The sequence below is a fragment of the Tenrec ecaudatus genome, chromosome 8 (assembly GCF_050624435.1).
Source record: "Tenrec ecaudatus isolate mTenEca1 chromosome 8, mTenEca1.hap1, whole genome shotgun sequence".
Classification (NCBI taxonomy): domain Eukaryota; kingdom Metazoa; phylum Chordata; class Mammalia; order Afrosoricida; family Tenrecidae; genus Tenrec; species Tenrec ecaudatus.
The window spans coordinates 120,226,110-120,298,198 of NC_134537.1; the positions used below are offsets into that span (position 1 = coordinate 120,226,110).

General features: G+C 41.6%; 2 protein-coding genes across 2 annotated transcripts; one reads left to right on the forward strand and one right to left on the reverse strand.

Annotated features, from left to right (window-relative positions):
- Positions 1 to 20,461: 20,461 nt before the first annotated feature.
- Positions 20,462 to 25,481, reverse strand: TRIML1 (tripartite motif family like 1). Its single transcript, XM_075557233.1, has 6 exons — positions 25,056 to 25,481; positions 24,742 to 24,837; positions 23,623 to 23,853; positions 22,257 to 22,279; positions 21,978 to 22,075; positions 20,462 to 21,012 (listed from the first exon to the last, which is right to left on the reverse strand). Exons 1-6 carry the CDS (start codon positions 25,479 to 25,481, stop codon positions 20,462 to 20,464), a joined length of 1,425 nt encoding a protein of 474 aa, XP_075413348.1.
- Positions 25,482 to 60,771: 35,290 nt separating this feature from the next.
- Positions 60,772 to 69,092, forward strand: TRIML2 (tripartite motif family like 2). Its single transcript, XM_075557235.1, has 6 exons — positions 60,772 to 60,927; positions 61,598 to 61,693; positions 66,037 to 66,141; positions 67,350 to 67,372; positions 67,547 to 67,647; positions 68,506 to 69,092. Exons 1-6 carry the CDS (start codon positions 60,772 to 60,774, stop codon positions 69,090 to 69,092), a joined length of 1,068 nt encoding a protein of 355 aa, XP_075413350.1.
- The last annotated feature ends 2,997 nt before the right edge of the window (positions 69,093 to 72,089 follow it).

Sequence of the window (72,089 nt, forward strand, 5' to 3'; positions counted from 1 at the left end):
TAATGTACAAAGTTGGCATGTTTCTAAATTTGATACACAATTCCCACTCTAACCTATGCATTCATTTTCTTTTTTTTTTTAAACATTTTATTAGGGGCTCATACAACTCTTCTCACAATCCATACATATACATACATCAATTGTATAAAGCACATCCGCACATTCCCCGCCCTAATCATCTTCAAAGCATTTGCTCTCCACTCAAGCCCCTTGCATCAGGTCCCCTTTCTTTTTTCCCCTCCCTCCTGCTCCCCCTCCTTGCTCGTCTTTAAAGTTCACCTGTGCAACAGCATGTTCCAAATGCCGTAATAATGTTCACTCTGGCCACAGGTATAAAAATTAGATAGAACTATCCTGGTAATCTTTACTGATTCATTTTACAAAACGTGTTATACTTTTGATGAAATACTATATTTCCATTCCCTTCGCGTGTTACTTCGGTAAACAAATACATACCATAAAGAGAAAAAGTGCCAACCAGATTGTGACATGTCATCATTTGTTTCAACTTTGTGTGATGCCCCAAATTCCCAAGAGCTAATGATGCCGTTCCTGCAAGTATTCAAAGAGCTAAAAATGTTGTCAGAACAATTGCTGTCAGTCAGCAGAACAGAGAGGGGTTTTCCAATGATGAACATGATGTGTTCTGAGACGACAAATAGTCTGTTTCTGATGTATGAAACACAGTGTTGTTTAATCGGCCTCCCTACCTGTAAAGCAATGGCATCGTAGTACTACAGTGAAAAGATGGCTACAGATCAATCACACCACTGATAATGCCCGGATAAAAGTGAAAACTATTTCAAAAGAGGACACTAATCAAGAAGCAATATGAAAACATCTTAAATAACAGTCTTACTGGGTTTTGACAGCTATTATTTAATATTTTAATGAATACTTTAATATTCTTTCTTATAACCATCTAGTTTTGTGTGCCCCTTTTATTGTTCTTATCTAGATATTAACTTATGAAATAATAAACTACCTTTCAGTATTTTTTTATACTTAAACTGGTCATAGGGCAACAAACTACTTGTTAAATTATTTGAATTCCACTACTGAGGTATATCATAGGATAACAGCCAACCAAAGTTCAAACGTTAAGTTTTTCCCATTGTCAGATGCTTTAAACTGTTGCTGGCCAGATGGCGTGAACTGGATGTCTTTTGTCCATTTTAAAGGCAAAATAGAAAAGACAGTTTGATGACACTTCACAGAAACGCAAGAGAAATAGTATATAGAAGCAGTCTATCTTAGGATAAGTTGATCCATTGGATTTCTGGTCCAGAAATGTCCCCCCTTTGATGAAAACTTTGGTGTGAATATTACAGATAGTCACAGAGGTCAAGCACATCAGGTTACTAATTCTCACTAGGCAAACATCCAGATCCCCAAAAGTGATCTTATTCTTCGCGCACAGATTTTCCAATGCTTTCCCCTTTGTCATAGTAGCCAGCAGTGAAAGGGAGAACACCTGCAAGATGGACACCATATTCCAATCACTCATAGCGACCAGGCACAAATACCTATTATATAGCACTTCTGAGTCTAAATCAATGTTTCTTCAGAAAACAGACAAAAAACTAGCAGTTTCTACATCCTGGGTAGAACTTCAGGGAAGCAATCGAGGCCTAGAGAATGAGGAACTAAAAGACAGCGAGAGAGCCATTTTCCGTGCCGTACCGCCCCATTCTCTCTCCACTAGCTTCAGATGGCTCGAATGGTCCAGAGCGAAGTAGACTTCAAAGCCACATACTCGGAGTGGCAGAGATGCTCTGCCAGCCAGTGTCTGCCGCTATGGAAGAGAGACAAATTATTCATCAAGGATTATTACATTAGAGAAAATTACATTCTACCACTACTCGATCCATGATCTGTCAGGTTGTTCTATCATGGTGACTTATGTGTTGTTTTGATACCAGAAGCGTTATCACTGGTATTTCCAATACCAGCAGGGTCACCTGAGGCGACAGGTTCCAACAGTTTCCAGGTTTCAATGAACTACAAAGGAAGCCTTGGCAATCTACGTGTGAAAATTAGCCAATAGAAACTATTATCCTTCACAGTGATGGGAAGTGAGCCTATTGCGCTAGAGGGCACCCTGGTACACAGTGGTGGCACCAGTGAACTCGGGCAGGAGTTCACAGAATTAATCAGGACTTGGCAATGTTGTCTCCTGTTGTACGTTAGAATTCACTTGACAGCTCGCAATAGCAATGGGCATCTGGTGGACTTGATGGCAGTGAGTTGAATTGAGTTGAACTGCAGCCGTCATTGGGGGTATTTTTCTTACAGCATCTGACCTTTGCTTCAACTGCTATAGCACCATGTGCTACAAAACTGTCAACTTAAAATAAGCAGCCACCGAATGCCTGAGGTTTCTCTGTGTCCCTTAAAAATAGAGAGCTTGTTTCCATACTCTTTTTGACCCTATCAGCTATGAATTTCCTCCTTCTCATTGACTCTCAGAACTCAGCATGGAAAATAGCTAGCTACTCAGCACTGGGCTGAAAGGATAAAATTGTAGGTGTCATTTTCCCCCTTTGGCTTCCCATCAGTTACATTTCTTCTTAACCAGTAACTTTTCAAACACTAGCACTTTCTCTCAAGTGATATACAGGAGCAGCAACTCCTAAAATTACCCCCATTTAGGGATCAACACAAGAAAAAGCAAAAGTAAACTGAAGTTATTGTTATTTTTTCTTAAGGAGGCTGTGCTTAAATCATAGACTGGATGAATATATTTATGAAGCTCAAAGACCACAGCTTACAATATAGATTACACTGCAGCATAGAGAAAACCAAAACCGATCGATGTAAGGAAGAGATGATCCAGTCAGGGTGCAGTACAGCACCGATGAAACACACACCTTTCTTCTAGTTCCTTAATGCTTCCTGCCCTCCCCCTACTATCATGACCTCAATTCTACCTTACAAATCAGATTAGACCAGAACATTCTCACTGCTACAGATAAGAGCCCACAATGCAGGGAATCCAGGATAGATAAACCCCCCAGGGCCAACAAGAAGAATAGAGATACCAGGAGAAGAAGGGGAAGGCGGGGGAGAAAGAGGGAATCAAACACAAGGAGCAACATATAACCCCCTCCCAGGGGGACGAACAACAGAAAAGTGGGTGAAGGGCAACAGAGGACGATGTAAGATATGAAAATAATAACCTATAATGTATCAAGATATGAAAGTAATAATCTATAATTCATGAAGGAGGAAGGGTGAGTAAAGGAGGGGGAAATGAGGAGTTGATATCAAGGGCTCAAGTATGTATTGTGATGGGAGATATGAGTCCCAATAAAAGTATTTAAAAATAATAAAAATAATAATAAAATAAACATGTGCTCTGGCAAAAGAAAAACAAATTGGTTGATATATAACTCCCCCCTCCAGGATGATCAATAACAGAAACAAAGGATGTGAAGATAATAATAATTTAAAATTTATCAAGGGTTCATGAAGGTGGGAGGGTTGGGGAGAGAGGTAATAAATGAGGAGCTGATATCAAGGGCTCAAATAGAAATGTTTTGTAAAGGATGATGGCAACACATATACAAATGTGCTTGACACAATGGATGCATGGATTGTTATAAGAGCTGTAAGAGTCCCCAATGAAATGATTTATTGAAAAAGAGAGATCAAGAAAACAAAAATCCTAATAATTGGACCAACAAGCGTCATCGTGATATACATGCAAAAGATTGTGGATCCTTGTATCTATAATCAATGCCCATGGAGCAGCAGTCAAGAAATCAAAGGGTGCATTGCACTGGGAAAATCTATTGCAAAATATTTCTTGAAAGTGTGTTTTTTTAATCATTTTATTGGGGGCTCATGCAACTTTTATTACAATCCATATATCCATCCATTGTGTCAAGCACATGTGTACATTTGTTGTCATCATCATTCTCAAAACATTTACTTTCTGTCTTTAAAGCGTCTTAACGAGAGAGAGAGAGAGAGAGAGAGAGAGAGAGAGAGAGAGAGAAATATCACTTACAGGACTATTGTGCACCCTACTGAAGCCATGGTATCATCAATGACCTCATATGCATGTGAAAAGCTGGACAATGAAGAACGATGATCACTAAAGAATTAATGTCTTTGAATTATGATGCTGGCAAAGACTATCCAAAATACCACGGACTTCCAGCCGAACAAAGAGAAACCTGCTTTGGAAGCAGTACGGCAAGAATGATTCTGAGAAGCGCGGGTGGAAGGCTTTGCCCCGTCTACTGTGGGCATGCTATCAGTAATGACCAGAGAAATTAGAAACCAAACTCACTGCCATTGAGTCAGTTTTGACTCACAGCTGTCCTACAGGACAGGGTCGAACTGCTTGTGAGTTCTGGAAATTGTAACTCTTTTTTTCTTCTTTCTGCTCTCTCTCTCTGTGTCTCTCTTTTAAATCATTTCATTGGAGGCTCATACAACTCCTATCACAATCCATCCATTCATTCATGTGTCAAGCACATTTGTACATTTGTTGCAAATTGTAACTGTTATGGACACAGAAAGTCTCCTCTTTCTCCCGTGAAGCATCTGATGGTTTCAAACTGCTGACCTTGCTTACTTAACAACCACACTATGAGATTTATAATAATCATCTGCTTTGTTTCTAAATTTTACAATCATTTTAAGAGCCTACATTTTTTGCCAAAAGAAAAAAATAAATAAATGTATTTTTCTCATGGGTTTGTCATCCAACTGCAAAATAGAGGAAGATGAGAGGAAAATTCAAACATATGGAGGGAAAAATGGGTCTATTGTAAGATCTGATTCCTTCCTGCATGAGATTTTTTTATTAGAAATTATCTATGAATCAATTTTATGTCATTAAAATAACAATAGTCCCTTGTAGTCTAATCATCAGCATCTTCATTCAACTACTGTCTCAACAGACCCTTATGCAAGAGTGTTTCCCATCCTGGCCCACTGATTCTTCATCAGTTTTCTTGAAGCAGCAGATGTCTTCTAAGGCTCAATACTTGACCCTCTGCTCTTCCTGATCTTCAATCTTTCACGCAAATAAGGTGATGCTGTCTCACAACTATGTGACAGCTGGCTTTAAAACCTACCTCCAGTCCCAGTCTGTCAGCGGAAACAATTCTTTATTCCTAAATGCCAAGGGATTATCTCTTCTGTCCATGTTCATGTATCACAATATTTCTTAAGCTCCAATGTCCAATTAAAATGATTTTTCAACTAATTTCTATTGAGGAATAATGCAGCCCAGGAGTTTAAAACCAGGCTCTGGCACACAGACTTGGTAGATTTACAGCTATTTCGCATGATATATTTGTGGCATTGGCCAATTTATTGAATCATTCTGATGTTAGTGCAGAGACCCTGGTGGTGCATGGGTTAATCACAAACCTGATAAGCACCAGGCTGACCCTTAGAACCCACCAGTCCCTGATCTTGGAGACCTTATAGAGCAGTTCAATTCACTATGAGTCAGAATCAATTCCAGAGCAGTGACAAAATGAGCATGAAGGTTAGCCCTGGTGATGTGGTGGTGAAGTACTTGGCTACTAATAAAAGGTCAGTGGTTCAAACCTATGATGTGCCGTCTGTTCCCATAAAGAGTTCGCCCTTGGGAACCTTCGGCTACTTTGTCCTATAGGATCCCTATGAGTTGGACACAACTCAACAGAAATTAATTTAATATTAATATAAATATTTTATGTAGCATATGGAGTATAATACATGTTCAAAATGTGAGGATTTATTGTCCATCTGGGATCCATTGTCTAAGAGAGTATAACCTTATTAGAGAGAAAATATATATGCACATAAAAGATTGCTCAGAGGGGTGCTCTTTGCCTTGATTTCATAAATACACTAAAGACACTTCAGTGCATTCCTTTAGTGAATCTCTGGGGGCTCATCCAGGAGCCAGGATGTGATGGGCAGCCATCAGGGTAGGAAGCTGGGGCGACAGCCTCGAGAGGACCAACCCTCCACAGAAAGGGAACAGATCCTAGCCTGACCATGGAGCCGATATATCCAGTAACTAACAGCTAAAAGTGATAGAGATGAGAACAGGCAAATAAAATCAAATTTGATTCTAAGTTCATGATAGACCAGTGCACTTTTAGGTAATTATGTATCCTTAACAGTTTATCCTTTTAAAATATATTTTCTTATCCTTTTCCTTATATCAGTTAATAGGGGAAAGTAATTTCTTCAACTATTAAAGAATAAGGACAGTTTTGTACATTTATTATCTGGGGGACATATTCTATGAAACCATCAAATAGTTAAAAATGTAGGCTAAGGACCACACCTTCTAAGTCCAAATTCCACCTACTACTTGTAAACTTGATGAATTGGGGCAATTTACTCCCCCTCTCTGCACGTCGTTTCCTCCCCAGGAAACTGAGGATGATAGCCGAAGCGATCTGGGTTGTCGTGAGGATGAAATGAGCTACTGTACTTAAGCATTCCAAACAATCCCTCGCAAAGATTAAGTGCTTTCCAAGCAGTAGCCTTCGGCATTATTACTACTATTATTTTTGTATTTCTCCACATTTCTATGTTCAAAGAAATTGTCCTGCTAAGAGGTTTCTGAAAAGAACTGTGCTTCATAGGTTTTTCAATGGCTGGGTTTTCAGATATGTATCACCAGACTTCTCTTCCAAGTCACCTGTGGCTGGACTCAAATCTGCACCACTCAGGGCCTCCTAATACACACGTCTACACAGAGGAGCCTTGGTAGCATAGTGGGTTATGTGTTGCGTTGCAAACCACAAGGTGAGCAGTTTGAAACCACCAGCCATTCCTCGGGAGATAAGATGTTTCATCGATGTCAGATATGAGAATAATAATCGATAACTTATCAAGGGTTCTTAAGGGAGGGAGGTCAGGGGGAGGGATGGGGAAGAAATGGGGAGCTGATATCAGGAGCTCAAATGGGAAGAGAATGCTTTGAAAATGATGATGGCAGCATGTGTACAAATGTGCTTGACACACTGGATGAATGTATGGATTTTTTTCCAATAAAAGGAAAAAAAAGGTAAGACATTTTACTGCTGTGAAAAGGTCCAGTGTCAGAAACACACCTGTCCTATAGGGTCTTGGGAGTCAGAATCGACTGGAGGGCATGACGCTTGTTTCCCTTTGCTGTATATACAAAAGGAGGATCTTACAGGACAACCAAATGTTGCCACGAAAGGTGGAATTTACTATCAACTTTCACAGTCCTTATTTTCATTCTCAAACAGCGTATGGAGTAGGTGCTATAAAGCACCTTCACACCACCAGTTAATGGTGCTACCTATATGGGGTAAAATCCTCTCTCTACTGACAATAGGCAGAAAGCCCATTGCAATGAAGTGGATAGGATGGTCTAATAATGAAACATTGTTCAAATCTTTCACAGGTACATTTTTTCATTTGCTATATGAACAAAGAGCACCGGTGGAACGGTGGGATAAGCTTTGGACAGCTAATCCCAAGGCTCACTGCTCAAAGATCTTAACTAATAGTTAGCTCTACTCTATCTTTTATAGGATAGCTATGAGTAAGAATCAACTCTATGACAGTGAGGTGTTTGTGTGTGTGTCTGTGTGTAGGTCACTGGGGTAAGGCGTGTGTGGGTATATAATAAATACGCTTTTCTATTATGAGGCCAAAATAGAACTCAAAGTATTGCTTTGGGTTTGGACAGTGGCGTACAGCACAAACAACCCATTGCCACTGAATTGATTCTAACAGAATAGAACGGATGTTTCCAAGCCTGGAAATCGTTCTGAAAGCAGACTGCCCTGTCTTTCTTTCTTCTGCAGAGTGAGCAGTAGATTCTCATCAGAGATCTTTGGGTTAGCGGCCAAGGACTTAATCACTGTATCTGAATCTATATTCACTCTGAGGCTGGAAATCCATTTAAATGCATAATTAGGTATCATCAAACATAGTTAGGTTGCCTCCTTAAATGTTATATGAGGGATAATCCAGACTCCTTCCATCTATTTTTCCATTAGAAAATCTTTCAAGAACTGGAGGGTGTTTTATACTCAGTCTCCAATGAAGGGTGTAAGACACGTACCGGAAACATGCTTCTAATGAAAGATATGGGAAATAGGCACCTCAGAAACTGTTCCTGTTAGCTCAGAGGCTTGTCCAGCGTCCTACTGTCAAATACCCCCAGGTCCAACAAGCTAATGAAAAGTAAATAGAGTAAGCTTTGCGGAGGACGATAGGCAGTAGGAAGGAGCCAGGGGAACCTGGTGAGCCGCTCTAGAGTCAAAAACCACCAACTACTTTGCAGGAGAAAGGAGATTTTCTCTGCTGCTAAGGAATTGCAGTCTAGGAAACCCACGGGGGCAGGGCTCTGCAGCCCTGTCCAGTCGCTAGGAGCTGGAATGGACTGAATGGCAATGAGATAGTACATGGGGAGATCACGTAACTTGCCAAAGAACAATAATGGGTCTCATGCATAATGGAACTTTTATATCTATCCAGAAATATCCTTAAATTTCCTAATTTTAAAAGTATTTTTTCAATGGTCCCAAATGCACACATGCACATTTGCTTATCAATAGTATTCTGTGGACCTGAAGGTGTGGGACTACGGCTCAAGGAAGAGTGACAATTAGGAAATACACACAGAGCTATGCTGACAACGTCCTGGTATGAGAGCAAAGGCAAGGCCGCTCTGCAGTAAACTACATCTTCACCCATTGCTTCAACGCCCAACTTTGCAGTCGCATGTGTTACTGGCTGTGATTTAGGCTTTAGAAAATGATCGTTGTCCTGGACCAGGGACAAAAATCCAAGAAAATTTAGCAAGGTTTTCATGGTGTGCTTTTTGAATTTTTTTAAGCGATAAAACCTTTGAGAGGACGAGGAGGACACATTGCATGAACTACTTTATAATAGATTAGTTTTGAAAATTCTGGAGATTTTCTAGAGAAGCAAGGTGGCGATAAGGTCAGAAACAGGGTGAGCATTGACAGCCATTAGCCTATAGAAACACATGAAGAGAGGAAAATAAGAACTACCCTGGAAGGAAAAATGAATTCCAGTCGACGTGAAGAATACGTAGGTCAGTAGCTTGAAAGATAGGTCCAATTCAAAGAATTTAGGGTGTTCTTTAAAAGGAGAGAGAATTTGCATACAATAAGATTTTTGTCCAGATTCAAAAATTTGCAAACCAGGAAGCACCAAAATGGATGTTCACAATGGTGTCCCCAAGAAGCAACCTACGCAGATATCTGTTACCAGAATCTTGTACAGGGAAAAGAAAGAACCCAGGGGTGCATTTGATTTGTGGGCATTAACTTGCTCGGCAGGACTCAGTTATCAAAATTCCTATTGGCAAGGCTCTGCCTGTGGCACCATTTCTCAAATACCAGAGACCACTTGGGATGGGCTACCTCGGAATGTGGCAGAACAAGTTATTTTGGTCAATCGTGCAGCCAAGTGCTCTACAAGGCCCAGAGAACAAAATAAAACACGAGTCTGATTCAGGCCTGTGTGTCAGCCATTAGAATTATGTCAAGAGTCTCAAAATTGTACTGTGTTCTCTCCCAGTACATTACCTGTCTTCGGCATGAGTTCTAAAAGCGAACATCTTGAACTTCAGTTGCTGAGGGCAACAACTTAGCCTTGGCTGATGATAAAAATATATTTCCACGGGAGAAAGTCATTTTATTCTGATGGTTTGGGTCAGTCAGAAGGTTTGCATCCACTGTGTCCACACATCCAAAGCAGATTAATTTTTCTCCTTTACGTTCTGGGTTAATCTGGCAACTCTGAGAAGCAGAGCGCAGACAGGATTAAACTTGCAAGGGTTTTATGGCATGAAATCCTGCTGTGCGCAGGGCTGTGTTGATAAATGTTTAATAATCAGGTCTCTGAGAGGGGAAAATCTGGTTTGCAACATTTGCCAATTGTTTGCCGTATCAGCTCCACCAGAGCTCATTTCAAGCTATCAGTGTGATGTCACTGAACACAGAGATGAGGCGGGATGCAGGCAATCTGCTCTCTCCAGCTGGTCCCAACATGCGGTACGAGGAAAATGAGGAAGGAGCAGGGTAAGGCAGGAAAAGTCCTCAGACTGTGATGTAAATATGACCCCAAGTGAAGAGGAGCAGGACGCAGCATTGACTGGAAGCATTCTGGAAGGCTTTGTCAAAGCTGTCAGAGGCTGTCAGAAACCTCAAGCCAAAATGAGCCATTTGAGGGGGCCTGTTTCTCCCCGGGAAAAGGCCACACTAGCGCACTTGCATGCTTCATCACTGAGAGATGCTGGGAGATAGGGTTCATGCATGGAGACTGTGAGGGCTTCCAGAGCACAGCAGCTGGGGCTTTGGTCAACTGCACTCCTTGTGGTAAGGTCACAGGCCTGCCACACCTGCCCACTTCTTCCTCCTGTTTAATTTTCCATTCGGAATTCCCTGACCAATAGGAGAAAGGATGCAAGAAAGCCCATCACAATCATGCAAAGAAGAACAGGTCATACCCCAGGCAAATAAAATGCTCTGTGGAAAATGAGACTTAGAATGCACAATGAAAATACAAACAGGATAATAGTAGTACATACGCCAAATGCTGACAAAAATAAATTCAGGGAAAGGGAATTTTGCAACGCATCACATGAAAATAAAGTCACCTACATGCCATTCAACCTGTGTTTCAATTTGAGATGACAAGTCCCAGTATAAACAACTAGAGCAGGGGTGTCAAACTGGCGGCCTGCGGGCCACATGCAGCCCCCAAGGTAACTTTTTGAGGCCTGCGATGAAATAAATGAAATAGAAATGAATAAATTGAAAATATAAAATTTTGTTATGAAGAAAATAGCACTTAGGAGAGATGGAGGCAACACTGTACACACAATCCCCTTGTTAACCCTTTTATTTCTGAAGATGAGTATACATGTGGCCCAGTGCCTTTCCTGGGGGCCTGTGGATGTACGCTCTGACTCAGTTCTGGTGACGTTTGGAAGCGATACATCTGCTACTCTCAGTGTCACGCCATGTAAACCGATCCCAATAGGGAAAAGGTTGAAAAGAGCGCTCTGGGTTGTGCTGTTATGAATCAGACCTAGCGGCAGCGTGAGTTAACATTTTTAGAGGGAAGCCATTATGATTGTGCATCACGTTTGTCAGCTGTCCAACATTTTGTGTTTTTATTAGTTACTTTGTTGCATTTTCCGTTCACAATATAAGAGGTAAGTGAAAACTAGTAGGAAGAAAGTGTTGGCAAGTTTCTGGTAAAAAGAATTTGTTTCATAAATACATTAAATAAAATAAATGTTTAAATAAAAGCAAATATCAAGTGTTTTAATTATACTATCTATTTTCCTGTATTCTCACTTCAAAATATAAATTTTTTTGCCCCCCCAACACACACACACACACCCCACCCCCCCAAGAGTGTCCAAAATATAAATTTAACAAAATTTGTAAATGTGCTGTGGCCCGCGTGAATCTTGCCTGCTGCACCAAATGGCCCGCATTTTCATTGAGTTTGACCCCCCTGTGCTATAGGATAGGTTACACTAAAGAGTGGTGGCTCAAACCTGCCCAAAGCTCCAAGGAAGAAAGGCTGAACATCAACCTCCAGAAAAGCCCTGCAGAGAAGCTTTTTGTTTTAATCTTTAGTGCATTTTGAGTCTTTTTCTCTTTTCTTTGTTGTTGTTTTTTTGAGGCCAGATATATCAAATACATGAAACATGTTTAATCAAAGGAATACATACACCTAGACTTTTAAGAAAACAAAGGCGTTCCATGCATTCAGTAACCCTGAGGGAGATATTAGTTCCAGTCATATATCACTGATGAGAGAACCGAGCCACAGGGACTTACATAGCTTGTCCAGGGTTGGACAGTTAGTCAGAGGTGGAGATAGGACTTGAACCTGCGGACCTGTCTTTATTACCTTTATATGTAATCTCCTTTCCTTACTCCAGATCTGCATGTACCATGACACTAGAGAAACATGTTCATTTGCTTGGCACCCTAAGTGCCTGGACCTGATTTTGCAATCTTGAACACGTTTCATAAAGAGAACTCTCCTCATCGGCATTAGTCTCAGGCTTCACAAAACCCATTAACACGCCAATGACTGCCGATAAGAACGTTATGGCGGAACATCGCCAGCAATTATGAATGACTGACCCCCACCCCACCCCATATGAATAAATATAACTCCCCAAACTTGTCATGCCATGATTCATAACTTTTTTTTTAAGAAGGCAGGCGTCTAAAATGGAGAACAAGTTTCAGAGCTGGAGGTGACCACCCCGTTGTTCCCACTGCTGAAGGATCAATGTCTCAGCACACCTCTAACCTGCTTCAGTACCACTGACTGCGGTGCGCTGGAGGCAGCAGGCTGCCCGAGCCCAGTCCTCCGCGGACAGAACTCCAGATGCCAGCTGAGCTGATAATACTGAGCCGAAGCTCGTGCGCATCCGAGGAGTCCAGAGCAAGAACCCGAGTTTGACAAGACTGGAGGAATACCAATGAGAAGAGCGCTTTAAAATTGTTTCTACTCGTTTTTTACGGATTTCTTTTAAAGTTGTGTAATGGGATGCTCTTAAATGTAAAAGTCAAAGAACTTCGATGAAAGGGAAGAAATTTTCCAATAGAACTTTTATTTTCCTTCTACTGACTTTTACGGGAATACTTTTCATCTTGAAATATTAATACCTATCTGGGAAATATTTCTCAGAGTTTCCCATGTTTCAGAGAGTTCACAGCCTTCTTTATGAAGAGTTCTAAAACGTGGTCCCTAAGAGAGATAGAGCCCAAACCAAACCCATCCAGTCTCCTCCACATTACTGCAGCCCTGTAGGGCAGAGGAGAATTGTTCCCTAGGGATGGCAGAGCCATTCACTTTTATGGGAGCAGACAGCCTCATCTTTCACCCAGGGAGTGGTCGGTGGGTTCAAACTGCTGATCTTGTAGTTAGCAGCCCAACCAACAATGAACGAACCTAAAAACTTCATATGGCCCGTGCATGACATGCTTTTACAGGTTCTTATATAATTGGCACACTAAATATTTTGTATTTCTGAAGACCACAATTTTGAGAGGTCAAACAGGTCATTTGTGGTGAAGTAATCAAGACTACGTGTTTTCAAAACCCAAGCATTTCCTGTCATTTTCTCCCAGGATAAGACTTCCTTCTTTTGTTTTAGTAAATGAGGTGCTCATGTCAAGATCATCTCTCTCTCTCTCTCTCTCTCACACACACACACACACACACACACACACACACACTTGCTCTTGAGTCCATTCAGACTCATGGTGACCCCATGTGTATCCAAGTAGAACTGTATCCCATAGAGTTTCTACCAGATGATTTTTTGGAGGTAGATTGCCAGACCTTTCTTCTGATGTACTTCTGGGTGGACTCAATATTCAGGTTAATTAATTAATTGTACCACCCAGAGACTATAGAACAAGTGATGGGCACATGGGGTTTATCATGCTATAACTCTTTTTCTATGTTTAAAACTTTCTGAAACAAATGTTAAAAAAATAAAAACATGATCCCAACCCCCAAAACCACTTCCATCAGGTTAAGCGCAACTCATAAGGGCTCTCTATAAAGTTTCACGCATGGTAAATATTTATGGAAGCAGACAGTCTCTTCTGCAGGGCTGGTAGGTTTGAACTGCTGACCTTGTGGCCAACAGTCTGACACTTACAGGACACCACCACCAGCGTCCCTAATAACGTTCATGTTGATGTTGTCAGGTACCCTGTGTGGAACAGAAGGAAACACTGCCCAGTGCTGGGTCCTCCTCACCATTGTTCTGGCAGAGAAAACAGTCTTTCTCTTACCCCCCAGAGTGGAGTGCTGGCACCTGCCATGTGGAAAGGTTTGTGAACTTTTCACAGACCTGCACTGAAATGTGCAACATAAAAATGGGAAGTGTGCAACCTACAGGCCGATGCCCACGGGCTGCAGACAGTTTTTCTGCCTGCGGGAATTAGGCAGAGGAATAATTAGGGCCCCACCCAAAGGTTTATGTCCGTGAATATTCATCACAGTGTCATCTATACTAGCTAGGCACTAGGAACCATCTGAATTCCTCACAGGAGGAAAATGATTAAGCAAATTATGGACATTCATATCACGAAATATTACTCCTATTAGAAACCATGTATTGCCTGATGATAAATTCAAGACATGATCCTCTATTCTTCTTGGGTGTTGGAAGAATACAAAAAGGTAACTATAAAGAGCAGTACTAGGACAACTGGGAATTGTTTAATAGAGACTGCTTGGTAGATAATATTACATCATTGCATTGACTGTAAATGTTAAGGTATAATTAATGTAAATTAATAAAATGTCTACAATCTTATAAAATATATACTTGCATATTCCAGGATTTTAAAAAATCCCATCACATTCACAGGAAGCATGTCATGATATGGAGGGCATTTACAAGGCAATAGGACTATTAATTTTAATTTACTTTAAATAGGTATATGTAGAAAAGACAAACCCTTGAAACATACCCACCAAAATCTAAACATCGGCTGTCTCCGTGTAACAAGATCATATGCGGTGTCTATTTTCTCCTCTTCACCTCTCCGCAGCCTTTGTGTTTGCTCCTGTGGCATGCCTATCATTGTGCGCTCATTTCCCCCAAGTGAACAGGGAGGAATCCAGCAACGTGGAAGGCTCCCGTGGGCACACTCTGCAGTTACACTGGTGTAAGAAGGCCTTGATAAAATCAAGGTAAGAAAAGACATACTCTCTGAATAGAAAAGAAGGGAGTTCTGCTATTGGAGAGGCTGAATTAGAATAGTGGATACAGATAGCATCTGATGACTCGCTAGAGCTTCACTGGCAAATTCACTTTCAGTGCGATATATGGGCAACATTGTTTAAGGCACTCCACGGGAAACAAACAAACAAACAAACAAAGAAAATGTTTTAAATACACCATCCAACTGTTTTGCCAGGTGGAAGATCATTCATGATATCCCGTAATTCAGCACTGACCTGTTGCCCACTCCCCTCTACACAGTTGTGGAGAGGGAAAGGAGCAGTGGCCGTGGTGTTCACTTCTATTTTAGGCGTGTCCACTAGCCAAGAAGCTTCTTGGGAGTTACTCACTCCTGGAGAAATTGCCCACCCAAGAAAGCGTGGAGGGCAGAAATCTGGGGAGGGCGAGCTTTCAGAAAGAAGGGAAGGCAACAGCGTGGGGGGGGGGCGTGGGACACCTTCATGGTCAAGGAAAGGTCTGGTCAAGCTTTGGAAGGTCAAGGGCCATGAACTGTGAAGGGGATGTGTTTGTCAAACAAAGGGATACACTTCTATGTTTTTAACTCTATCACTTTTTCCTCAAATCTCCCCCCCCCACCACCACCACCCCATGTACCTGGTTTGGAGTTAACAGCTAGAAAATTTTAAAGATGGTTTTCCTTTTTTTAAATTTTAGAACGTTTCCTTTATTCTTGTGCCCATTATTATTATTAGCTCCCCATACCCCATCCCTAAAACCCCGGCCATAATCCAAAGAAACTATTAATCCAATTACTGTCTCAATAGATTTATCTATCCTGGATTTCATATGTTAAAAAAAAACAAGAAACACAAACAACAATAACCAAATAAAAACATCATTTGAAGAGAAAGCAGAAAATAATAAAACTAGAAAAAATTTAAAATGGGTCAAAAAAGGAAGAACTTATAATAAAGTGCTACATTTTAACAGAACTACATCTACATTATTCCACTTTTCAATGCAGTCTATTAGCTATTTACATCCCTGGTCCATAGTCAGAGGGGATTCACCAGAGGCTTAATTGCACGTGGAGACCCTGAAAAGGACTTTTTAAAAATCATTTTATTGGGGGCTCGTACAACTCATCACAATCCATACACACATCCATGTGTCAAGCACATTTGTACATTTGTTGCCATCATCATTCTCAAACATTTTCTTTCTATTTTGAGCCCTTGGTATCAGCAACTCATTTTTTTAAATAAATAAATAAAAGATGATTTTCCTGCAACTTCTTTTAGGGTTGTTTATGGGCACTATGAAGAGTAAAGGTAATAAAGATTTAATCTCCCACACAAACAGTAGCAGGCTTAGGATGGACAAGGACACAGCAAAAGATCCCGCTCAGGATAACTTCAAGGGGGGGGGATGGGGGGGGGGAGGAAGAAACAGGGCTGGTTTCCGTGATCACATCAATGCCTTTGGGACAAAGAAGAGAGCTAGCATCTCAATTACACCATAAATAAATGCAATGAATAGTAAATTAAAATGGACTACTTTTATGTCCATTTGCCCCAAACCTAAAATAAATTCTTTTTAATAATTGAAGGAAATATTTTTAAAATGTTTGGCGTTTGCTGTTAATGATTTGGTTGTGGCTTAACTTTTTGGGGTGAGAAGTAAGAAAAAGTGTATCTAACAAGATATAACTGTAAAACAAAACATTCATCTGAAGAGGATGTTTGTTTCTTTTAGTCTGAGATTTTCTGATTCTAATTGGATGTGATGCTGAGGTGAAAACACAAATAAATAGTTGGCATGAAGAACTAGTCTTCTGACCTTGTATGCCAATTAGCTGATTGGATTTCCAGTTTCTCCGTTTCTGATATTCTCCACCTTATAGGCAAAGTCAGGGATAAACTTGTGGTGACCACATCTTAACGGTTTACTGGTTTGCCCAATGGCACATATTTATCTGGCTGGCACAAGGAAATGAAATATTTTCTTTGATGAGAAACTCTTAAACAGTTTGCTCCGTGCTGGCAGGAGGGTCCTTCGCCCTTCAAGATACAGGCATAGGGAGGATGATGAAGGTCTGCTGGCATCAGTCAGGGAAGGGGTGGTCACTACTAAGTGGCTGCCCTGCAAAGTTATGACAAGGTCCCGGACAGGTAGCCATCCCTCACAGAGAGAGAGAGAGATGAGGAATACTAATGGGAACGTCCTCGGGAGATGGGAAAGGGAGCAGACACGTCTTGGGGAACACAGTGCATGATTGGGGGTAGGAAAAGTAGGAGGACCAACCTCCAAATGAGGGGGCGTGGGGGTATGACTAAAAATACTTTGAAAAGAAATAGAGATAAGAGACAAAAGCTATTTATAGAGGTATAGCTATAGGCATGTATATATGTAAATGTATTGATTTATAATGAAAGGGAGAGAGGCCAATGTACATATATTTATATGTTAAGTATTAAGATAGTAGATGGACTTTGGACCTCTACTCAAGGCCTCCTTAAATACAAAGACACTTTGTTCTAATAACCTGTCTCTGTGATGCTCACCTTCCCAACATGATCACTGAAGACAAAATGGGGGCATAAGCCAATGCGGTGAAGAAAGCAGATGTTGCCCAGCTACCAAAAGATATCACCTCTGGGGTCTTAAAGGCTTGTAGTTAAAAAAGCAGCCATCTAGCAGGGAAGCAAATAAGTCCACATGGAGGAAGCACACCAGCCTGTGTAATCATGAGGTGATGACGGGATCAGGTATCAGGTATCAAAAGACACAAACAAACAATTCTGGAGTGAAGACCCAAAGCCCATCTGTAGACAATGGGACATCCCCCCACAGAAGAGTGACAAAGGACAATTCAACCAGGGTGCAGTATAGCACTGACAAAATGCACATTCTAGTTCCTGAATGCTTCCTCCACCCCACTACCATGACCCACTTCTTCCTTACACTACCAGAGTACACACAGTGGTAAAGATAAGCGCTTTCAACATCTGGATTTCAGGACAGATAAGACCCTCGGAAACAGCTGTGGAAGCAGTGATATCGGGGGAGGAGGAGGAGAAAGGGGAACCCCATCACAAAGTTGGATATATAAGTTGGAACCCAAGGTTGGAATCCATCACAAGGTGGGATGAATGACAGAAATGTGGGTAAAGGGAGAAAACCGACAGTATATGACATGAAAGGACAACAATATCATATAATTATATATTTAATTGATCAATGTTTCATGGGGAGAGGAGGGAGTGGAAGAAAGGGGAGCTGATACCAAAGGCTCAAATAGAAAGAAAATGTTTTAGAAAAGTTAATGGCAACATATGCACAAATGTACTTAATACAATTGAATGATGGATTGTTATAAGATCTGTAAGAGCCCCCCAATAAAATGATTAATTAAGAAAATACTTTTAAGGACCTTAAGGGGGAAGGTATTCCTGGTTATATACACTGAATAAGCCACATTGGTCCAAGTTTCTGGGCACATCCAGGAGATGCAGGCCAAGTGCTATAACACTAAATCCTGGATCTTGAACCTGCACATCTTCAATGTTCCAGAGGCTGCACCAGTGAGAGCCAAAGCAGAAACTCCACTAGAGTGATTGGACTCTACCTCACACACACTGTAACCTGAGGACTTCAGATTGAAAATGCAGGCTGTCAGAAAAAGCAGAAGAGTACTGAACTGTTGGTAGGCAGGCAATCATTGACTTACTACATCAATACCCTGTATGCTGTATTAAAATAAATATCATTTTGACAAACCTGTGACTGACATTTTCAGTGATTATTATGGTAAATTTTCCCTGGTAACCAGCCCCATTGTTTGTGTAAATAGTGCCCAGCCAGGAAAGGACTGATTCAATTCAGGTATTGGAATATATAGAGTTAGGCTACATTGACCCAATATCCCTGACTCAATCTGCTTTAAAAAATTCGTACCAGGGACTAATCAATGCCAATATTAATATAAGATCTTAATGCCACGGGGAGATGATCCATAAGACTCTCTACCAAGTTAACAAGAAGGTCTCTAAAGTGAGCCAAACACAGATAGAAAGACATAGATTTAAAAAAAAAAAACGGGCTTCGGATTCACGCTAAATCCTAGCTCCAATTTAAGAACAATTAGTTCTTACATCATAGCCCTGCTCAATACATACCCTCGGGAAGGGAACACAGAAGATATGGGCGCTAGAGCAGAGTGTGGTGAAGAAACTAGATGGTGCCCAGCTACCAGATAAAATAGCATCTGAGGTCTTAAAGGCTTGCTTCCAAACAAGCAGCCATCTAAGTGAGATGACAACTAAGTCCACAGGGAAGAAGCACACCAACATTGGTCTCCAAAGGATCGTAAATCTTACAATCCAAAGTCAACGGAGGGAATCGTACTACTAAAGTGTGAGAATTCGGTTTGCAGAAGGCTATGGATGACAGTGAGATCCCAAGATACATTTATAGGATCTACACAGGAAATAAACCTCTGGTGACTTCCCTCTATCCATGAAAGGAGAATGGAAGACAGTGGTCACCAGAGTGTGATGGGGAGATGACTCCAGAAGATCAAAATGATAAAGCTGACTTCAACAGTTAAAACTTTGTCAGTTGACCCCTTCTCTGATGTACATTGGGCCTTGCCTCATTTTCAACATTGTCTGTGTTTTTGGTTTTGCTTGGTCATATTGGGGTTTGTCTCAGATGTATTTTGTCATTGGGGGTGACCTTCTTGATTTTTTTTTGTTATATGTATTTTTTTGTTTTTCGGTATATGGCACCCAGGATTGATGAACCTATAGAGACAGCAAGTAAAATAAGGATTTCTCGGGGTACCGTGGTATGGGACAGGGGCGCTAAAAGGGAGCTGATGTCAAGGAATTCAAAAAGAAAAAGGATGTATTGAAATTGATTGTGGTGGCAATTTTACAATACTGCTTGATGTGATTGAACTGTGGAACAATAAGACATCTGTATTAGCTCCCAATAAAATGGTTTTAGGAAAGGAAAAAATACAGACAAGAAACTCCAAACAATGTAGTCTCAGATCACTAAGACTGGGAGCCACGAGGGTAGATGTCAGACACCTGATCTAAGATGGGCCAAAGGAAACTCCATCCAGACAGCATCAAGTTCTCACAACTCTGAGATACTGAGACAGGAAAGAGGCTTCCTTTGACCTCCCATGAATTAAAAATCTTCGGGTCACAACACATAGGAAAAACTCTGGGTGTCATGATAGAAGGAAGTGACCTTTCAGAGAAGACTAGCCAAGATTCATCCCCCGAGGAGAAGCCACGGGGATCAGGATCGCCCCAGCCTGCAGCACTCTGCGTATGCAGTAAAGGCTCATCCGTGTGGCACAGTTTGTTATGCAATTGAATGAATAAATACACTTGAAAAAAATGACATGTATTTATAAAACTGGCCTAAGATCGTGGGATTCAGGCAAACGGGGGCATAGTCCTATCTCTTTCTTTAAGTGACTAGCACGTATATGAGGTAGTATAGACAATGAATTTAGTTAAAGGCACAACATACGATCAGCTTTCTCTCTTCATTGTCGTTGGCTGGTGTGGATTTGGCAGTTCACTGTGGGCTCAGGTTAATGGAAACTCTTTGGGTGGGGTCCAGGGTTTGTTCTGTTGACTCATCTGATGTTGATACTGTCAACACATTAATCATTTTAATCAATAGTCATCTATTGGTCTCATCCTCAAAGAAGGCTCATGGACGTTTCCCTCAGGCATGGCTATCCAGGGCACAGATGGTGAGAGGACCTGTGTTGGTCCCTTCATTTGGGAGGCAAGGGGAGAAGATAGGTCTAAGAGCTCCTTGGAAAGAGGCTGGCGGGAAGCTATAGATGAGGGACTCGTCTGTCACATTGTAGAAAGCTATATGTCCAGATTCATAGTCTAAGAAAACACCAACCTTAAGCACAGGCTCTCTGACATGCTGGCCTTTTAAAGGTGACGAGACCCAAAGACTATAATCATCTCCAATCTTTAAGCCGATAAGTGAGAAGAGGTCACCAGGGGGCTTGGGGAGGTTCCCCTTTCTGCTCACTGAGTCCTTGCAGATGCCCACTTCCCACTCTGTCTTGTTTCCTACTTCCACCTCCCAATAGTGTCTCCCACAGATGAACATCTGAGCACCCAAAACAGTTGCAGATTGGTCAAATCGTTCTGGGTTGTCAGGTAGCTGCTGTCTGAATCCTCCGTGCCTCACACTCTTCAGATCATCAGATAAGACAAGATAGGCATTGGCCGTGTCGGGATCCAGTGTGATGTCCGCTACAAGAGGAGAAAAGAATGAATTCTCTTTGCGCATGCTCAGAGGGGGGGAAATGCATATAGGTGCAATTTAAAGTCGATTCTCGAGAGTTAAGATGTCTCAAAAATAAAATGTCACGCTTTTATTTATAGTCCAAATCAAAATGATCAACAACTATCTTTCCCAACCAAACCAAACTCACTGCCAAGAAGCTGATCCTGCCTCATGGAGCAGCTATAGGTTGTGTTAGCACTGCCTCTATGAATTTCCAAGACTAATTCTTCACAGGAGTAGAAAGCCCCATCTTTCTTCCCAAGAAGGGAATGATGGCTTCAAACTGCTGACCTCACAGTTAGCAGCACAACTCATCACCACTAAAGCCTGTCTTTTCAGTTTCACTAAAAATGGTACAAAAGCAAAGACAGTATTTATGAGATTCGTCACTATTAGCAAACCCAGAGCCAGGCACATAGTCGGTGCTTGTGTAATATCTGTTGAATCCAAAGCCCATTAAGCCTTCTTCTGAAGATCAGCTTGTCAACAGATAAAAGTTGAGAATCATTGCTGATCTCTCTTGACCTTCATATTCTAAAGGGTCATTCTTTGGAATTTCTTTCTCTACAATTTAAAAGTTCAAGGGAGCTTTTATCCTAACAAGAAAGTTATGTGGGAGTGCGGGGGTGGCAGGGATGAGGACAAAATAGAACAACTATCGTGAAGAAGGATCAGAACTCCATGATCAGCAAATACAAGTCACATCAATCAAATCTCCCTGCTTCCCTTTCCCAAGCACAGAGATGGTCTGTGACCCCCGGCTGCCAGTGTTTCATGGTGGCTCAGGACATCTTCTGTGAGAGCCTCTCAATCAGATGGCCAGTATTTGATGCTCAAAGAAGTTGCCTAAAGGCTCATGTTGCATCCTTTGACATTAAACTGAAGTTAACTCTGAAGCTCCCTAGAGGTTTGGCAAATCAGGCTGACTTACTGCTGAATTTCCTTAGCATCTCCCTCATTCCCGTGATGCGGCACAGACTCAGTTCCGTGGTGGTGGCCTCTGGGCACTGAAGCAAGAGTGACTCACTCCTACAAGAGGGGAGAGAAAGTTCTTCTCTTTTTGTCTGGCACTTACCACACAACCTGCTCCAATTTGAAAGTCGATTTCCTTCTGCCCAACATCATAGGTACTCCTATCTCCATTCCACTAACCGATGTCTTCAGGACCAAATCCTATGTCTCACCTGTACAATGTAAGGTGGAAACTTACCTTTCCAGAGCATCTTTCACTTCCTAAGGAAATAAAATGAGGAAAATAATTAGCATTCATTTGCTTGGATCACTAAGCAAAGACTGAATTCAGTTTTGAGGACAGCCCTTCATAACAAAATTCATAGAATTCACTCTTGTGATCTGAGAACACGTTGGGGGAGAGGGAACAAAAGCAAGGGGCACACACCCTGGTCTTGTAGGGATGGCCCCTGGTAAACATACGATCCTTTTCATAATGACTAGAGCTTGCTGTGTCCTTTTCTTTTTCATGTCATCAGAGAATCTTATTGTTGAAAAGGGAGCCAAAGGATCAGGCTCATTATCCAATGTGACCCGTGGCACCAAGAGAAATTAAAAAAAAAAAAAAAAAGAACTCACTGACACTGAGGCAATTCCGACTCCTCATCGGGACCTTACAGGACAGGGCAGGACTGCTTCTGCAGGATTCCAAGACTGTAACTCTTTACAGACAGTGGGTTCAAACCACTGACCCTGTAGTCAGCATTTCAAAGGGCAGCCCACTAGTTCACTAGAGCTCTTCATCAGAGAAAAGCAAAGGAAAATGACCCGTGGAGAGCTGGATGCGACCCTGGATAAGGTTGGAGGAGTTGGTTCAAATGTACTTAAATAGGAGCGAGTTTTGGAACCGTCCTAAGAAACAGACCTGTGGCTGATGTTGACGCCTATGGCTTAAAGGTAAGGCGGTCCTGAAAAACAGTAGCCTCGGGAGGCAGTGTGGGGTGGATGGTAAAAAAAAATATGAACTCAAAAAAAAAATGGACTCAATGCAAAGCTGATGGTCTGAAATGTAAAGCCTCCACCTTGTTCACAATAAAATATTCATTTAAAAAAAGAGAAAGAGATATGGACTTGATACACAAACTGCCTGCATTTACTCCTGGTGACTTATTTGACAGAGTACGTAACTGCCATAGGCCTCAATCATTAATTATCTGCCAGGACTTAAGATTAAGTCGGCTTCTATGGTAACCAGCAAAGCTCTTTGTGCAGAGACTCTTGCAAAAGATGTTTGTGTTATTTTAGAGATGAATGTCAGGTCGTTGTGAAAATGAAATCTAAGGTGCCTAGGACACAGTAAATACTCATTGATACATTTAGTACACTATTTCACAAAGCTATGTCTGCAGGGAGACTGGCACACAAGAAACTGGGACATCAACATCAATGTGGTTTTATACTCTTTCTCCTCAAAGCTTTATAGAAGGTCAGTTCTTTAGGAACATTATATTTGAGCGAGAACGATGTCACTTTTCAGTTGACTATTGCGAAGCCTTACATCTGACAGCGCCTCCCAAACTCTGCGTCTTACATCTTTTCTCGACACTCATGAATCTTCAGCTCACCTCAAATGATTCCATGTTTGAATTCTGGTACGTGGCCTCTAGCTGGCCAATCATTTTGCTTAAGCTCCTGATTTGTTGGGTCAGGTGGATCTCGTTGTTCCTCAGCTTCTTCAAGTTGCCCTTTTCCTCCTTTTCTAAGAGCTGGAGTTGCAGCTGTTCCTCCTCTTTCAGAAACTGGTGCATCTTCATGTATTCGGACACAACAACTTGTTTACAATTCTTTGTCTCTTCCTGTTATCGCATACACACGCATGTGCACACGCGTATACAGAAGTTAATAACGTTAGTGACAGAAACACCCATCTCTGTACATTTTTATTCCCTTCAAATCCCTAGAGCACATCAAAGACACCTGTACATGTGATATGCACATTTGATCAATTGATCATGTGAACTGAGGTGTTGGTATTTTATAAAGTGTTTTTATAGCAGTTAAACAAACTTTGCTACTCTCACAAGGCTGTTATTCTTGTGAGAGACTATGATATGATAGTGCTATGATAAAAATAAAGCAGGGAAATGATAATTTGTCAGTATGGATTTGCTCAATATTTTAAAACATAAAATAGCACTAGAGCGCATACTATCAATAGAAATATAAAACACAACTACTCTCACTTAAGAGTTAGCAGTCTACTGGGAGAATCAGACCCACCGAAGTACGCACACAAACACATACGAGTTAGCATTCTAGTAGCTAGGCAATTCAAACTTGAAATGCACCAGGTACTATCATTTTTTTCATGGGCATTAACTCTATTTTGTCCTTATCTTCGATTTACTTGTGTTTTGTTGCTTTTACTTCCTCCGCCCCCAAAGCACTTGAGGTATTCCTTTTTAAGTTGATTTTCATCCTATATGTTCATAACTTATATATTTTAAGTAATTATAATGAGAATCCTCATATACATAGCAAAGAGTTGTAGGGGTACAGAGAGAAAGCTGGGGGGGAATCTTCCTAATGTAAGTTTGACATGAGTTTTTCAATTCCCAAATGAACGAGAGAAGGATATTGCCATAATGTATGGCTGATATGGGGAGAAATAAAGGGGGAAATATTGGATCTATTATGGTCTCTTTAGTGCCCCTCAGAGAGCCAAACGTTAAACAGATACTGACCTTACACAGCACCACTCTCTCCTTCTCGTGTGTTAAAATAGCCTGAGCTTCCTTTTTCCTCTTCCACAACATATTTAGGATCTCCTGGAGCTTCTCCTGCAATAGAAACAAATTCTCTGTGGCTCGTAGGCCGAGTCCCAGGGGAAGAAAAGTCAAGTGGATCAGTAGTAACACGGTGACAATAACTAGGCACGTTTGTGATCAACACCCATGCCTGCCACCAGTGGAGACTACGAGCGGTTGTCAGCGACAATTCTGACAAGCAAGGGCATCAGATCTCTATGCGGAGTTGTATATTGAGCAGCCAATCTTACTCTGTGGTACTCTTCCGCCTCGCTCGAGAGATGCCCTCTGCTAATTCCATGACTTTGGGTTGAGGAAGAATTCACACTCTGCTCATCCTCAGAGAACACCTTAGTGGCTGCCAGCATTCTCCCATAGCTGCCTTGCTCATCCTCATTCTGCATCACCTGAGACCTGAGTTGCTTGCCGATGCCAGCCAGCCTCCCCAAACGCTCATTGGGCTGGAAATGTGGGATTTCCAAAGTCCTCCAGCACTCAGGACACGATAAGGGGGTGTTGTGCTCCTCCCAGCTCCTGAGAAGACACACCAGACAGAAGCTATGCCCACACTCAGTGGTCACTGGGCTGGTGAAATAATCCAAGCAGATGAAACAGGTCAGTTCCTCCCTGAGATTTTCCATCAAATCTGCTGTTGACATTTTGTCAAGGAGGGACATCAGGGCATGACCACACCTCTGATGTGGGATTGGTGAAGCCTCCTATGCATCTATTGTTTTGAGTAACAAGTAGCTGATAAGTTTCTACGATGTTATTACAAGAAACTCTTATTCTCCCTGTGCCCAGTTTCACCAACTGACATATACGCCCAAACACAAAGCCAATTATGACTTAATGTGGAACTCCTGTGCCTTGGGCTCATCATCAGCTCCAAACTCCCTGAGCGTCTCTCTGTATAAGCCATGGGCTGGATCTGGAAGATGCTTTCTCTTAAAAGAGTGACCATTTTAAGAGGTGGTTATTTTTATAAGAAGCACCGTAACACCATTTCATTGCTTTGGTTTCGGGACAGCGGGTTGGGTAATTTGGGGTCATTGAGTACAGAGGTTTGAATAAGGGTGATAGGAAGTAGAAATGGTGCTGATGGTGCCATCCAGTTGGTTCTTCTGACTCATTGGCGATCTGTGAAAACAGAAGGAAACACTGCCCAGTCCTGCTCTATCCTCCCAACTGTTGTTTGAACCCATTGCTGTAACCTCTGTGTTAATCCATTTTATCAACAGCCATCTTTCTCACTGACCACCTACTTTACCAGCAAAATGTCCTTTTCCAGGGATGGATGTCGCCTAACAATTTGACCAAAATACAAGAGACTAAATCTCACCATTCTTGCTTCTAAGGAGTATTCTGATTGTACTTCTTCCAAGACAAATTTATTTGTTCTTCTGGAAGTCTGTGAATTGGGGCATAGTTCAAATTATTTTGAACACCAGTGGAGTCAAGTTGACACTGAAAGAAGCAAGCTAAGGTATATATGGACTCCTCCACTCAGGAGGCCCTTTTCTCTGCTTGCCTAAATCCTATACTTACTGTTCCTTTATCAAGTACCATAATCTTTCATTGTCTTCATTCTCACAAAACGAAATTCCAATTTTGAAATAGCTGCTGGACTTAGATGTACAATAAACTGTCTGTGTTATGTTGATGGCTTTGCTCTGTATATCATCGCCATCAACCCTCGTCCATCAAAGACTGTACCCTAACACTCTTATAAGGTGGCTCCAACCAAAAAAACCCAAGCTCACTGCCTGGAGTCATGTCCGTCTCACAGGGACCCTACAGAGCAGAGGAGACAGGCCCCTGGGGTTTTCTGAAACCAACTTTTAATGGGAGCCACTGGGAGTTTTGAACTGATGATCTTATGGTTGTCAGCCCGGTCCACTGCATACGCAGACTACCACCAGGGCTCCTTTAAGATGGTGCTGTAGGTCATTGAACCATGCAATAGATGGAATAATCACATTTTTGTATAAATATAATTTTGGTCAGATACTTTCACCCTTTGAAAATGTCCAAATGATGCCTTCTCCAACACTTTTTATTCTCACTCAGTCCTTATTGGAGAGCAGTTTACCCTTTTGTTTGTTAGACTCGTGAAAAAAAATATATATATATGAGATTTTATAAAATGACCACTGAGATTAGTCCAATTCTATAAATGCACTGTGTCATTTGCAAGGCCTCCCTACCTTCCTTTGCTTGCCAGAAAGTAAGCATAACTTAAAATCTCTTTCCCGAAATCTAACTAGTCCCACTCTCCCATTAAGTTTTTCATACTGTACTTTGATTCTCATTCTGCCATGCTCTCGCTTGGCAATGTTTCCTTGGCAACCTGTCCCCAGTGCCCAATAGAATCCACTCATTTCTTTCTAACTGTTAAAGATCCAACTGATCAAGCATTCTTTCCATTTTCCCACAGGATAGTGATTTCCCCTCTTGAACTTTTGATAAAGATGCTTCCTGACCTGGGATGCTTCTTCCTCCACCTTTCTCCATGCTAACCAACACTCACCTTTCTGAAGTCAACGTTAGCTGCATTCAAAATGTTTTATTCATTTGTCCTATATATAGCACTTAGGAGTTTCGGGGATAAGAGTTTAAGTAAAGGAAACAACCAGAGCAAAAGGTTATACTAATTTAAATAGGAAGAGAGGTGGCATCAGGTAAGAATCATGAAAACTCTTTTACTCAGATTGCTTCTAGGCTACCAGGGCATGACTTCAAAACACTCTTAAAAGTCAATGTTAAGTAAACTTCTTGATTATGAAAAGGTTTCTACAATAATACTAAAAACTGCCACTGTTAGAAAAAGGGTTTATAAATGGCCACCTCAATTCAGCTTGATATTCCTAACTAAAACTTAAGACTCTGTAACCAGAATCATTAGAATACATCTTGGAGTCGGGTGGTAGAACATCACAGAGCTTAGCTTCCAGTTTGGAATGGGGACAGTAGTGTGTTCTAAATTTAAGCCATCGTCATCAGATTTTCCTTCAATAAGCTGCTTGGTACTATATCCAAGTTGTATTCATCTGTGACTAGAAGAAAATGATGGTCCGATGTATTCATAATTAAATGAACAAGTAGAAGAATGACATTCTTACCGAATTACACTATTATTATAGTTAGTTAGGAGCCAAGATATACTTTCTATAGATGATGAGGCTTGGGGGTGGGGCGGTAGGTGGGGAATTAACACAAATTGAGTTGGTCCTTCAAACATTTACTGTATAAATCTACGCAGGACTAGGAAACTGTGTCTCTTGCCTCCCACTCTTTTGCCAACACACCTTACTGCATCTTACGACTTATGAGGGATGAAAATATCCAGTTAAAAGTGGATTATAGCAGATGTGGTTAGGCTAAAATTTAACACCTTATCATTTTATCTCCCTTTTGACTTCTTTTAAAGTTGTTCTACTTTCTAATATTTTTCTTTCAATTGAGGGCTTTCTCTGTTTTACTTTGCTATTTTCTGTCGCTTTTTTGTTTCATTTTGTTATATATCTTTTTGAATAAGAAATCCAGGATAGTTAAATCTATAAAAATAGTAACTGGATTAATGTTTTCTTAGAAGTATGCAGGGGAAGTTGGGAGGAAATAGGGCACAAATAACAATGAGTACTAGAAAGAAGAAAATGTTCTAAAATTGGTTGTGGTAATAATTGTACAACCCTTCTTGATATTATTGAACTATTGAATTGTATCCTATGTGAATTCTGTACCAATAAAATTGTTTAAGAAAGAAAGAAAAATCCAGTTATTTCTCCGTAAATGAATTCTGCTCAAATACTTTTAGGAGGAAATCAATCAGCTGTTTGTGGATGGATGGAGTGGGAAGTCGCTGAATTAGCTGGCCACACTCAACGATTAGACCACACACAATTCACCTGTCTAAACACCTTGCTGACTATGTTAATTCATTTATAAAAATAAAATGATAGAAAGGAAGACTCGCCTCCTCAACATAAATCAACTATTGTCAAGCATGTATTCTGAGATTGATTTTGCTTCTGCTTGAGCCTATCTCCTCATGGATAAACGGAGGCAGTGGCACCCAAGAAGTCGATAGTGATAACCATTACCCATATATAACTAGGATTGCAACATTTAAGAAAAAGAAATGTTCAAAGTAAAATAAGGAGGCGGGGAGGTAGGGGGCTTATTTTTAAAATATTTTGTGAGGGGCCGGCCCCAATCCCAACTATGTGGACAGCTGCCCCTCCCCCCAGAAGAATGTATTTCAGAGGACAGCACTGAAGATGCAGCTCAGGGGGAGGGACATGTCTGATCAGAGCACATGGGAGAAAATGAAGGGGGAGGAAGAGAGAATGGAGCACATGCTGACCCATCAAGCCTTGACAATGAGATTCCTGCTGAGAGCAGCCAATCCACAGAGAAGACCATATGGCTGGCCCCACTATGAGACATGACATCTCTCACTGACCCATAGCCCTATAGGGGACAACTCTGGAGACACAGTGTGGGAATTGCGCCTGATCTGATCCCACCACACCGAGGGAAGACACTAAGGGCGTGCAACAGAACACCAAGGGGAACAGAGCAACAAAGTCCCCAGGGAATACCAAATATACTGTGGGGTCAGGCTTGGCACCCCATAAGACTCGACCAAAAACACTCCTAAAGGCCAACAAACAGTCCTTGAACTAACTACAAACTTTTCTTTTTTGAATGTTGCTGTGTTGTGGGGTGTTTTTTGTTGTTGTTGTTGTTGATGTTGTTTTGTCATTGGCCTTTGGTTATTGTTGTCTTTTGTATCTTGGGTTTGCTCTATCTTGCATTTGTGCATGTTATTATCGCCATAGATCTGTCTAAATAAGATAGGATGAATGAACAATCTGGAGGAGAAAACAATGGGAATGACAGTTCCGTGGGGACATGGGAGAGGGGGAGGTGGGGAGAAAGGAAGTGGTGTTAACAAACCCAGGGACAAGGGACAAACAAGGGATCCAAATCGGTGGTGAGGAGGGTGCAGGAGGCCTAGTAGGGCATGCTCAAGGGTAATGTAACCGAGAGGAAGTACTGTAACCCAAATGAAGGCTGAACATAATACTGTGACAGGAGGAAAGTAAAAGGAAACAGAGGAAAGAGCCGGGAGGCAAAGGGCATTTATAGAGGTCTAAATAAAGGCATGTACATATATAAATATATTTATATATGAGGATGGGGAAATAGATTTATGTGCCTATATTTATTGGTTTAGTATTAAGGTAGCAGATGGACAGTGGGCCTCCACTCAAGCACTCTCTCAATGAAAGAATACTTTGTTCTATTAACCTGGAATTCCATGACGCTCACCTTCCCAACACGATGACTGAAGACAAAGTGGGTGCATAAGCAAATGTGGTGAAGAAAGCTGAAGGATCCCGGCGATCAAAAGATATAGTGTCTGGGGTCTTAAAGGCTTGAAGGTAAACAAATGGCCATCTAGCTCAGAAGCAACAAAGCCCACATGGAAGAAGCACACCAGTCTGTGATCATGAGGTACCAAAGGGCTCAATTATCAGTCATCAAAGAACCAAAAATCATATTGTGTGCTCACCTTGCAGATATGATTGCTGGAGACAAATGGATGCATAAGCAAATGTGGTGACAAAAGCTGATGGTGGTCAGCTATCAAAAGATTTAGAGTCTGGGGTCTTAAAGGCTTGAAACTAAACAAGTGGCCATCTAGCTTGTAAACAAAGCCCACATGGCAGAAGCACACCAGCCTGTGGGATCACGAGGTGTCAAAGGGATCAGGTATCAGGCACCCAATAAAATGATTTTTTAAAGCTATTTTGCTTGGAGGCCTTTCATTTTACATGAGTGGGAAAAAACAGATTATCCTATAAATGCTTTAGGACAAGTTGGGACAACTCTGAAAAATAAATCAATAGAGTTGGATCTCTACCTTGAAACTTATAGAAATGTATATCTCAGATGGGTATATATGTGTGGTATATTTTCCTCCAGTCATGAATTTCTACTTTTACATTCATTTGCATTACCTTTTTTGTTTTATAATATTAATATTTTGTTTTAAATTATTTATATTATTTGTTTTATATTATGTGCTCATAGTCCACACTATAGCTAGCTATCAAGGGGCTTCAAAAATGTGTTAACAAATCCCATCATCTTTTAACTTCAGCAGCCATGTAGATGAGAAGCAACAAAGCCCACAGGGAAGAATCACACCAGCCTGTGCGATCATGAGGTGTTGAAGGGATCAGGGAGCAGACACCAAAGAGCAAAAATCATCATTGTGTGCTCACCTTCCCCATATAAATGCTAAAGACAAATGTGTGCATAAGTAAGTGTGATGAAGAAGGCTGATGGTGCCCAGTTATCGAGAGATATAGTGTCTGGGGTCTTAAAGGCTTGAAGGTAAACAAGTGGCCATCTAGTCAGGAAGCAACAAAGGCAACATGGAAGAAGCATACCAGACTGTATGATCACAAGGGGTCAAAGGGACCAGGTATCAAGCACCAAAGAACAAAAAGTCATATCGTTGTGAATGAGGGGGAATGTGAGATGGGGACCCAATGCCCATCTGTAGACAACTGGACATCCCTTGCAGAGGGGTAGTGGGAGGAGATGAGACACTCAGGGTGCAGTGTAGCATCTATGGAACACACAACCTTCCTCTAGTTCTTAAAAGCTTCCTCTCTCCCTCCCCACCACTATCATGATCGCAATTCCACTTTACAAACCTGGCTAGACCAGAGGATGTTTAGTTCTGCAGATAGTAACTGGAAACACAGGAAATCCAGGACAGATGAACTCCTTAAGACCAGTGGTGAGAGTGGTGATACTGGGAGCGTGGAGGGAAGGGGAGTAGAAAGGGTGAACCGATTACAAGGATCTACATATAACCTCCTCCTTGGGGATGGGCAACAGAAAAGTGGGTGAAGGGAGATGGCGGGCAGTGTAAGATATGATAAAATAATAATTTATAAATTATCAAGGGTTCATGAGGGAGGGGGGAGCAGGGAAGGAGGGAAAAAATGAATGAAAATGAGGAGCTGATTCCAAGAGCCCAAGCAGAAAGCAAATGTTTTGAGAATGATGAAGGCAACGGATGTGCAAGTGTGCTTTACACAATTGACGTATGTATTCATTGTGATGAGTTATATGACCCCCCACCAATAAAATGATTTTTTTAAAAAAAGAAAGAAAAGCTTAAGCCTTGGTATCTTTTAAACTTGAGGTCAATTTTTGTGTCCAAAGAATGAAGCCCATGAACAACAGTAACATAATAGAAATTTGAAATGAACTTCTGCTTGGACAAGGTTTTTTTTTTTTTTTTTAAAGCATACTAAAAGATCTTCTAAACCATTGGGGAAGTGGAGGGGAGGGAACAATAAATTTAAATAACAGAAAGCCTTTGTCTATGAAGGTCATAACAAACTATGGATAATATAAAGCAGGATGGGGATTCCAGAACTTTAAAATGTGCTTAGGAACCGTGGTATGCTGTTGGGTAAGTGTGGGGCTGCTAGCCTCTATTTAGGCCAGGAGTTCAAAGCCACCAGCCATTCTGCAGGAGGAAAAGGAGCCTTTCTACTCCTGTAAAGATGTACAATCTCAAAAACCCACCAGGGCAGTTCTCCTCTGTCCTATGAGTCAGCATCGACTGAATGTCAGTGTGAGAGAGAAAATGTGCTCATGCAGAACCTGCACATACCAAACTCAAAAGGCTCACTGCCATTGAGTCGACCCGAAGCAGTCATTGCAACAGAACAAGAGGTTGAAAATCAGGACAGGTGTGTGTCAGAGTCGCATGCTTTCAGCATAGTTATTCAATCCATATACTGATCAAAATAATGGGGGCAGCTGGGCTATATGAAAAAGAACCTTGCAGATAGTGTCTGGGGTCTTAAAGGCTTGAAGGTGAACAAGCGGCCATCTAGCTCAGAAGCAAATAAGCCCACATGGAAGAAGCACACCGGCCAGTGTGATCACGAGGTGCCCAAGGGACCAGGTATAAGGCATCATGCAAAAAAAGAAAAAGATATAAGTGTGTGTATGTATGTGTGTATATATATGTATGTGTATATATGTATATATATCATATTAAATGAAGGGGGAAGTGCAGAGTGGAGACCCAAGGCCCAAGTGTCGGCCAATGGAGATCCCCTCATAGAGGGGTTTAGGAGAGGAGATAGGTTAATTAGGGTGTGAGGTAGTATCGATGAAGAACACAGCTTTCCCCCAGATCCTGGATGCTTCCTCCCCCCAACTACCATGATCCGAATTCTACCTTGCAGGGCTGGATAGGACAGAGGCTGTACACTGGTACATATGAGGGTTGGAGGTACAGGGAATCCAGGGTGGATGATACCTTCAGGACCAAGGGTGTGAGGGACGATGCTGGGAGAGTGGAGGGTGAGTGGGTTGGAAAGGGGGAACTGATTACAAGGATCCACATGTGACATCTTCCCTGGGAGAGGGACAGCAGAGAAGGGGGGAAGGGAGACTCCGGATAGGGCAAGATATGACAAAATAACGATGTATAAATTACCAAGGGCATATGAGGGAGGGGGGAATGGGGAGGGGGGGGGGAAGAGGACCTGATGCGAGGGCCTTAAGTGGAGAGCAAATGCTTTGAGAATGATTGGGGCAGGGAATGTATGGATGTGCTTTATACAATTGATGTATGTATATGTATGGATTGTGGTAAGAGTTGTTTGAGTCCCTAATAAAATGTAAAAGAAGAAAAGAGAAAAAAATGATTAGGGCAAAGACTGTACAGATGTGCTTTATACAATTGATGTATGTATATGTATGGACTGTGGTAAGAGTTGTTGGAGTCCCTAATAAAATGTAAAAGAAGAAAAGAGAAAAAAATGATTAGGGCAAAGACTGTACAGATGTGCTTTATACAATTGATGTATGTATATGTATGAACTGTGAAAAGAATTGTATGAGCCCCAATAAATTGTTAAAATAAAAAAATTTAAAAAAAAAAAAGAAAAAGAACCTTGCGTCAGAATTCGAGAAAGACTCATGAACCATTTGAAATATGCAGGTGACACCACCTTGCTTGCTGAAAACTAAGGCGACTTGAAGCACTTAGTGGTGACAATTAAACACTGGAGCAACAAGCAACATCTGAAAAATGAGGAAACATGTGCAATTATCCAGGATTTCATTTTGCTTGGATCCAAAATCAATACCCATGGGAGCAACTGTCTGGAAATCAAACGGTGGGAAAAGTGTTGTGCAAAACTGCCACCAATAAAAGCCTCTTTAAAGGGGGAAAGATAACGCTATTACTTTGGTGACTGAAGTGGGCCTGGCCCGAGCCATGGAATTTTCAATCAGCTCATATCCATGTACAAACTGGACAATGACTAAAGAACAGCAGGCAGCCTGCTGCCTGTGAATTATAGGTTGGTGGAAAATATTAAGAGTACCACGGGCTGTCAGAAATGAAAAAAAATCCATGCTGGGAGATGCCCAATCAAAAATCTCCTTAGTAGTTAGGATGGCTGGCTACCCCACTATGAGAAATGATGCCCCTCGGTGACTAAGGGCGATACAGGGGACAGCACCAGAGATACCGTGTGGAAATTGCACCTGACCTGATCCCACCACACCGAGGCAAAGCACTGGGGGAGTGCAGCGGAACAGCAAGGGAATGGAGTGGCAAGGTCCCCAGGGAATGCAGAAAGTGGACTTTGGGGCCAGGACGTGGTGCCCCAACAGTCTGGACTGGAAAACACTCCTAAGGGCCAGCAAACGATCCCTGAACTAACTACAAGCTTTTCTTTTGTGAAGTGTTTTGTTTTGTTCTTTTTCAGTGGTTTGTTTTTGTTGTCTGGTTGTATACTGTTGCTTTGTTTTCCTCTGTCTTGTTTTCATGCATGTTAGTGTCTCCACAGGTCTGTCTAAATAAGACAGGCTGGATTAACTATCTGGAGGAAAAACAACGGGACTGACAGTTCCGGGGGGACTTGGGTTGGGGGGAGGGTAAGGAAGTGGTGTTAACAAACACAGGGACAAGGGAACAACATGGGACCCAAAATGGTAGTGAGGGGGAAGTGGCAGGTCTGGTAGGGAATGATCAAGGGTAAGGTTACCTAAAGAAGAGGTATAATTGTAACCCAGGTGGGGACAGAGCATGGTAGTAGGGCAGGAGGAAAGTCAAGGGAGATGGAGGAAAGAGCTAGGAGTCAAAGGGCATTTATGGAGGTCTAGACAAAGACATGTACATGCAAATATATATATATATATATATATATATATGAGGATGGGAAAATAGATCTATGTGTCTATATTTATAGGTTTAGTATTAAGGTGGCAGAAGGACCTTGGGCCTCTATTCAAGCACTCCCTCAATGCATGAATACTTTCTTTTATTAAATTGACACTCTACGATGCTCACTCTCCCGACACAACTGCTGAAGCCAAAGTGGTGAACAAGTAAATGTGGTGAAGAAAGCTGATGGTGCACGGCTATCAAAGAGATAGTGTCTGGGGTCTTAAAGGCTTGAAGGGGAACAAGCGGCCATCTAGCTCAGAAGCAAAAAAGCCCACATGGAAGAAGCACACAAGCCAGTGCGATCATGAAGTGCCAAAGGGACCAGGTATAAGGCATCATGCAAAATATATATATATAGATATGTATATGTGTGTGTGTGTGTATACACCATATTGAATGAAGGGGTAAGTGCAGAGTGGAGACCCAAGGCCCAAGTGTCAGCCAATGGAGATCCCCTCATAGAGGGGTTTAAGAGAGGAGATGGGTCAGTCAGGGTGCTAGGTAGTACCGATGAAGAACACAGCTTTCCCCCAGATCCTGGATGCTTCCTCCCCCCAACTACCATGATCAAAATTCTACTTTGCAGGGTTGGATAGGGCAGAGGTTGTACACTGGTACATATGGGTGCTGGAGGCACAGGGAATCCAGGGTGGATGATACCTTCAGGACCAAGGGTGTGAGGGGCGATTCTGGGAGAGTGGAGGATGAGTCGGTTGGAAGGGGGAACTGATTACAAGGATCCACATGTGACTTCCTCCCTGGGAGATGGACGGCAGAGAAGGGGGAGAAGGGAGACTCCAGATAGGGAAAGATATGACAAAATAACAATGTATAAATTACCAAGGGCACATGAGGGAGGGGGGAGCGGGAAGGGAGGGAAAAAAAAAAGAGGACCTGATGCAAAGGGCTTAAATGGAGAGCAAATGCTTTGAGAATGATTGGGGCAGGGAATGTGCAGATGTGCTTTATACAATTGATGTATGTATATGTATGGATTGTGATAAGAGTTGTATGAGCCCCTAGTAAAATGTAAAAAAAGAAAAGAGGAAAAAAGTAGAAGTTAGCATAGCAAGACTTCCTTCACATAGAATTTGAACGTGATATTCGGAGAGAACCGTTTTTGGAGAAGAACACCATGTGTGGCAAAGCGGAGGGTGAAGAGGATGGTTTGATCCTGTCCATAACAGGGAGCGCAAACAGCACAGAACTGGTAAGCTTTCATTCTTGTGCACATGAGACTTCTGTGAGTTGCAACCAAGGAAATAGCATACAACAACAACAAACATTAAAGACACCACATATCCAAAATAAATAATCATATAACATTGTTAAGTGGCAAACTAGTGAAGAAGATTGCAATTTGGGTCAAATACCTAATCTTCTCTAATGAGATATATGTCTTTTAATTATGAGACACCTAGTATATATTACAAAAGGGAAAATACATTTTAACCCAAAACTATCTTGCACGGAAATTATAAAATTTAAGTTATATATCTTTGAAAAACAATGTCGTTATATATATGAACAAAACAACAACAGCTGAGTGCCGTTGAGTCACTGCTGACTCACAGAGGTAAGACAGACTAGAACTGCCCTGTGGGCTTCTGAGCCTATAGCTACATATGGCAGTAGAGAGTACTGGCTTTCTTTCCTCTTCTTCTTTTGGGGGGAGAAGGGGGTTGCACTAAATGATAGACAACACAACTGGTACAGGAGCTTGATCTTTATTTATGAGATGACTCCCCAACCTGCTTAGCCCAGGGCAATGCTGTAAATTCCATATCTTGCCCAGGAGTCTCCCCTCTAAATACGAGATGTTCTCACAGGATGCTGAACTAGGCAGATACCACCTAGATAACTCATAATTACCCTGCAATTTTGTTCTGGATAAACCTGTCTCTCTGAGTCCTTTCTCCCTGTAGAAAGCATCCCTCTTCAGCAATTGAGCTTTTAAGAGATCTGGCCTACTGATCACAGAAAGAAAAGAAAGTCAGACGTTCAGGTCACCTCAGAATGAAAGTCCTTTGGTCAAGGAACCAAGAGTCTCCAGAAAAATACCACCAGACCAACGTGAAAGACATTTAAAAGTTAAAGTTTCAATTAAACATTTCCTGTCAAGAATCATAATCCTATCCTAATACATATTCATGACTATTCCTCAAAAATTTGTTACATATTCATAATCTCCTTAATCTATTTCATGATGTACACTTATAAATCTGTAACTCCCTTTCTATAGGAACTTGCCTTGGTCTCAACGGCTCCGGCTTGATCAACCAAAGGAAAGGTTTCCCTTCCACTTTCATCCCGTTTATGTCTTTTTTCTCAGCTATACTTGAACAACATTTATGTACATTTTTATATAACACTTATGCACATTTTAAAATTAAAGTATATATTGTTTTACTTTTTTATTTATTGGCGTTTAGTACATATAGTATATCATTCCATATTTCAATCATGTCAAGCAGAACTGTACAATTGCTACCAGAATCAGTCTCCAAACATTCTTGCTCTACATGGACTCCTTGACATCGTCTCCCCTTTACCCCACTACCACTGCACCTCCTCCCTCTAAACCCCTTATTCTACTTAGTTCATCAATCCTGGGTTTCATACACCAAAGAACGGAAAAGCATGTAACACAGCTGCCAATGTCATAACACTTCTGGGATACACTCCAATATTAACAAACAACCAAATAGAATAATACAAAACAAAAATACAGAAAATTTTGGAAACCAGATCAGGTCGAGCCTGCATCATAGTGGGGATTTACTTACATGGTTATATCTGTTTAGGTCAGATTTACACCTTTGATCTTCTGTATTCCTCTCTCCTGAGCACTGTGGTTAGTGACCACTCTCCTCCAATCCCTCAATTTCAGATAGGGGAGTCCTCCAGAGAGTGCTGTCCTGTGTGGTTCCACTAATAGTCCTTGAACTCCCACTGTCGTCCACCGCCTTCTGCACGGCATTGTTCCAATAAGTAATACTGAGAGTGGAGCAAAGAAATTTGTGATGTAACTTACATTAAGTCAGTTAATGAAGCAAGAACTGTTTTCAGTTTGAAGGGTAACAGAATATTGGTTTTTGTTGCGATGTTTCCTAGAGGAGGGAGAAAAAAAAACCCAATTCCCAAATTCAGATATGTTGTCTATCTCTTTCTCACTGTCATTGACTCAATTCCAACTCATTATGACCCTTTAAGACAGGGCAGAATGGGCCTGCATGGGTTTTTGAGACTATAACTCTTTATGAGAGTAGAATACATAGACAAGACAAAGACAAATAAGTAAGGTAAAGGAGACCATCATTGTGAAACGACAATGATGTCCAAAGGGTTCGTGGACACATTGCCAATTTTAGAGTACAGTGAACAAAGGAAACTTCTCATAAAATTGTGATTGGCATCAGATCACTTCAATACTGGTACAAGCCAAATTAAGGAAAGGGCGTGGGATGAGAAGGGTTTTCAGAGTTGATTCTGGTGTCCATTTACCACCTGGGTCAGGGGATGACTCTTAGTCAAAGCGTTAACCCCAGACCTCAATTTCTATTAAGCACAAGCTCAGGCAAGTTGTGAGGCCAGTGTGCCCATCCCTGAGCTGACTGCGGAAGTTGTTGTGATCCACTTTCTTTTTTTATTTTTGGAATCCACTTTCATATGCTCTGTCTAAAGGCAGGGATATTCCACCATTCAGGTTAATGGTCAGAACTCCAAGAAGGCTGAATTTCTGTCAAGACTCAAAATGGATTTAAGGTAGCCACTATTAATCATGAAAAAAAAAACAAACAAAAACGCCAAAAAACTCATTGCTACCAAGTCAATGTTGACTCATAGTCATCTTGTATAACAGAGTAAAACACACTTACAGATTTCTAGAAAGCCTCTTCTTTTACCACCAAGCAGTTGGTGGTTTAGAATTGCTAACCTTGAAGGTGGGAGCCAACGATGAACTCTGCAATACAAGTTCTCAGAATTTAAGTTCTAATACAGATATAATAAAGTGTGTGTGCATGTGTGTGTTTTGTAATTTCTGTAGCAGTTTGTACTTATTTAGCTAATAAAATGCATTGCCCTGTACTACTCATAGACTTTTTACATAAAATAATGGAAATATGACTAACAATGAATGCTTTGGGAGCAGGAGGTGTGTGCCAAAAGGGGGAGGGGGAACATGATCTGTGCCTTAATAAGTAAATTTACTACTTTCATATTTTAGTATAAAGAATTTTTAATTTGTTGAGAAATAATTAGGGAAAATTGCTTAGGAGAAATAACATTTAATCTGGACTTCTAACAAAGGATTTAATATATTTCAAATAAAAACAAACACTATTTAGAAGTAATCTAGAATATTTGAGGAATGGGCTACATGATAGTCAAGAAACCCAGAATGTCACTTTACTTTTATTAAACTCCCAAAGAACGAAAGAGCCAATGCAGTGTGGAAATAGTTACCTTGATAATTCGTAAAGGTAGTATTTTAGACTTACCAGTAACTTCCAAAGACAAAAATAAAACTATGTTCTCCTCACAGAGGCCAGGCCGGGGAAAGAAAGGGACCAGGTGCTGTGCCTTAACGGAATGAGTTAAAAATGCTGACCCAGACTTCCTTCCCACTTCAGTGAGGCGGGCAGTTGAGGTGCGGTTTTGAGAACTCCAATAGCAGGCCCATCTGAGAGTGCGATTTAAGGTGAGACCTTGTTTTCTTGCTTTGCTTGCTTGCTTGTTTCATGTATTTGTTGGTGGAGAGCAAACCTCTTTTGTTGACTCCTTTGGTTTAGCGGAAGGTCAATGCTGAGGGTTTACTTCTGCCGGGGGGTGTTGGTGTTTTGCCATTGGTGAGATCATAAGAGAAGCCGAAAGAAAATTCCAAGTGAGGGGAACCCTGAGAAGGAAACCATTGCCTATCAGCTCAAACAAATAAAAAGACATGCTCAAGATTAGGATGGGTTGCTAAGGAGTTACGGTCAATTCCTTTTCCCTTTTCTATGGAGATTCTGGGTTTTGAAAGTATTAGCAATAAATACTTTTGCATTTTTAACATTTAAACAAGATCTAATAATATCAATAAAGGATAATGCTGTTTGTTTTTTAATCTTATGTGGCTCCTATCACTTAATTCTGCAGGAACTATTAAACAGTAATGTATGCACCCAATAAATTAGAAAATAAATATAAGTGATCACCCTACATTAGCCCAGTATTGTATAGTTACAGGCATATGCTTCCCTATCTTTTTAATGAGGAAAACAGTTTGCATTTTTAAATAACACTGACACTTTAAAAAAAATTCTCATCATAAAATAGTATCTTTAAAGGAAACACAAACACTAGCTAACTAGCATTCACTTTGAGTTAGGCACCCTGCTCAGCACCTCTATGTAGTAACTTATTTAATCCTCCTGCAGGCCCAGGAGTTAACCATTAGTTTTAGTCCCCATGGTGATTTAGGAAACCTGTAGTTGTGTAACTTCTTGATCTACAGAAGTTGACTCACTTTGGAGTCAGTGTTACTAATCACTAAGTTGTGCTACTCTTGCCACTGAGTGGATTAAGGTAGACACATTCAAGGAGTTTAAACTGTGACCAAAAACAAACAAAACTGGTTTGCCGGACAAGCGTCCACGTCAAGCATTGAAGGTGAGTGAAGTTGAATGAAAGGAGTGCTGGTGACATAATGGGTTGCACGTTGAGCTGGTTATCACAAGGCCCCCAATTCTAGTCTATCACCTGCATCATGAGAGAAAGATGAGACCTTGGGGGAATGAATCAGCCTCACTGCTCCATTGCCCCTTGGGAACTGAAAAGGGAAGTTCTGCTTTATTCCTAGAAGGTCACTTCACTATGAGTCAGAATCGACTGATGGCAGTAGGGTTGGGGTTGAGTGCTGACTGTCTTCTTCCTGCCCCAAAGTCTCCCATCATAATTGGAACCAAATCCTGCCTATGAAGATCCAGTGAAAAGAATGCTTGCTTTCTTAAGTAGTTGTGAGACAGCTTTCAAAACGAAGGTGTGGACCCCTTGATAAAAGTAGAAATCTCCTCCACCCTAGAAGTATTGGTTGGGATAGGGGGTCTGCATGGTTCGGGAAAAACCTGGAGAAGAATGGTGGAGAGGAATTCATGGCAACGTCCAGGGACTATGATGTTTTCTTGGGAATGATGGCCGCAATAGGAGACACCACGAACACTAAGAGCTTAGAGCTGGAGCATCTGTGGGTAAGGTGATGTGCTGTGATCATGGCTGACACTTAGGGAATGTAACAAGAGATTAGGAATATTCGAGGAAAAGCATTCCCCAAAGACTAACATCCTTGATTGGAGAGCGATTGAAGACTTGAAGCCTATTGTGTGACCACGTGCTAGGGCACTGAAGTTTCACACTTACACTCGTTTCTCCACACAGACCTCTTCCTGAAGACCCCACTTTCCCCGCTTCAGAGATTTCCTGGCTTGTAGAGTTATACAGTTGGCTTATGAAGAGCACAAGTTTGACATGCACAGGCATAGAATCTTTGGCAGTGGGCTTGGGGCTGCAACCGCGGTGTGCTCAAATGTCGTACATATCTGCAGGTTGCTCGGACAGAGATGACTAGTGTCACATGGAGTTTTAAGCAAAGACTCGAGGCTCTTCATCAACACTTAAATGGCACCTGGAACAGAACTCTGAGTTTAAGTAGACCAGCACTCAAACACGTGCTTTTCAACGGTTAGCTGTACTTCTTAAATTTATCTTCAGCTTCTTAAACATGTTCGAATCATCTGGGAAGTTTAAACCTGCACACAGCCTGTTTCAACCTCCCAGGTTTGGATTGAGTTGGCATAGATCAGCGGTTCTCACACCTGTGAGTCGCGACCCCTTTGGGGGTCGGCCCTTTCACAGGGGTCGTCCAATTTATAACAGTAGCAAAATGACAGTGAAGTAGCAACGCCAAATCATGGGATGGTTGAGGGGGTCCCCCCCACATGAGGAAGTGTATGAAAGGGTGGCGGCATACGGAAGGTGGAGAAGCACTGGTGTATAGACAGAACATGTTCTTGGCCAGTGGTTTCCAGCATCACCTGGAACATGTTGAACATGCACACTTTAGGAGCCCACCCTAGACCTCTTGATCAGAAACGTTGGGCGATGGGATCCAGAAGTCTGGATCACCTCCAGGTGATTCTGATGCACACTCAGCAAGCCGTGGGTTTAGACATCTGTGTCATACCATCATACCCCAGATGACTCTAATATGCAATAGGGTTTGAGAACCATAGTTCTAACCGACAAACTACCCTGTAAGGACTGGGTCCCAGGGGATGATTTTTCCAGCTTACTTCCACTCTTTTTTTTACATAAATGACCCTTCCCCTCCCTCCCCTTGCTACAAACAATTCAGCATGGAAAGGACTGGAGAATAGCATCCCGAGAGAGTTTTAGTGTCTCCACTGTTCTAGGGTATTCCAACACAGCACAGCCTCACAGAACTTCCAATCTATGACCTTCACAGAAACGAACCACTACAGTCTTCTCTGCAGGGTGGCTAGTGAGTCAAACCACTGCCATTTTGGTTGGCAGCTCAGCATTTACTCATTGCATCACTAGGTATTTTATAATAAGTAAGAATGACAACTACAAGAAATTGTGTGATTGAGAAGTTGAAGGAATATAATCCTGAGTTGACAGAAGGGGCAAATGTCTGATATTGTAAATGAACAGGCTGATAATGAACGATTTTTTTAACCCTTCTGTATCTCCCTGTAAAGGACAATGGCTGCCTTGGATCTAACAAGTTTCAAGGGAAAGTTGATGTGCTCTACCTGTTTACGATATTTGACTAAACCAATTGCAGTTGAATGTGGGCATAAGTTTTGCTTTGAATGTCTCTTAAAGAATTGGAAGGAAACCCCTGGTCAGGGCACCTGCCTTCAATGCAAGGATTTTTACAAATTGAAAGATCCAAGGTATAGCCTGCAGCTGGGGATGATGGCTGAGATATCAAAGCTTCTGAATCCTTACCTTATGGATGTCAAGAATACCCTCTGTATGATACATGAAGAAGAAGTCAAGAGCTTCTGTGTGGTCGACGAGGTGCCCATTTGTGAGATATGTCTTCTTTCTCTTGAACACCAGTCTCATGTAGTGCTTACCTTTGGAGATACTGACAAAGCCTTCCAGGTAAGACTTCTTTCCTTTGAAAATATTTAAAAGTCACTCAATTCTTCCCTTCTTAAATAACTTGAGACTTCAAAATTCATCATTTGGATCATGTTTCTATCCCCAACATGTCATTGGAGTTCAAGAGCCCCAACATCCCCTTTTTCACAACCTGATTCATGCTCATATTAGTAATGTGTGTGTGTTTGTGTGTGTGTGTGTGTGTGTGTGTGTGTGTGTCCGACTTAGCATAGCAAGGTCTAAAAGAGGCTAATAGTGTTCTTTCTTCTTCAGGATGAATTTGAGGAAATTCTGAATTTTGTCAAGAAAGTATTAAAATCTTTTTTCTCCAAAGAGAAAAGTGACCAGGTAAGTGCTCTTGAGAAGCTCCTATATTAAAGTGGTCACATAATCAATGAGGAGTCTTTTTAAGTCCACAAGTCATAAATTATAGCTCCACCTTTACTATAGCATAAATACCAATTTGCTCAATTGTGGGGACCTAAACCAGAAAACATAGCAAGTTTCTATCTCATAGAAGGTGAGCCCATGATATAACCAGAAAAGTAACTGGACAACCATGACTGAAAAGATAGATAGATAGATAGATAGATAGATAGATAGATAGATAGATAGATAGATAAACCCATTTTATTGGCACATAATTTACATAGCATACACTTCAATAATTGGATCATTCAATTATATCAAGGAAAATGATAAATCATCACCATACCTCCCACCTCCTCCAATGGTTAAACCGCCTTTAAAATGAGTTGTGCAATCATGGTCAGGTCTAGTGCTCTCTCCACCCTCCCGCCTTTTCCACTCCCAAAATCCCCCTTCCCTTCCTATCACCCACTTTCACCCCCTGAGTCCCCTATCAACCCCTGTATCAGCTATTGTCTCTATGCATCCACTCTTCCTGTGTGTGGGTCACAAGCTGAGAAACCAAAACAAAACAATAAAAACCAAATTCAAATTTAGGTGGTAAGAATAAAATAATAATAATATAAAGGCCAAAATACACATAATGAGTAAGAAAGAAAAGACCTTCACCAACATTCCAAAAGCCAGGGAAGAAATTTCTGTCATCAAACAAGTGGGAGATATAGGCACACAGAATCAACTCAGGTTGGGTCTATCAGGAGGTCATCTGGCCAAGTATCACATTCAATTCAGCATAATGGCTATATCAGAGAACTAAACCCAGAAACAATTTCTAAGAAATATTTACGGACTTTACCTGAGTCACTTCTTCTACTCCAATTGTAGGTTGTGGGAGAATGCATAGGTTCATATGACATAATCATAAAGTATAAAGAGCTGGAAATATAAGGGAAACTGCACAACAGTAAACTATAATCACTTAAGAGACCAGGGAAAATCTCAAAGAACTTTGCTTGGTTCCAAAGCAAATGTTTGTCCACAAGAGACTCTCTTGATTAAAAGAAAAAAAATTTTTTTCATTACTGGTTGGGTTCACAATAGATAAAATTATTAAAGTTGTATTATTAATCTTTTGCAGTATTAGCTAAAATAACGACAGTGGGAATTAAAGAATTAGATGTAATCATGTATGATGGAAACTAGATAGTTCAGCCTGATGGCTAACTGGAGACATAGAGGCCTTCATGGGTAACACTCATGCTCTCCAGCAACTGAGCTGATTTGATTGCATTTAACGGAGGTAAAGAATTCCTTTCTTTTTTAATTTTTACTTTTATTGCTTAAGAGGGACCCTAGATGAAACTAGTGTTAGACATGTTGACTTTGTGGTATCTGAGAGATGTCTGAAGATATTTCTCTACATACATAACGAATATAAAGAACAGAATAAAGTTCTAAACTGCAGAGCTATAAAATTACATTTACAAGATAAATGACGATTAGAGAAGATAGAAGTGCCCAGGAATCGAAGTCTTGGTTGGAGTAGTCATAGAACACAAGTTACAGTCAAAGTTCAATTAGATAGCAAACACCTATAGGAAAGGTCATACTTATGTTAGAACTAAGAAGCCATTGTAGAGTTAGAAATAGCATGTTTCAATAACAAATTATTTTATTCACAATAAATAAGGGAGTTAGTATGATCAGAAAAATCAAAATTGTTTCAAACTTGGTTTTTTTTCTCCTCAGTGTGTTGTTGTTGTTTAACGCAAGATGAGTGAGTACAGTTAAATGTAGCAAGCCAGTACTTCATCATCTCTCCGATACCATTATGGTTACTCATAGAATATTCTTCTTGGCTCAGACTGAGCAGCTCCTCTGCCTTTGTTGTGGTTATTAGGTACAACAGAACAAAACATTTCCCATTGTCACAATCATTATGTTTGAGCCTGTTGCTGAAACTACTGTGGCAATACACCTAATCAATAGTCTTCTTTTGTTGGCCCTTTACCAAGCAGGATACCCTTTTCCAAGACAAGAAAAGCATGTCCAAATTACATACACTGAAAGCCCCCCTCCTGACTGCATTTCTTTCGAGACAGATTTGTTTGTTCTCCTGATGGTCCATGATACACTAACTCTTCTTTGCTAGCACTATAATTCAAGTGCATAATTACTGCTGTCGTCCTTCCTCATTCGTTGTCCAACATTCACATGATTATAAGGCAATTGAAAAATCAAGACTTGGGTCAGATGCATGTTTTCAAAATGATATACTTGCTCTCCAATATGTTCAAGAGGTCTTTTAAAGCAAATTCACCCAATAAAAAACAGCATTTGATTTCTTGACTCCTTTTCTCAAGAACGTTTATTATGGATACAAGCAAAATGAAATCCTTGGCAACTTCAATCTTCTCCATTTATCATGAGGTTGGCTTTTGGGTTATTTGTGAAGAATTTTGTTTTCTTTACATTAAATTGGGAGCTACAGTTATTGATCTTCATCAGCAAGTTCAAGTTTTCCTTCCTTTCAACAAGCAAGGTTGTATATCATCTTTGTACCACAGGTTGTTAATAAGCCTTCTTCCAAGTCTGTTACCACTTTCTTCTTTGTTTAGTTCAGTTTTTCAGATTATTTGCTCAGCATACAGATTGATTAAGTGTATTGAAAAGGAAACAATTAAAAAAAAGAAAAGAAAAAAAGGAAACAATGCTGACATCCACCTTGCCTGCTTTTAAACCATGCAGTAGTCCCGTGTTCTGTTCATAAAGAGTCTCTTGTTCCATATAGAGGTTCCACATGAGCACAATGTAGTGTTCTGGAATTCCGATTCTTCTCGAAGTTATTCACAGTATAAAATGGCTCTGCATAATCAACAAAACCCAAGTAAACATCTTTCTGGTATTCTCTGCTTTCAGCCAAGAGCCATCTGACTTCAGTTGTAAGAGCCCGCCTGCCTGCCTTACCTTTGAGTTTCTGGTGACTCCCTCTCAGTGTACCGCAGTACCCATTGTTGAACAATCTTCAAGAAAATGTTACTTGCCTTTGACATTAATGACACTGTTGAATAATTTCTGCATTCTGCTGAGCTGCCTTACTTTGAATGAGTACAAATGAGGATTCTTCCAGAGGGGTTTGCCAGATCATTACCTTCCAGATTGTTTTGCATAGGTGAGTTAGTGCTTCCAGAGCTTCATCGACATGTGAAAACACTTCACTCGGTGTTTTGTCATATCCTGGAACCTTGGTTTTTGCTAGTGACTTCAGTGTACTAGCAAACTAGCAGTGCGAACTCCTTCCTTCAGTCCCTTAGGTTCTTGTATGTACGCTACTTAATTGGTGCAGTTCTTTTTTGGTACAACGACTATATATTTATTCATTCCATTTTCCCCTGATGCTTCCAGCATCATTCAATATTTTGCCCACAGTCCTTCAATCTTGCAGCTTGAGGCTTGGATTTTGTCTTCATTTCTTTCACCTTGAAATATGTTGAGAATGATCTTCCTTCTTAACTTTCTAACCCCAGGCCTTTGCACATTTTATTTTATTACACTACTTTCTCTTCTCAGACTGTTCTTGAAATGTTCTATTTAGACAGTTTACTTAATCAGTTCTTCCATTTGCTACTCTATGTTCAAGAGCAAGTTTCAGAGTCTCTTCTGACATCTGCTTTGATGTTTTCATTCTTCCCATCTTCCTAATGACTTTTATTTTCTTCATGAATGATGTTCTTGATGTCATCCCCCAGCTAATCGGGTCTTGTGGTTTTGTGTTTAATGTGTCAAATCTGGTCCTGAAATGTTCTCAAAATTCAGGTGAAATATACTCGAGTCAGTATTTTGACTCTTGTGGACCAATTTTAATTTTCCTAAGCTTCAATCTAAACTTAAAAATTGATGTTCTGTTTCACAGTCAGCCTCTGGTCTCATTTTGGCTGCTATTAATTGAGCTTCTCCATTGTCTCTACCCAGAGATGCAGTATTCCTGGGCATTGCATCTGTTGAAATTCATTTGTACAGTTGCTGTATATGTTGTTGAAAAAGCATTTTCAATGAAAAAATCGTTGATCTTGCAAAATTTTATCATGTGATTTCCAACTTTGTTTTATCACCAAGACCATGTTTTCAACCAACTGTTCCTTCTACTTTGTTTCCAACATCTGCATTCTATTTGACAATAATTATTGATAAACCTTGATAGCATGTTTGATCATTTCAGACTAGAGAAGTTTGGTAGAATTCTTCAGTCTCTTTATTACTAGCATTGGCAGTTGGTGCATAATTTCAATTATAGCTGTATTAATTGACTAGCCTTGTAGTGTAGAGGCGTTATCTGACCACTGACAGCATTATACTTCAAGATAGATCTTACTACTTCTTTTGATGATGAATGAATGTGATGGCATTCCTCTTGAATGTGTCATTAGTGACGCAGTAAAAGCACATGATTGTTTGACTCAAAATAACCAATACCAGACTGCCTGTGCAAAAGTGTTTCACATTTTAAAATGAAAAACCACTGGTAAATATATAGATATATAGATCTATACACATTCCATTAACCTTTATAAAGTTAAAATAGAATGTACCATTAATTTCAATGACCATGGAATTACACTAGTAATTAGTAAGAATCAGTGTATTAGTGGTCGCTGGCAGTGAGAGTAAAGAAGAAAGGGGGAGTACCGCGTTTCTTTTAAAGGTTGACGGAAGCATCTGGGCATGGGCATCGATGATGGTTTCACAGTATGAAGACAATAACTCATGTCACTAAATTAACCATGTAAAAAATGTGGAAATGGCAAATGTCTTGTTTGATATATTTTTACCAGAACATTAAGAGTAATTCAAATTCAAATCACTTTATAAATGGGGGCAATGTTGAAACAACATGAAAAGTCAGAAATCTGTCAATTTCTCCAATAGACTTTTCTCTACTATAAGAAGTGTTTCTACAGAATTGTGGGCGTAGGGAGAGGGAGACATTCTGTTAAAACCTGCAGCAATTTGTCCTCATTTAATGAGTACACTAAGACATCAAGTACACTGATACAAGAATTGGACGAATCTTTGGAAGATAATAAAAATCAGATCATCTAATGGCTTTTTGATTCTGTTAAGGTATTGCTCTCATTTTGGGGAATGGATAAATTTTATTCTTTTATTTTCTCTCATGAAAAAAGTTCGGCCAAATACATTTCTTTCTAGATTAAACTGTGTGTCAAAGCCCTGCTAAATTTGTCTTGAGGCTATTATCCTGGCCTAACAATGTAATTTTGTACCAGTCCAGAATTGTTGCTCTGTTTTTGCATCCAGCACAGAGAGGCAATGCGGGAGGTGTCTGAACAATCCATCTCTAATTCTATTTCCTTCTCCCCTCAGGCCCCATACCGTACTTTACGGAAGTAAGTATCTATATTAGTTTTCTCTTGCAATGTAACAAATTACTACAAACTTAGCCACTAAAAACAACACCTACTTATAAAATCTTGATTTTCTACATCAGTAACCCAGGATGCAGTGCTTTGGTATCTCACAGGCTGTCTGGGCTGTGTTCTCATCTGGAGTCCCAGGTCCTCGTTCGGCCTCGTTCTGGTTGTTGCCAGAATTAAGCTGTTTGAACCGGCTGCACTGGCTGAGGGCCCTGTTTTCTTGCTAATATTTCAGCCAACGTTGTTCTCGGCTCAGAACTGCTTCTAGATCAAAAGCTACTAAGAGAGCATCTTCCCCATGCCAAATCTCTCTCTACCCAGAAGCACTTTAAGGACTTATCTGAGTAATTCATGCCCATGTGGGAAAATCTTCCTATTTTATGGCTAAGTAGTTTAGGACCTTATTTATACCTATAAAAATCTCATATTCGCACTCAGATAAGTGTTGAATAGATTAATTGAGAGAAGGCAAGTATCAGAAGGCAAGAATCTTCTGAGCCTTCTTAGAGCAGACTCATGTCAACACTATAGGACAAGGTAGAACTGACCCCATGAGTTTTCAAACACTTTGGAACTGCTGAGCTTGCAATGCACAGTCCAATGAGTAGCCGCTACACCACTGAGGAGCCTTGTTATTGACCCTATAGCAACCCTATCTGTAAGAAGGGCTGGGTTCTTAAGGGAGCCCACCTAGGCGATATAGATGGTTAATGTGCTTAGTTGAGACCCAAGAAGCTGGGCTGTTCAAGGCCACACAGACATGCCTTCGAAGAAAGATCTGGGATTCTACCCCCTAATGATCAGAGACTGCAAACCGTATGAATCACAGTCCTGCACTGACATACATAGACGCACCGTGAGTTGGATTCCACTTCGTGGGAACTGGTAACTCATTACTTACTGACAGAGCCCAATGAGGAGGAAAGAACAGGAATACTACTTTTTTCAGTATTCTCTAAAGGGAGTCTAATTCCGTCTTTGTTCACAGGCACAAGTCTCGGATGAACTTTCCCAAGGCCATTTTGAAAGGATTGAGCATGGAGCAAGGATGGTTGGAGTGGATGAGAGGATTTTCAGGTGAGGTGAGGTCTGGTGAATTGACTAGCGATAGCAGGAATGCACACTGACCAAGATGCCCTGCAGTTCTGTCACTTATCCAATTCTCTAAAGTGGACCAGTTAATAGGAAAGATTAAGCCTTACCCATAGGATTAAATCAAATAAACTATATCTGGGCCATAGTCCAGATATAAATATATTTTGCCTTCTACTCTCTCTCTCCAGGAACTGATAATTTTCAGGGATTTGATTTTGGCTACTCCAATCATGTTTACCCTTGACTAAATAAGATAGTGTAGAACACAGAGGTGAACTTCGTTCCTTTACATCATGTTTCCTGGCTAACACTCTGCTTCCTCCCAAACATCAGTGCTCAGCCCTGAACTTACAACCCACCCATCAAGTAACCCACAATGCACAGGCACACTAAGAAAAAAATCTGACAATTTCATGGTGACTTTTCATGCCTAGTCTGTCAGATCTTAACCTTGTATTAACACTGAATTCTAATTCAATGTATTAGAAGGGGGAGTAGCCTCGACTAAGAGAAATGGTTCTAATATACTGATTGTCCTAAGACTAAGGTCTGAAAGCTACACTGGAAGCATTGGTGAAAAACAAGGCTCCAGGAACTGAGAGAATATCAATGGAAATAGCTCAAAATTAAACACATAGTAAATCTAAGGTGTTCAGGTAGCATTTGCCAAAGATGCAAATTTCTTGAGGCATGAGTAGGAAAAGTTTAAGAAGCCCTAGGCTCGGGTATAATGCCCTTAACTGGTATCAATAGGAGTTGGATTTGTTTTTTCTTTCTTCCCTTCCCAGTGGATATAACGCTGGATAAGGAAACAGCAAGCCCTTGTCTCACTGTGTCCCTAGATTTGAAGAGTGTGGTGAACAAAGGCATCAAGCAGGATATAGTGGATCATCAGGAACGATTTGATTATCCTGCCGTCATGGGAATCCAGAGTTTTACCTCTGGAATACATTATTGGGAGGTGATTGTGGGAGAAAATAATGAATGGGAAATAGGAATCTGTAAGGCGTCTTTGGGTAGAAAGAATGCCTCCTTCTCCGCTAAGGATTTGTATTTGTTGAAGTGTGTTTGGCAGGAGCAGGCCTATGCTTTCTGTAACCCCAACTCATTACTACTAGTTCCTTCCTCAAAGTGTGCTACCAAAAACGTGGGGATTTTACTTGATTATGATTTGGGGACTATTTTATTTTATGATGCTATAAGAGATTGTCCCCTACTTACTTTGCCAGTTTTTCCATCAGGACCTCTGCGTCCAATCTTCTTTCCTTGTACCAGTATTAAAGATGGAGAACCCGTTCCATTAACAATCTGCCCATTACAAAAACCTTTCCGAAGGAAAACTTTATCTTCACCATCTAACAGTTACTGAGCTTTGGAGGAAGCTGATGGAACAATAAGATAAAATGTCGGCTTGGTTGCTGCCTCCAGGAGTTCGTAATTAAATCAGGATGGTTGTTGAAAGCGTTTATCAGGCAAAATATCACATTAGCGGGAGAGGTGGGGGATACTATTTACTATCTCTCATAAAATTTGAATGGCCTTACATCTTTACGATTTGTGATCACTAGATTCTAGCTACTCATTCAAATAAAGCATCCATGAAACTAGCACTAATTTATTCTAATCATAATTCTAAGTAAAATAAAGCATCCATGAAACTAGCATTAATTTATTCTAATAATACTCTAAGTACTGAATATAGTGTCTTGACAATTATCAGAAAGGATACCAAATATTTAGATTAAAATTTTCCAGATTGAAAATCATATGAATGTTAAATTTAACAGTATAAAATATATATTTTATTTATGTGCATCTAACACAAAGCTGGTATTAATAGGCTATAGACAACCCATAGCATTTCTGCCAAACATATTTCCCCTTCCCCTCCTTCAAGAGAGGTGACCACCTGAAATTGTTATTTACAGACTTCCCTTGAGAACATTATTACAAAGGTAAATTATTTTCTTTTTAGAAAAAAAATAACCAGGAAGTATGCTAAGGATAGAGGTACTTCATTCAAAGTACCGTCTTTGAAAATATAGGCTTTTGTATTATGTCACTCAGAGCAGCAGAAAAAGATGGGCACTTAGGAATGTTCTTGCCTTAAAATGTTTGCTGAAATATCTGTGTTCATAAGGAAAACTTTCTAAAGAGATCAAACCATAAAACTTCTACTACTGAGTTGCCTTGAATGTATGAACTTCCCATCTTTTATATAGTTTTATATGTTTTATGGGTTTTTATATATTTCAACAGTTAATATTTAGTGAATACCTGATTAAAGTTGAATATTCACTACTCATGATCATTCCGATATGTTCTATTTCTATGTTGCTTTAACTCCAGTTAGTTACAACCTTTTCGTGACTTAAAAAGAGACCGCGAGTAGTATTACTCGAAAAGGGCACCGACACATTGCTCACAAAATGCTGTTGTAAATTCTAAATGGAGCCGTTGTAGGCCAGAGGAGTGGTGTCGGGTGTGGGAAGAGGACTGGCCATATAAACTGGACGGTGAAGGCACTTCTGCACACTGCATGATGGTACAAATTATGAAACGTCAAATATTAGATTAAAAAGTTAATTACAATAATCTGTTAAATGTCTGAGAATCAAATTTAAACTTTTAGCCTTACGTCTAACCTTAAGAAAAGGCTTCTGTGTGAACATAGATTTTACAGATAAACTCATCACGTTATACACTGAGAGAAAATGACTAAGACTTCCCCACTGCCTCCCTTCTTAACTTGAGGTCTGCTTATCTTTTTCTTCACCCAGTTATTAAGATTACTAGTACTACATTTGTACTAGTAGCACATTTCATGAAATCACCTCAAAGTGGGTTCTGTAAGACTTACCATGTTGATTTTGTAAAATACTTCTAAGACTTATATTTTCTGTTTGAACTAATATTACAGACTATTGAGCCCTGGTCAGGGTTATTTATAAAGAAGCTTGGTTCCTCAAAGCCAGTGACCCTTTACAGCATTTGGCAGGACTGTGGGGCAGACATTTGATTATAACTGCCAGGTTGGCAGTTCAAACCCACCAGCCACTCCGTGGGAGAAAGACTAGGCTCTCTGCTCCCATAAAGACTAACAGCCATGGAGTTGTTCTTCTTTGCCCTTGATAGGGTCCCTAGAAGCCAGAATCAACTCAGTGACGGTGAGATTAAGCCTTGGAAAATATTTTCATCATCAGATAATTTTATGATAGTAGGAAAGGGTCCCCCCCCCTTTCCCTTTTAACATAAAGCCATAAAAATTAACTACTACATATCTCTAATGATAGAAGTAGCAAGGGGTCCTCAATATTTTAATTAGTTTTATTATTGAATTGGCCTATTATGGAGTAGGAAAAACGTTCTTTTTCCTGTGTAAAGATTTTAGGTGTTTTATCCAAAAAGATCAGCGCTGTACATGTTTTAGGATAAATGCTCATTAGCAAAAACTCAGTCTGTGTCTCAATAACAGTTACACAATGATAAATAAATGTAACCATTATACAATGATAAATAAATGTGTCATGGAAATGCTCCTTATTTCCAACAACCTGGTAACAAATCTGGACCACCTCTACCACCCCCCTTATCCCCCCCACACCAGTCACGCCCCGTTTTATTTGGGAGACAAATGCCCTAGACGCTGCTGAAAAGAACAACTCTGGATGAGTGAAGGAAGGAGAGGGGACCTTGAGAGTGACGCCCAATGGTGCTCCGCGCAGTGGCTCGAGACTTAGAACAGGCCGTCCACGACACCTGTCAGGGCACAGGCACTAGGATAAATTTGAGGGACAAAAAGAACGAAACTCACCCCTAGCTGGATGGTCTTGGTCCAACTCTTCAACATTTGCAGGGAGTTCATTACAAATATAAACTAAAAGTCCCACCTCAAATCTACTTTGAGGAATAGCGTTCAGAAGTGTGGATTTTTGTCAACTCACGTAAGTGGTTCTTGTTCGTACTGCTGTCTGTTAACTGAAGAGTTTTGTCATAGGAATATGACTTGAAATTCCGCAGAGTTGCCTGCCTGATGGTGAGATGCTAGTGCTAAAAAAAAGTAACAGAGCAGAGAACAGCTCTTCTTTCTCTCTTGTCCCAGCAGCTTCCTCTAACACGGAGACCCAGGATGACAAAGTAGGAGAGCTCTTTCCTGGAGAGCATTTCTTTGGCCAGTTTCCTTTAACTATCTAAGCTCGCGCGTAGTATTGTAGTATTTATATATTTATAGATGTATGATGTGAGAAGAGGGTAAAATAATAGGTGAGAACAAAGCCAAAGTAAAGAAAAAATAAAGTTAGGAAAACCAAGATTGAGCTTCAGTCTGAATTTACCACATAGATAACATGTGACACAAATTATTCTCCAGCGCTCCTTTATCTTGGTTTCTGTGCACATAAACGTAATACCTGTTCTTTCTGTGTTTCCAATGTCTTTCTACTTTCTTAGTTCGTTTGAATATTTTTAAAACAGATATATTGGGCATCTGCTGTTGTCAGGTGTAGATACAGGTAGAGTGGACAGGGTACAAGTAAATATATTCATAGAAGGACAGATCGATTATAAGAATATTGGGGATGATATTTTAATAATTGGTAAAAATTCAAGTGAGATTAGGGTGAGGAGAGGGCAGATGACACACACACACACACAAAACAACAACAACAACAGGTAGTCATTTGAACTGTAAGTGCAAAAGGAAATCATTAGAAACTTGATTTAACTTTTTCAAATTATATTTCCCTTGCTGAGCTCAGAGGAGTTGGTGGACTATAACAGATGATGACATTATGGTGGGCCCCCACGAATGGGCTTAAGGTAAGACAGACGCTGGGTTGAATCCAGAGTGGTGTTAGAAAGATAATTTTGGGTTGAATCCAGAGCGGTGTTATAAAGATAATTTTGGGTGCTTACTGAGCATTCCATTGCAAATGAACTGAAATCTTTGAGTCCTTGGGGTTTTACAATGGAAAGTGGCACTTGCCTTAGCCTGCATAAGTGAGTGAAATTATCTACCGAGAGACTTAGATCCAGAAGAAGGGAGTTAGATTGAAGTACCTCCAAATTTAGATCTTCTAAAACAACACTGAGAACCCCCCTCCCCCAGTAAAGTAGGAACAGCATCAGCTACAAGATCTTGATAAACAAGAGAAGAAAATGCTAAGGAGAAAAGGCATGAGCAGCATGTTTGACTCTTGCTAAGACTTCAAGCCAAGACTGGCTGCTGTATGTGTTCCTTGTTTTTCAGTAGCTCTAGCTTCACGGCCATCGGGTTGATATGGACTCATAGCAACCTGACCCTCTGGGACCGGATAGAACCGCCTCTGTGAATTGAACTCTACTGGGCTAGAAAGCCTCATCTTTCTGGTATTGAAACACCCAAGCAGTAAAAAGAACTGGAACGACTTTGAAAGCCAAATGATAAGTAGAGAGAAATTGTTTGCAATGCATAGAATGTCAAAGCTCTTTTAAAAAAAAAGTATAAATATCTCTCAAAATCGAGAAGAGTCCAACTACCTGATTGAAAAAAAAAAGGGTAAATGGCTCCTACATACTGTTTAAAAGAAATGGAAATGGCTCTTAACGATTATTAAAATAGAAGTCTGCTCATAATAAAATAATTGCAAATTGAAAGGCATCAAGCAAGAGCTAAGCATCTTAGTGTTTTTGAAGGTTTTAAATTTACATAATGTATTTTAGAGAGATTTTTGTTAAAAATGGAATTAAAAGATAATAGGGTTATTTCCCAAAAAGTTGAGTTTTTTCCCCCTCATAGAGGTTTTTTTTTTTTTTGTTCTAACTGCTTTTTCTTTTTTTTTTTTTTTAATTTTTTTTAATAATTTATTGGGGCTGATACAATTCTTTTCACAGTTCATACATATACATACATCAATTGTATAAAGCACATCTGTACAGTCTTTGCCCTAATCATTTTTTTCTCTTTTCTTCTTTTACATTTTATTAGGGACTCAAACAACTCTTACCACAATCCATACATATACATACATCAATTGTATAAAGCACATCCATACATTCCCTGCCCCAATCATTCTCAAGGCATTTGCTCTCCACTTAAGCCCCTTGCATCAGGTCCTCTTTTTTCCACCCCCCTCCCTCCCCATTCCCCCCTCCCTCATATGCTCTTGGTAATTTATACCTCGTTATTTTGTCATATCTTGCCCTATCCGGAGTCTCCCTTCCCCCCTTCTCTGCTGTCCCTCTCCCAGGGAAGAGGTCACATGTGGATCCTTGTAATCAGTCCCCCCTTTCCAACCCACTCACCCTCCACTCTCCCAGCATCGTCCCTCACACCCTTGGTCCTGAAGGTATCATCCACCCTGGATTCCCTGTACCTCCAGCCCTCATATGCACCAGTGTACAGCCTCTGTCCTATCCAGCCCTGCAAGGTAGAATTCGGATCATGGTAGTTGGGGGGAGGAAGCATCCAGGATCTGGGGGAAAGCTGTGTTCTTCATCGATACTACCTCACACCCTAATTAACCCATCTCCTCTCCTAAACCCCTCTATGAGGGGATCTCCATTGGCCGACACTTGGGCCTTGGGTCTCCACTCTGCACTTCCCCCTTCATTTAATATGATATATATATACATATATACACATACATATATACATATACACATATATACACATACATACACACACTTATATCTTTTTTTTTTTGCATGATGCCTTATACCTGGTCCCTTGGGCACCTCGTGATCGCACTGGCCGGTGTGCTTCTTCCATGTGGGCTTATTTGCTTCTGAGCTAGATGGCCGCTTGTTCACCATCAAGCCTTTAAGACCCCAGACACTATCTCTTTTGATAGCCGGGCACCATCAGCTTTCTTCACCACATTTGCTTATGCACCCATTTGTCTTCAGCGATCCTATCATGGAGGTGTGCAGTCAATGGTATGATTTTTTGTTCTTTGATGCCTGGTAACTGATCCCTTTGGGACCACTCGATCACACAGGCTGGTGTGTTCTTCCATGTGGACTTTGTTGCTTCTGAGCTAGATGGCCGCTTGTTTTCTTCAAGCCTTTAAGACCCCAGTCACTATCTCTTTTGATAGCCGGGCACCATCAGCTTTCTTCACCACATTTACTTGTTCACCCGCTTTGGCTTCAGCAGTTGTGTCGGGAGGGTGAGCATCGTAGAGTGCCAATTTAATAAAAGAAAGCTGTCTGGTGTATGTTTTACCAACGAAGTCGGCAATTCAAAAGTTTGATAGTGTTCTGGGCACTAGTTTTGCAGAAAGGTATGTGTAACAGGGAAAGCCCGTAAATTAGAGTCCCCAAATAGATTAAGTAGATTAAGCCTCCTTGAATTCCTTCAGACTATTTACCAAGGATGTAAATAGTCTTTCCCTCAGGCAGCTCAAAGTTGGAAAGTGAATTACTTTCATGCCCCAAGCCAGCCCAGGGGCCTTGCCTGAGTGTATCTTTGGTGGAGCCTGCAAAGCTAAGGGGGCAGAGTTATGAGTCATGAGCAGAGTACCCTGAAAGGCCCTGAGCCAAGCCTCTGAGTTTTTCTAACATAATGTGCTAGGCACAGCATGATCCTCTGCCTAATTCTGTTGTCCCTCCTGTAACTGTGATGTATTGATCTGCTGCCAATCACTCCCCTGTGACAATTTTGTTTGCCCTCCATGTCCTTTTTATAATCTTCAAATCTCTGCAAACTCTTGGTCTCCCTCACCTGGATGCTGTACCTTGTTTTTGTCCTGTTTAAGATTTAATACAGGTTCTCCTTAAGTCACATTTGAGCATTGGGGTATCTCTGGTGCCCTGAAGCAGTAGTTTGCTCAGACATTGCTTGGAGCACAAACAAGTACTCAAAAATTGCCGCTAAAATGATAGTTTTATCTACTTCATAAGATAGCAACCTTAGCTTCAGTCATTCTGCCCTTGGCAGCCATGGTTTCCACTTTTCAGTTTCAGGACTTTCATATGAAAGTTATTGATGAAGATTCCAGACAGTTTTGTTTATGTGTCATAATTCTACGGTTATGCGAATCTCTCTAGGGTCTGGTTTATCAGAAGACCTATTGCAGTATGAAGTGCATCAAAATTTTTTGTAAAAACTCCATTTTTATTTTATTCCATTTATTTGACACACTTTTTGAAGGTCCTTCATAGGTTGCTTAGTATGCCATGCACACGCTTCATTTTCAGTAGGTTGTAATATGAAGAAATAGTACCTCACCAGTAGTTGGGAAAGCTTTAATAGCCTTTTTAGTTGTGATCCGCACCCCCGCCCCAAAATTATGACAATGAATATTTTGTATTCTACTAAATTTAATTAATCTGCCTTATACTTTGAATCCATCTTTTGTAAGATTTATATGCTCTGGTTGTTTAGAAAATCTTGGTTACTGAGTTTTCAACCTACTAAACATCTTCACATTTCACTCAATTTTTTTAAAAACTCAAATTGGTTAATATTGCCATCAGTCTCATTAAAGAAGAATAAATATTGGAAACCTAACAATATAAAACAGCAGTTAATGTAAGTTACCCAGCATTTTAATTTTTGTTTGAAACTCCATCTTAAAATTGCTACTAATACTCTCAGCCATTTTCCTCGAAACGACAGGGCCACTTGGTTAGTGTAAGAGAAGCTATCTTCCAAGTGGCCAACTTTGAATCTTAGTTTCTTCAGAGGTGTTTTTGCCATTAAAAATGTACAAAATAAAATGGCTAAATTAGCAATGCAGAGACTCACCGGTATATTTTCCCCTGAGATAACCTTTGTGTGCACTGGGGGGAGGGAGCAGTAAAAGGTTCCCGAAACTCCTACCCTCTTTTGGTTTGAGGTCTAGTGTGGAACCCACTGTGCCGTCAAGGAGAGAGCCCACCATCTTTTCAAACCATTTTTTCCCCATGAAGTGTGTGCAGCACCTTATACTGCCATATACAGTATAACTGCTTCATGCATAATTTCTAGAATATGAAATATTATCAGTAAATATTAAATTCTGCACACAAAGGTTGAGATTTAATATTCTGCTTCATCAAGTCATAAAGATATTACCGAAGAAAACGGGCCTTTAAAATTTTCTCTTTTGCGCCATGCGTATGCAAGTATACAGAGATAAAAATTACAACGCTTGACGACTAGTGTGATGGCGTTTGATCCCACTTCCTTGATTAGTAATTAATGTCCAGGAGAGCGTTCTCTCATCGCCACGAAAGGACAACGCAATCAGAAGGGCAAAGGCAAGTCTTGAAGTTTACTTTTAGAAATGCTGTTTTAAGATGTACAGCAACAAAACATCATATGCACATGATTATTGATGCTCAAATATTGGCGAATGCTTTACCAATGAACTCAAAGAGTAAAAGAAATGGAAAATCAGAGGACCGGAGATGTGGAAATGTGACTACATTCAGAAAACAACATTTGGGAGCTCTGTTACGGGCCAAGTTGATTCGTTTCCAGAGATACTGCCCAAAGTTCTGGGTAATGAGTGGAAACGGGGCAAAGGTTACGAGACTAAAAGATTGTGCTGGTGCCCTGGTCTTACCGATGGCCGTGCTGAACAACAGTCACAGAGGGCGTTCGCCATGGGAGAAGAAAGTTCCCAATGGCCTAGCGAATACCTTTGAAGAACCTCGTATCCCTGCTGGCACCGAGTCCATGCCGGCGCACACAGACCCTATAGGCCCGGAGAGAGCCGCCGCGCGAGTGTCCGAGACCATACACTTTCCCGGGAGGGGGAACGCGCTTTTCTGCCGACGTGCGGCTGGTCGGTTTAAACTGCAGTTTGCGGCTCGGAGCCGAACTGCGCCCCCAGGATCCTTTGAAGCATAGACTTTAACTAAAAATATTTTGTTTTGATCTGAGAAAAGGTAGATTGGTTGATCGAAGGTAATAAAATAATTGGACATAAATGGGAATGTAGGAGTCGAGTGGCATGTATCCTGCCAGTTTTCTTGAAAACAAGCGAAAACACCGACTTGCCTAGCACCAAGGGCCTTGTCCTTCTTTACGTGTGTGAATCTTTTGGGGAACGCATTCGCTGGCTTTCTGTTTACTTTTTAAACATGCGACCTTGACAAGGACGGCAGTGAAGCAGGCCAGGCGTCTCGGCGCCACATTGGAGGGGCTGTTCAGGCTTTGTAATGTTGGCACTCAGTGGCCGTCTCCCGTAAGGTGACATCAAAGGGCCCTTGTTTTCCGGTTGGTGCAAGCACCTGGAGAGGGAGTGTCTGCTGAAGGCTCAGGTCACTTGACCTTCCTCGGGCCGGAAGTTCCTCCAAAAGTACAGCGCAGCGCCTCCGAGATCGCAGTTCGCCAGCGGGCGTCCGGCTGGGCAGGTGCGCGTGTGCGCTGCGCTGTCTCTGGTCATTGCGTTTTCAACGTGTGGCTTTAAAAAGCTGTCAGACCGCTTGAGTGTAAGGGTTCCCATCGCTGATCCACGCATGCTGGAGCCAACTTTCGTCTGACTGGGGAGTCCGAGTGTCTAGCTGCTCGATCTCTGGACCTTCGGTGCGTGGTTGCGGGCGCGTCCTGGGCTAGGGTGGCCCCGAGCTCGCAGAGACCCTCCAGTCTCCTCTCCTTGCGGCCAGTGGCCAGAGGTTCCCCGGCCGGAGACACCCGCCGCAATGCTGTCGAAGCCCAGGTCACAGACGCAACGCCTGGAACCAGGCCAGCTCTTCTGCGACGATGACCAAGCCCCACTCTGTGACAAGTGCGAGCAGTCCAAGGGACACGGGCAGCACACGGTGTCTGGCCCGGACGAGGCCATTGAGTATTACTTGGTAAGCGCCGGGGTTGATCCTCTGTCGTTTATGTCTTTGCGTGATTTGGAGCTGTGCCTTCGTTTGTGTTTTTCAGAGAACACAAACAAGCCCTGCTTCGTCCTTTAAAATTCTGGTGGAGGAGTTGGTTCTGCACTGGGCCAGCAGTTAGGTCAGACCAGTCACCCTATAGGACAGAGTGGGCACTTTCTCCTCTTATTGCAACGCACAGCCGCCGAACGCCTAGTTCTACTCCAACCTTGAGGGTTGCGGGAGGGCGAATCAACGCCAAGACACTGGTTGGCTTGGGTATTTAGCTTTTGAGCTACAGAGCTGAGAATTCCTATAGGCAGGTCTTCCCAAGAAGTCCTTGGGCGTCTTAAATGGAATTGCCGGATGAGGTTGGTGCTTAGAAGCCACTCGAAGACATTCAAGCCAACACGGAGGCACCTCAAGATCCTGGCCTCACATTTTACTTTTCAGCAGTGTTAGCCCTAAGACACGGTGGAGCAGCAATTCTGCGGTGCACGCATGAGGTAGCCAAGTGATGGAGCAACTGGGAGGGGACTGATTCACAATTGGTTTGCTCACTGGCTGTTGTTCAAGTTGGCTTTTCAATAATCTCAGGTCCAGAATTCAGCTGTCTGAATCAACTTATTTACTTGAAATTCTGTGATGTCTTTTCCTCCAGACGGTCTTTCGAGAGAGATTAGACATGTGGAAGAAGCAATATAAAGCTATCGAAATTTTATTGGCTAATGAGCAAGCCAGAATGGTGGGGCTTCAGGTAAGTGCTACCCCTGAAACTTGGGTGGAAAAATGACCAGTGATGTCAGATAGAAAATGTTGCAAACAAGGTCAAAAGACAAAAGGGCCAACGAGGGAAAATATACTGTGGAATAGAAAAGGGCTAATTTAATGTGTTACGATTTCTTAAGTCAATAAGAAAAAGACTAGCAACTCGGGAAAATTATCCGAGGAATTAAGAAAAATAAATTACAAAATTATAATTTTTACAAAATAGAAAAAGATCCTGAACTTTGCTCATGACAAGAGAACCACAAATTAAAATATTAACTTGTTCATGAGGTGGTGTTTGCCACCCTGCGTGGCAAAAACCAAAAGGCTTGGCAGCATAATTTGCGATGATGGTTTAGGAAAATGAGGGCCTCCTGGATTTTGTTTGGGTGGGCATCCAAATCATGCAGCCTCTACAAAGGGAAAATGGAGACGTGCCTTCGTAATTGATTCTCCCACTGTCTACTACACCCGGGTTCACGTCTCATTTCATAAGCACTTGCTTTGTGCTCCCCAATCTTCTGTGGCAAATGCCCCAGATTCTGAGTCTTCCAAGTTTTAATTTTCCATGAGAATAAATCTCGAGTTTTGGATAGTAAGTAAGGAGAAGTGCCTGACTCGGCTAGCTTGTTTCAGTTGTCTCCCGACACCCCTACTTTTCCTCCATTAAATGTTCAACCAATATTCAAGTCTTACTGTTTGCCGAGGACAATAATAGAAGCTGGTGAATAGACAGTAGGTAGACAAAACAACTCAGCCCCTTTGGAGGTTAGATTCTAATAGGAAAAAAGGAAAATGTCAAATATGTCACCTAGTAACTAGGAGTCCCTGGATGACACAGAATGTTAAATGGGTTACTAGCCCAAAGGTTGGCAGTTCAAACCACCCACCCTGTGGTGCCGTGGAAGTGTGAGGCCTGGTGTCCGCTTCCAAAAGGTCGCAGCTTTAAAAAAAACAACAAAAACGCATGCAACGCCCCAGTCACCATGAATCAGAATTGATTCAGCAGCATGTAACAAAACCATAGTGATATGTGCCACTGTGATATCTACATCTATAGCTCGATAGATAGATAAATAGATAAAGCAGGAAAGATTGCCTGAAGGAGTACCTTTTTAAATGAAATGAGCAAAACTTTGCTATTCAGAAAGTGACATTTGGGAAGGGACTCAAGGAAGTGAGGGAAGGAGCAATTTGTTTTTCTGGAGGATGAATATTCCAGAGAGAAGGAGTGGCCTCAGGATCTGGGTACACTGCTTGGGACTGGTGAAGGGAGAACTGACTAGTGGTTGGTGACATCAGCCGATCAAGGAGCCAAGTCATTGAAACCACCATACACTGTCACCAAGTCAACTCTGCCTCATAGAGAGACGCTGGAGGACTTTGGGGTTTCTGAGACTGTAGATCTTTTATGGGGGCAGAGAACCTCATCTTTCTCCTGCAGAGTTAGCAGTAGGCTTAAGCCACCAACTTTGCACTTAGTACAGTCCTAAGATGAAGCCCAATGCTGATCTCTTCTGAAACACAGACCAAACTCCTTCCATTCTCCATCTTTCCCACAACTTCTGACACTAGCCATTCCTCCCACCGTACACTTATTTCTCTGCTGAGCTCAGACATTCATTGCATTATATTGCACCAAGAACTGAAGGGATATGATTATGGAATGTATTCAGGAAGAAAGCGATACAACTTTAGGATCAAGAAGCATGTCACCCTTTGGCAGTGCAGGACAGCAGACTCAACTCCTCTCAGCTACACAGGTCTCCTTAATTCCTTGACGGCAGATTTCTTTCAGCCCTTCAGGACAAGCTTCCTTTCCTATTTGCCCCATTGGGGCCTGGCCTCTCACAAGTGTCCCATAGCTACTTTAGCCCAAAGGCACTCTACTGGGCAAGCAAGTCTCCTCCCCTGAAGGTGACAATTCCGCAGTAACTACCTCGCATCGTGGGCCAGGGAGCCCACTGTGCTGTCTCATGAAAGCCTCTTGCTTCTGCTGTTTCTATTTTGCTACCATTTCTCAGAGTAATTGTGTGGGGATTAGAGGACCATCCAGATATAAAAGGCCTCTGTCAAGCGATACACTGCACTGCGATAGCCCCGTCTGAGTTCCTCGTGTACTCCTTCCCTTCAGAACGTGCTTCTTCCATCGTTTTTCTTTCAACGTTCTGGTGGCTTCATTTCTCCACTTGCTTGGTCTAAACACCTTGGGGTTACCCACCCTTGTCCTTTCTCGCACCTGTGTCCAAAATAGCAGGGACTCGCACTGGTGCTGTGCCTAGCAGGTCTAATTTTCTTCCCATTGCTATTTGAATTGGTAGTTTTGTAAGTTTAACTGGGTCAGTTAACATTGTTTTCATTTTGCATGTCTTACTGTCTTGATGCCGTGGTTCATCTTGGCTACAGAATTCTGTTTCCCTTGAATATGTCTTTTTTATTATTATGGTATGCCTTGATTCACACTTTTTATGGCCTTGGTCTCTGCTGGAGTTAGAGGTGGAAAGAAGATAACCATTTGTGGTAAATCTGCCATGTCTAACCTGAAGTCTGTATCTCTGTTGCTGACAAAAGAAGATGAGAAGATTTTTTAAAAGATTATTGAGTTTAAATATAGGATGAACAGACCATTGTTGAATGAAGCGACTGAGGTGACTGTCCAGAAACTGAAAAGATAGTTATTGAACTTCAGCTTGAACGAAGCCAGTCTGGATCAACTGAGCAGTTCTTCCACAAAGCTAGAGAAGTCCCTGAACGTAACTCAGGTAGGAGGGTAAAAAGCACTTTGTTACAATATTTGAAAAGAGAAAATAAGGCTGACCATTGTGTCCACTTCAAAAGAAGATATCTAATAAGTGCGATAGATGATTATAAATGTATATTTAGACATAATTCTATTTTTGAGAATTTATCTTAAAAATGTATTTCTAAACTGCATTCCCTGCCAACAAGTCAATTCTGACTCATAGCCACCCCACAGGACACGATTGAATTGCCTTTGTGGGTTTTCAAGGCAGAAAATCTCATCTTTCTCTTGAGAAACTGGTGGTGGATTTGAAGTTAATGGCCCTGTGGTTAACAGTCCAACAATAATCCAATATAAAACCAAGCTTGCTGGCAGCCACGATTAACAAGTACTCTCTAAAGCCAGATTGTTGGAGTTCCTATCTGTGTTCTGCTATTTCCTAGCTCCTTAGTCTTTTGGGACATGTTACTTAACTTCTGACTCAGTTTCCTTAATTGTGGAACAGGGATAATAAAGGCACCTTGTTCTGAATATCATTGCATGGATTGAATGGGTAGAACTTAGTAAATAGTATCTTGGACTTGTATTAAGTATGTCTTATACATATTGTTTAAGAACTATCTGCTATCATGAATTTGATAGTAAGAGAGTTGATATAACTTGTAACCACATGGGATTCTTGAAATAACATTGTTGCTTACATTACAATGGGAAACTCTTCAACGTTAAAAAAAAATAAAAGGACAACGTGGCTCTATATGCATGGATAAAAAATGCTTCTCCAAAGCACACTATTTATTTTAAAAGAAAGCCGACTGGCAGCTCAGTGATATAATCTATCACTACTTAAAGTTTGTTTGGGTTTTTTTTAAAACTTTTTGTGAATTAGGTGAAGGTTTACAAAGGAGATCATCTGTTTACGTTCAATAATTCATACACATTTTGATTCAACTTACCCATTGCAGCCTTCCGAGCACCATCATTTCATTGACAGTGTTCCAGGAGAAGAAAAAGAACACGAGTAAGTGTTTCATGTGCCTACGTGGAAGGAAATGGCTATCCATGGTTGGCTTCCTAAAATGATGAGTGGAAATGAACATTCACTATGATTCTAAACCCCACACAGTCAACAAATGATAAGAGCTAAATGACGCAATGACAACTGCAGCAGCGAACTCAATGCTGATCGCCATGGAGGCAGGCAGTCGTAAATCAATGGAGTTGAATGTGTCACTGTTGTACACTTTGATTAGTGCATCTTAATGAAGAAAAGAGCCTGCCAAAAGGTGTGACCCGTTGGAGGCCCAGATTATACTTCTCTGAAGAAGTGGGCTACACGTACACGTGTCAATGTGAAATAACCAAACTCCGATCGAGAAGTCCTGTTCTACATAGGGCATGGCACTGCCCATGTCTGTTCCTGGAATGGTGGACGGAGGAAAGGGGGAAAAAGGGAGGGGTAAACAACAACAACAACAGCCTGACAACAGGTTTTCAGAGCGATGGCTGGGTTAGATAACAGAGGAAGTTACCAGTTGCTGATGAGTAATCAGGAGATGCCTCCGCAAAGACTGTGTACGTTGGCGCAGGAACGTATGAATCAACGGAGGGCAAGCGTGGCCTCCGTCTCCAGGCAGGTGGGCAGCCTGCGGGTGAGCATCGCAGAGCTGGAGAAGAAGCCTGCCTTTCCGCAGGTAAGCCTTGGCTGCGGAAGCTGCCCTGGCAATCTTTGAGAAATGAGGGGTGAATCACTTCTGATGGGCCACTGCCACAAGAGAAGCCCCGTGGTCTTCGAACAACCTTGAAGAAGGTGTGACTCTTGTCCAGCCAAGTAAGGACACACCACGGGATGGAGGAGATACAGCCGGGTCTCGGTTTGGATTTGGGTTTGATTTTACCCGGATACCCCACCTTCTAGGCGAATCTGACTCAGAGCTAAAGGATATAGGCTTCTCAAGATGTCCCATTTGTGCTGGCGCAGGTAGCGTCATCTTGCGCCTTGTAGCTTTGAACGACCTGCCGTGGTGGGTAGCAGTCCAGCGCTTGCTTGGCCATGCACCGGAACCCCCTGGAAGTTTCCCAGTTGTTGGAGCAATTGAGTGTTAGGCAGATAGGGACTCAGCTCTGTGCAGGTCTCTAATCATTGTGGAAGCCGACTCAGGCTACATTTCCTCCCACAAGGAAGAGCTATGGGGGAGGTTGCACTGCCAACCCAGCCTCTCAGAGCCAAGCCGGAACGTCTGCACCAGTAGGGTACCGCACAATGTGATAACAGAGGAATGTATTCTTTCATGGTTCTTGAGACTAGAAGTCTGAATTTAGCATTTCGGAGAACCAAGCTTTTTCCAAAGGGTCGATGGGAGACTTTTTCAGATTCTGTTAGCCTCGAGCTCTCTGTGCTTTTTGGCAATACAACCCTAAATTCACAGTATGCTTTTTCCTTGCTTTCATCCTCACAAGATGCTTTTTCCTTGCCTTTGAACATTTTTTTTTTTGAGACTTCCCCTATCTCAGTGTTTCCAGGAGTAACTTTTAGGAGCCTGGGTAGCCTACGGAGTTCTGCATTACCCTGCTAACCACAAGGTCAGTGCTTCAAAACCATCAACTGCTCCACGGGAGTAAGAAGAAATATGTGCCTCGGTAAAGATTTCAGTTCCTGTGGCTTTCCGAGACTCGTAACTCTGTGGGCATAGAAAGTTTCCTCTTTCTCCCAGGGAGCAGCTTGTGGTTTTGAACTGCTGACCAATGAGTCAGCCCATCCACTCCCAGGGATCCTCACCTTGGAGACTCCCAGGGCCCGTTCTCCTCTGCCCTCAAGGGTCCCTATGCATCTGAATGGACTCCAAACCAGTGAGATTGGTTTGGGAAGAGTGGTAACTTTGTTTCTTTTTCTCCCCTTTAGATCGCAAAATCATCTTTGGAAAGGTACGTTTTCATTTTGGAGACAATGGAAGTCCTTGGGAGCCCAGGGGAGGGATGTTGAGACAGGGATGGGAAGGACATCCTCCCACCCTGCTAGGATATGTCCGATGCCATCTCTACTCCACCTGGAAGGGCATGGGACATGGGCAAATAGCCTCTGTTATCTTTTCTTTATAGGAGTGAGTCACTGTTTCCTCTGGGCCTGGAGCCTGTTCAATTCACTGACCTGTGTTTATTCCAAGTCGTAGGAATGAGCACCAGGCTGACAATGCTCTACAGTAAGTTGACATGTGTTCACAATGACCGGGAACTGCCACTGTGCGTTTTTTTCCTGAAGAATTCGGCCATCATGCTCCCCTAAACAAAATGTTGGGTTGAAAACGTAAAGACCTCACTATGCTACCTGGAGATGCTGCAGGGACTACAGCAGAAATAACCTGTCTTATCACAGATGGAGAAAGGAACCGAGCGGTACCGTGCTTAAGCGGTGGCCAACCATTGAAAGTTGGCAGTTTGAACCCAGGATGTCTTTTATTCAGCTCTAAGAAAATCACACCCGGCTTCTGTTTTATTCACCACTTCATTCGGTGAAAGAGCCTTGTTGGTGTGTGAGCCTCTGCTCGCCTGGTCTTGTTGAAAATGACTCCATGTCAGGAGTTTGCTAGCAGCAATTTCGTGGCATTTAAGTGAAATTTAAACTTAGAAGAGTAAATTACAGACAGAGAAGAAGCGTGAAGCAAATGCTCTATTAGCAAATGTTCAGGCCTGGAGAAGTTCTCTAGAGGACTAGAGCTGGGCTCCTCTTGATAGCTTGGTGTGGGAATAGCTACCTAACCAAGCAGAGCCTCTGTATTGAAGGTAACTTTAAACCTATCCTGAAGCCTTTGCTTTTGTGTAATTCTTCCAGGTAGATTTTGTCCCCTTCCATTCAGTGATTGATTGACTTCTCCTCTGATGTGCATTTACTGAAACAAAGCCGTGAGGTTCCAACCTCCGGATTCCATTCCATTGTTTCTCCTCTTAGTGTGCCCGAGGTTTGTGCGCACTGCTTGGGAGGGTCCTCTGTGTACAATGTGGGCAGTCTGTGGAGCTGGCCCAGAAGACGGGTTAGGTTCACTGCACGTCTCTCCTTGCAGGGCACATCACTTTAGACCCTGCAACCGCTCATCCGCATCTGGCTGTGTCTTCAGATCTGAGAAATGTCAGCTTTCGCAACAACCAGCAGGCTGCATCTGGCAACCCGGGGAAATTTGATTTCAGCGCCATTGTGTTTGCCGCAGAGAATTTCATCTCAGGGAGGCACTACTGGGAGGTGGATGTGGAGAAGGCAGTCCACTGGCAGATAGGCATCTGTAAGGATCGTACGACCAAGCTGAGCAAAGTCCCCAAAACTGGGGGCGAGAAATTCTTGCTCACAAGATCCGTGATGGGGGCCAACAATACCTTCTGGGTCTACCCCCCTTTAAAAAGGATTTCTGTGAAAAAGCCTGTGCACAAAGTTGGAGTTTTCCTAGATTATGAGCACGGGCAAGTCTCGTTCTATAATGTGACAGATAAATCTCACATTTATAGTTTTTCCGGTATTAACTTCCGTGGTACTATCCGGCCTATGTTTTCTTTATGTATCACAAATGAAGGCATAAATTCTGACTCTCTTACCATTTGTGCCCCTCCAGAACCTTCTAGTAATGGTGCTGCTGCTGCCACTGCTGCCAGCCCTTAGTCTAAAATCCAAAGCCAGGGACAACCCTGAAGTTCAGGCCATGACTTTGTGAAATGTTTTGTGTAAAATTAAAGATGACTTTGACTTGATTGAACCTGAGTTCAATGCCTCCATGTTTTTGTATTCCTAAAATTTCAAGACTGACTCTTAGTGGATGGTGTTGCATTTAACCCGAGTCATGAACAATAATGACAGAACTACTCTACACTAGTTAGAACATGAGCATATGCAGCAAACTATTGGGAAATTACAGCCGGAATTTAGCCAGCTTCCAGATTAATTGAGGTCTTTAGGACTACATTAAAGACACTATGCATTTCTTAAAACATTGGCAACATTGGATACCATTAAAAATGAAAGCAAATCGGAAATTTCAGTGTCATGCTATAGTTCCAAGTGGAAGGGAGGGATCCCATTACCTACCCTATCACATGGAGACCTATTACTGACACTCCTATTACTGAGGATTGGCACTTCTACATCTTGCCGACCCAAATAGAGAAGAATTTCTCTGGACAGATTGTGTTGGGGAAAGTGAATATTTTAGAAATTATTTTTTTCAAGTGTTCTTTTTCACTTCTCTTTCTGACAAGGAAAAATTGAGTTCCCAAAGAATCCTAGAGGTTCAGTTCTTTGGCACACAGAAGTACTAGGCCATAAGTCCTTCAGACTCAGTCACCCACAAACGAGAATGCAGAATGTAGGAATATCGCAGGCCAGGGGATACAAAGTCATGTGCATCCAATGGTGATGCTAGTAAAAAGGTGAAGGACCCTCCTTATGAGAAGACCACGCTCAGAAGGGGTCACCATCAGGTTGTCAGTGATTAACAGGCTAAAAACCACTACATTTATATATCTTCAAGTTGACATGGAATTATGCAACCACCGCAGTAGCTCTGTGGTGGTGTCTTGTATTTGCTCCTCTTTTTGAAAATAGGCGATCATTGGACAATGAAGAACCTTTTATTGCTCAGTGGTGACCATAAAGAGAACAGGAAGACAAAATATTCATTAAAGGGTTTTTTTTTTGTTTTTTTTGGGGGGGGGCTCATATAATTCTTATCACAATCCATACATATAAATACATCAATTGTATAAAGCACGTCCATACATTCTTTGCCCTAGTCATTTTCAAAGCATTTGCTTTCCACTTAAGCCCTTTGCATCAGGTCCTCTTTTTTTTCCCCCTCCCTCTCCGCTCGCCCCTCCCTTATGAGCCCTTGATAATTTATAGATTGTTATTTTGTCATATCTTTCCCTATCCGGATTCTCCCTTCCCCCCTTCTCTGCTGTCCGTCTCCCAGGGAGGAGGTCACATGTGGATCCTTGTAATTGATTCCCCCTTTCTAACCCACTCACCCTCTACTCTCCCAGTATAGTCCCTCACACCCCTGGTCCTGAAGGCATCATCCACCCTGGATTCTCCTTGCCTCCAGCTCCCATATGCACCAGTGTACAACCTCTGCCCTATCCAGTCCTGCCCTATCAGAATTTGGATCATGGTAGTTGGGGGGAGGAAGCATTCAGGATCTGGGGGAAAGTTGTGTTCTTCATCGGTACTACATCACACCTTGACTAACCCATCTCCTCTCCTAAACCCCTCTATGAGGGGATCTCCAGTGGCCAACAACCTTATACCTGGTCCCTTTAGCACCTTCTGATCGCACAGGCTAATGTGCTTCTTCCATGTGGGCTTTGTTGCTTCTGAACTAGATGGCCGCTTGTTCCCCTTCAAGCCTTTAAGACCCCAGACACTATCTATTTTGATAGCCGGGCACCATCAGCTTTCTTCGCCACATTTGCTTATGTACTCGTTTGTCTTCGGCAATCATATCATGGAGGTATGCAGCCAATGATATGATTCTTTGTTCTTTGATGCCTGATAATTGATCCCTTCGGGACCACGTGATCACACAGGATGGTGTGTTCTTCCATGTGGGCTTTGTTACTTCTGAGCTAGATGGCCGCTTGTTCACCTTCAAGCCTTTTAAGACCCCAGACACTATCTCTTTTGATAGCCGGGCACCATCAGCTTTCTTCACCACATTTACTTGTTCACCCGCTTTGGCTTCAGCAGTTGTGTCGGGAGGGTGAGCATCGTAGAGCCAATTTAATAAAAGAAAGTATTCATGAATTGAGGGAGTGCTTGAGTAGAGGCCCAAGGTCCTTCTGCCACCTTAATACTAAACCTATAAATATAGACACATAGATCTATTTCCCCATCCTCATATATATATATATTTGCATGTACATGTCTTTGTCTAGACCTCTATAAATGCCCTTTGACTCCTAGCTCTTTCCTCCATCTCCCTTGACTTTCCTCCTGCCCTACTACCATGCTCTGTCCCCACCTGGGTTACAGTTATACCTCTTCTTTAGGTAACCTTACCCTTGATCATTCCCTACCAGGCCTGCCACTTCCCCCTCACTACCATTTTGGGTCCCATGTTGTTCCCTTGTCCCTGTGTTTGTTAACACCAATTCCTTACCTCCCCACCTCCCCCTATCCCAAGTCCCCCCGGAACTGTCAGTCCGGTTGTTTTGCCTCCAGATAGTTCATCCAGCCTGTCTTATTTAGACAGACCTGTGGAGACAATAACATGCACGAAAACAAGACAGAGGAAAACAAAGCAACAGTATACAACCAGACAACAAAACAACAACAACAAACCACTGACAAAGAACAAACAAAACACATCAAGAAAGAAGAGCTTGTAGTTAGTTCAAGGATCGTTTGTTGGCCCTTAGGAGTGCTTTCCAGTCCAGTCTGTTGGGACACCACGCCCTGGCCCCAAAGTCCACTTTCAGCATTCCCTGGGGACCTTGCCGTTCCATTCCCTTGCTGTTCCGCTGCACTCCCCCAGTGCTTTGCCTCAGTGTGGTGGGATCAGGTCAGGTGCAATTCGCACACTGTGTCTCCAGTGCTGTCCCCTGTATCGCCCTTGGTCACTGAGGGGCATCATGTCTCATAGTGGGGCCAGCCATGTTGTTCTCT

What these genes read in the sequence shown, in the direction of transcription:
- TRIML2 (XM_075557235.1), top strand. Translation starts at nt 60,772, where the DNA reads ATGCTGTCGAAGCCCAGGTCACAGACGCAACGCCTGGAACCAGGCCAG. An exon ending in AGGCCATTGAGTATTACTTG is followed by an intron (nt 60,928 to 61,597) that starts GTAAGCGCCGGG and finishes CTTTTCCTCCAG; the next exon opens with ACGGTCTTTCGAGAGAGATT. An exon ending in CCAGAATGGTGGGGCTTCAG is followed by an intron (nt 61,694 to 66,036) that starts GTAAGTGCTACC and finishes ACGTTGGCGCAG; the next exon opens with GAACGTATGAATCAACGGAG.
- TRIML1 (XM_075557233.1), bottom strand. Translation starts at nt 25,481, where the DNA reads ATGTCCCTCCTTGACAAAATGTCAACAGCAGATTTGATGGAAAATCTC. An exon ending in AGAGAGTGGTGCTGTGTAAG is followed by an intron (nt 23,854 to 24,741) that starts GTCAGTATCTGT and finishes ATGCGATAACAG; the next exon opens with GAAGAGACAAAGAATTGTAA. An exon ending in GATGCTAAGGAAATTCAGCA is followed by an intron (nt 21,013 to 21,977) that starts GTAAGTCAGCCT and finishes CTCCTCTTGTAG; the next exon opens with CGGACATCACACTGGATCCC.